Source organism: Rhinolophus ferrumequinum, chromosome 9 (genome assembly GCF_004115265.2).
Source record: "Rhinolophus ferrumequinum isolate MPI-CBG mRhiFer1 chromosome 9, mRhiFer1_v1.p, whole genome shotgun sequence".
Classification (NCBI taxonomy): domain Eukaryota; kingdom Metazoa; phylum Chordata; class Mammalia; order Chiroptera; family Rhinolophidae; genus Rhinolophus; species Rhinolophus ferrumequinum.
The window spans coordinates 63,527,642-63,599,730 of record NC_046292.1 but is presented as its reverse complement, the minus strand read 5'-3'; the positions used below and the strand labels follow the sequence as shown (position 1 = coordinate 63,599,730).

At 37.9% G+C, this 72,089-nt stretch overlaps 1 protein-coding gene across 6 annotated transcripts; it reads left to right on the top strand.

Annotated features, from left to right (window-relative positions):
- The first annotated feature begins 27,662 nt into the window (after window positions 1-27,662).
- Window positions 27,663-71,516, top strand: SSX2IP (SSX family member 2 interacting protein). Of its 6 annotated transcripts, none has more exons than XM_033115642.1 (14): window positions 27,663-27,681; window positions 47,127-47,256; window positions 47,862-48,031; window positions 48,808-49,020; window positions 52,348-52,458; window positions 54,247-54,382; window positions 56,278-56,353; window positions 56,423-56,612; window positions 59,635-59,785; window positions 61,329-61,465; window positions 62,395-62,568; window positions 65,733-65,847; window positions 66,312-66,477; window positions 70,509-71,506. In XM_033115642.1, the coding sequence occupies exons 2-14, from the start codon at window positions 47,214-47,216 to the stop codon at window positions 70,681-70,683; spliced, it is 1,857 nt and encodes a 618-aa protein (XP_032971533.1). In that variant the 5' UTR covers window positions 27,663-27,681; window positions 47,127-47,213; the 3' UTR covers window positions 70,684-71,506. The 6 variants fall into 6 exon arrangements, with proteins under 6 accessions (XP_032971533.1, XP_032971534.1, XP_032971536.1 ...); XM_033115643.1 differs by lacking the exon at window positions 27,663-27,681 and adding an exon at window positions 28,098-28,251 and having other exon boundaries at window positions 62,398-62,568; window positions 70,509-71,516; XM_033115645.1 differs by lacking the exon at window positions 27,663-27,681 and adding an exon at window positions 28,099-28,251 and having other exon boundaries at window positions 47,127-47,244; window positions 70,509-71,507.
- Window positions 71,517-72,089: the final 573 nt, after the last annotated feature.

Sequence of the window (72,089 nt, the reverse complement as noted above, 5' to 3'; positions counted from 1 at the left end):
TCAAAAATATATTTAATATATATGTACATATAATATATGTATATATAATATATGTATATATAATATATATGTATATATACTGGGGGTGCCAAAAAATGTACACATTTTAAGAGATGTTATCTATACATTACTTTTGAAGTTGAATTATGGTAGCAATGTATAGTATGACATTCACTCAAAAGATGGCATTAATCAAATGAATGCTAACATCATTCATTGTATTACAATTTTAATATATATATGACATATATTTTGGTAAGATATTCCAAATCCACTGTAGAACACATGATTCTGTTTCTGTGGGTAGACCAGGTAGGGTTGATTTTAAGGGTATACTAATGACAAAAACTCCCAGGATACTTGACAGCTCGGATGCAGAAAACTATATGATATTTTAAATTATTATTTGGAAGCGGGGAAAAAAGATGTGTGATGTCATTGAATTCCAGAATTATAATGTCAGGTAAATAATTAAATACTGGAGCTCCCTGTTGTATTTTGAGCCCGTGGGTACTCTTATTATTGGTTAGCAACAAATTAACGGCAAATGTTCACTTTGGAATTTGCCATTTTGGCAATTGTAGAGGGGAGTGGGAATTTCAATTCACGCAGTTTTTATTGGAACTTTTTATATATCTGTGTTAACTTTTCCTTCAAGCCTGGAGTAATATGATTATTATAAAGAAGTAGCTATGAGTTTTGTATCTTGTTTATATTCCTAAAGAAAAAAAATTAAGTAGCTCCAGGGATTTGGCAAAGCCACACATTAGATTCCATTTACCCCAGAGTTAGTCAGCTCTAAAAAATAAGCAAATAAATAAACCCTGTGATGGTTAATTTTACACGTTAAATTAGAGGATGTTTTTGGATGAGATTAACATTTAAATTGTTGAACTTTGTGAAAGCAGATTTCCCTCCTCAATGTGGTGGACTTCATCCATTGAGTCGAAGGCCTGAATAGAACAAAGAGACCAACCACCTTGAATAAGAAGGAATTCTCCAGGATGCCAGTCCTTGGACGAGAACTACACATCGGCTCTCCTGCGTCTCTGCCTGCCAGTCCACATTGCAGAATCTGGGCGTCCATAATTGTATGAGCCAATATACATACGTATATTGGTATATGTATATGCATGTCCTATTTGTTCTATTTCTCTGGAGAGTCCTGAATAAGACAAACCCATCAACAAAAAACAAAGTAGTATGAGCCACTTTAGAAATACTGAGTTTTTAATTCTACTTTGTGTCAATAAAACCGAGATATATGACATATGGATCTAATTTTCATTTTGATAGAGAAGAAAAATTAATTCTTTCAAAATACTTTCAAGTCTCAAAGGAGAGAAGACTCAACGTGCTTTCAGAATAATCTCGAAGAAATGTTGCTTGAAGTACCATTGCAAGGGTAACATGCAACTTTAGTGTATCAGTTAGAGATTCTGTTTGGTTGTAATTCAAACTTCTAAAAACACAGTTTAAACAAATCAGATGTTCATTTTTATCACAGAAATAAAGTGTGGAGGTAGGGAATCTGGGGCTGGAACGAAGGATTTGTAAGGACACCAGGAACCCAGGCTTCTCCCAGACGTAGTGCTCTGCCACCATTAGCATGAGACTTTTATCGATAGGTTCATGGCCGGCTCCTGGAAAATTACGGTGGTTCTACTTCTACTATGGCTACCACAAACCAGAGAGGCGGGAGGGTGAAGGGCAAAAACTACTTACACCCACTTCCTCTTAAGAGCTTTCCAGAAGCTCTGCCCAGCAACTCTGTTCTACAACTCTAGATGAAGGTTAAAACCGTGTCCCTACATCACCCTTGGCTACATAGGAAATGCAGTTGAGTACATGGTCACCTTGAACAAAACTGGAATCTCTTTGTAATAAGGGAGAGGAGTAGAGATAGTAGGTAGGCTGCTAGTGGTATCTGACCCCCGTAGTTATGTTTGGGAACCATGAGGTAGTTTCTGGGACATGAATCATGTGGGTATCCCTGTGCCCTCTATGGGCAGGGAGGGAATTAGCAAAGAAAACAGTTCAGCTTTCGCCAGTTCCCTGGTTGCCTACCTTAGAGCTCATCAGTCCTGAGAGGACTCTTTGGGAAACTTAACTGTCACCTAAGTCATCAGAGAATCAGTGTTCTGTGCCTTGCTTCAGGGTGTCCCAGAAGGAGTGAAATGATACGGGGTGGGGTGAGGTTCGCTCCCTCGGCATAGATGTGGGATCCAGCGTGGGGAACTAAGGGATATATATTCTGGGTGATCTCTGAAGTCTCTAAATATTTTTCTATCTTCATTTCGATGATACTATAAGAAGAAATAATTTTGTAAATTATATTAATAGAACTTCTATGACAATATGTCATTGAAGGACAATTTAACAGCATCATCCATTGTTTAAGAAAGTATTTCTCAGCTTGGAGTTTGCAGACACATTCTTAGGGGATGTAAGATCTGTTTTCCTTTAAGAGGCTGTACAGTACTGAAGTTTGAGGGACCTCGTCCAGTGGTTTTCAGCAAGGGCCTTTAAAGAGGGACCTACTCAGCACTGTGATTGCCCGTTGGCAACTAACTTACCACAAGCAGTCTCCTTGGAGGTGATGCTGAGATACTCAGCCCCGGTACAAAGGGTCAAGGACGTTACAAAATGCTGAGAGTCAACAAGCACAGTAAGAAAGCTACTGATGGGAGCAGGCATTTGGGAAGCCGCTACCATGCACCTGGAGCTGCTGGGGACATCTGCTCTCTGTGTCTGCTGCTGTTCAAGAGAGCAGCCAGGAGCACACCTCAGCCGACTGGAGCTACTGAACCCAGACAGCAGCAGGTACAGTCGTACTGGGTGGGAGGGGACCCCACAATGAGGTGACGGAGGACGTGGCTTCAGCTCTGCCTCATTGACTGCTGAATTCCCATATCTAGGCTACTGCCTTGGTATGCATTAGTGGACTGGTATTTACAACAATGAAAACAAACAGAGTAAACAAATAAGTGACAGATAAAAATGTGACCAGACAAAAATGATTAATATCTGGATATTTGGATTTTCACACTTATTTACCACCCCTTCCTGAAAATTCTGTTTCTGCCTATTCTCCTTACCTCTCTCTATAGTGAATTTGATTTCTGCCAGCTTAGCTTCTCCTCTCTTCACCCTCTGAGATTTCCATCTCTGACAAACTTGTTCTTTTGGGCTTTTGTGATGGAAAAGAGGAGAACAATTGGACAAAAGAGAAAGAGCTCTCAGCTTACTGGTGCTCCTGGCTATCTTAAATGCAATTCCCTTTGCGCTTCATGGGCCCTCCTTCCCCCATTGGAAGCCTCTGGAAAGCTCATTAATGCAGAGCTCTACGGCCAAGCCCAGCTTTCTTTGGAAGTTCTACATTTCCTAAGTATATATTTGCTTAGTATTAAATAGGAACTACTAGATTACAGCTAAAGTAGTCTAAACAATGTAATGCTAGAGGATACAGGACTTTTGAGGGTAAGTTTGAGGAGGGATCCACTAGGGTTGTGTCAGAGTGTGTGGCAAGTGGCTGGGAGAGGTGGGGATTTTAACAACTGTCAACTTATGTTAGCATCCCATTTACTGTTCTTTGAGTGATTTCTCTGCCCCCCACCCCCACCCCCTGCCCTCCCCACCAAAAAACCCTGATAGAATTCCCTTTGGCTTTCCTTCTTTATAGCTAAATAGATTTAAAAAACAAACAAACAGACCAACAAACTTGAGGTTACAAGCATGATTTACTTCTCTGAAAATATGTTCCTCTCAGTTTAAAATTTTTCTTTCTTTTGGAAATAGAAACAATTTCTTGTTCTTACAATAGTTGACTACTAAAAATTCAAAAGGAAATTTGAATGATGTTTGAATGAGAAGAAGAATCACAGGACTTTATAGGTTAAACTGCGAAGTTTGTTTGTTTGTTTGTTTTAGGCTAATTCTAGCAACATCAAGGAGCAGGGCCTTTAGGGCAGGAGTTTAGACCTTCTGTCCTGGCCTGACATCTTGGCAACAATCCATCATCAGGTTTGGTCAGGTGTACAGGGTCTGCTCCAGACATTCTTAGCTAGTCCTTTGAGTTAAAGTGGGATGGGGGGGCCCGGCCCGGTGGCTCAGGCGGTTAGAGCTCCGTGCTCCTAACTCCGAAGGCTGCCGGTTCGATTCCCACATAGGCCAGTGGGCTCTCAACCACAAGGTTGCCCGTTCAACTCCTCGACGCCCACAAGGAATGGTGGGCAGCGCCTCCTGCAACTAAAGATTGAACATGGCAACATGGCACCTTGAGCTGCCTCCCGGATGGCTCAGTTGGTTGGAGTGCGGGCTCGCAACTACAAGGTTGCCAGTTTGATTCCTCGACTCCCGCTAGGGATTGTGGGCTGTGCCCCCTGCAACTAGCAACAGCAACTGGACCTGGAGCTGAGCTGCGCCCTCCACAACTTGAAGCTGAATGGCACGCTGCGCCCTCCACAACTTGAAGCTGAATGGCACCCTCCACAGCTAAGATTGAAAGGACAACTTGACTTGGAAAAAAGTCCTGGAAGTACACACTGTTCCCCAATAGAGTTCTGTTCCCCTTCCCCAATAAAAAAATAAAAAAATAAAAAATTAAATAAACAAAAATGATCCCGTTTTGTGATAAAAAAGTAAAATAAAATAAAATAAAAATAAAGTGGGATGGGGCTGGGAGAGTGAGCTCTGAGATGGGAAAACTGTTCTCTAAAGATAGAAATTATTTATTGAGAGTCATCTTGGCATAGGAAGTCATGAGTTCCAAAGTCTAGCACAGAAGAAAGAGGAAAAAGACCCATTTACTCATTGCCAAGGCACCACTGGCGAGGAAGAAGGCCAGAGAGGGTCCATTTGTGGCTCTGCCACCCTCCTTTCCCATAAGGCCCAGCCATGCCCGTCTGGGCAAGAGCAGCCTAGACAACACAACCAGATGTGCCTGCTCCCTTCCTTCAACTCTTCCAGCATTTATGACTGTGCTGAGGGAGAACGCTTAGTCCCCACTGCTCATGTGCCCATAGAGGGAAAGAACTTTCCACTCCGTCATCCAGAAGAAAAGAACACAACCAACTTCCTTCTGTCCTTCACTACCTCCTCCTCGGGGTAGGAGGAAACTTACCTCATCGGTGAATTTGGTGATGAAACTGAGCAGACCTGACCCAATCTCTTTCTCTCTCTTTTCTTCTGAGCTTCCAGCCTCTACAGGGTATGTCTGTCAGTTCTCCTATATGTTATAAGTTACAGGGTTTGTTCCTGTTGCACATCTGAGCCTGTGACTTGGTGGATAAATCTTTTACAAAAAGAAGGAGTTTGGCAAGTCTGTTTTGCCACACATCTAAAGCCATTTTTGTGTCTCTTGTATCTTATTTCTTAATTCATTTGAACTTTGGCAGGACTTAATGCAATGACAGGTGTGGGGAGAGGAGGAACCACCCTCAGCTTCAGTAATGGATCCAATTGGCTGACATATTTCTCAGCCCATGCTGTTCAAATTGACCATTAAAAAAGAGACCAGGTGGTACCCTGTGGCATGCCAGTGTTTGTGGGAGATAGCGATATCTGATTACTTCCGTATGGATGGTGAGAAAGGATTTAGTGTTAACCTTCATGTGGCCAGGATTTCTAATTCCAGCCACACAGCCTGGCTTCCTGTGCATCACCCACCCTAAAGCTGTATGAGAAAACTACCAACCAACTACACCGAGAAGATCTACGTAGAACTGTGGGTGAGGAAGACACAGCTAGGTAAGGTCATACTCATCATGAGGTGTGATGTAAATGTGGATTTTGGTGCTTCGTCAGTTTACAAAGACAGGGAAAAATGCCCTTAGTGCACATATTTGAAAACCTTTTACATGCTAGACCTTACAAATAGATTCAGTAGAAAGAAAAACCTAATCCTTCTCCAATTAAGCCTGGAAACACTTGAAGAGGGATTTCCAATGATGAATTTAAACTCTCTAAGATGATTTTCCTTAGAAGTTCATAATTACATGTCAAAAATGTGAAAAGGATGAAGCTGGAGGCAGATTTCCTGCTTTTTTCAGGGAAGCAATAGGCAACTGCCCAAAATGGAAGAAAGCCATAATATATCTGGACATTGGGCTAATTGGAAAAATAGAAAACAAAATAATCGATTGCAATTCGGTCGTTGAATTGAAGGCTGTAAGTAGATCATAGTGTTTATTTCCAACGCTCTGTGTAAGAGTTGCCTAAGAATGAGCCAGTTTGATCTGCCGTGAAGCCCTGGGACTTTGTGGCAGGGTGCCTAACCTGGGGGAAACAGGAAGACCCTGCGTCAGCAAAGCCTCTCCCCGCTATAAGGGGGTCTTGTGGTTCTGTGGGTATAGCCGGGAACATGGTTCCCCAGGTACTTACAAACATAGAGAGGTGTTTTATGGCTCTTAGTCGAAGAAGCTGTTTCCTTCTTTACTTATACGTTTTCCTGTGGAAATTTGCATAGACAAGTTTTCATCTCAAAAATGAGGTTTAAATAGATGTGTGTCTGTAAAATAGGGTTAATTCGTACACTATAGTTTAAGTGTATGAGAAAGTGTCTTTCTTCTTGTTTTTTGTTTTCAATATATCTGTACTGAATTTTCAAAGTCACCAATCCCCAGAAGAAATCTCACCTGAATACCCACTTTGTTTAAATTTCATATGGAAAAATTTTGACCCCTTAACTATTTGAAAAATGATAACATTATGCCATAGCAAGAAAAGAAACCCTAGTAATTTCCATAACTGGACCTTTCTTTTTAACCAATGACTTGATTTAACTGGTTATAAGCCCGATAATGATTACTAATTCACTGAAATTTAACGAAGTTTCAACTTTTCATATTGTTGGAGAAAATGGGTAATATGTAAGGAAAAAACGTAACAATTTCTTTACTTTTAGTGAGCTAGAAATTCTGGGAATGTGTGAAACTATGAAGCTGGAGGCAGATTACATGACCTTTTGGTCCCTTAATTGTTAGATTACAATTAGTGCTTTTCTTCTTGGTCTTTAGCTAACAACTCCAAGTTCAAAGAAATATTTGTTTTGAGGAAGGAATTTCTAATGGGTCCAAAGTGTAATCTAGTCTGCACGTATGCCAGCTTAGAAAGTGCTTTGGTAATGGCAATGTTTTCAACTGTGGCAGCAGAATTTCTTTATCTTTGTTGCTCACCGGATTTGTATTAGAATGGTACTTTTAAAATTCATTAGACCAGTAATAACACAGTGGCATTTAACCTGATACTGAGATGGCACAATGTGCCCTCATCACCACGTTCTATTCACAGTTACACACTAATAAAGGGCCTTTTCATTCACTTCTCCACCTGTTCAGCTAAAAGCCACTGTTAATATTTTTTTCTTAGTCACACATCTCCTAACTACACATTCCTTAGCCTATATTAACTAGCATTTCTGGCCCAAACCTTGGTTTAATGATTTTTCAAATTCAGATTCATGGATGGGTCAAGTTGGGTTAGGAAACAAAGCCCAATACATACTACTAGTGAAAGACCAGACAGCCTCACCTTTAGTAGCGACTGAGTTCCTAGTACAGTGCCTGGCACATAGATATAAATATTTACTGAATGCATAACTAGATACATGAAACTACCAGCCTGGCATGATTTCCAAATGTACAGCAGAATGGGACAACACAGAACTAAAAGCACAAAATCTACTTGTACTAGCTTCTAGTCTTTCAAAAAAAAAAAAAAAGACAGGCTTTCCTGAAACTTGAACCTCCACTTAAAATTTAAAGTGCAGCAATCGGGGACTGTTATCTGGCCCCATTTCTCTTGGTCTGAGTTTATTCACTTTTACTAGTTCTATTGGCATAAACTTTATGTCTTTTTGGAAAATATTGAAGGGGGAATCTCCTTTGTACCTGTAAGCCCACAGTGGAGAGTTCCTCTGTCCTTTTGGAGGCTGGGTCGAGGGCAGATACCCCAATATGATCCCCAGTCTGGGTGTTCTGAAACATAGCCAAGGCTGCCTTAATTAATTATGGGAATTTGAAAAGGTTAAGTAACTCAGCTGCGTACCTTTTCCATTCGTGCATTGTTGGAATGAAAGGAAAAATAACTGAAATATTTAAGGACATAGTCCCCTATCGTTTCCTTTCTCCATTTAGCTAGCTACTCTTTCTCCAGTCACTGCCTCAGAGAAGGAATATGACAGGAGAAAGGAGAGAAAAAGGCACCCTTTCCCAACATTTGAGTTTTGAAGTGACCCAGAACATTAGGTGAGGGAATATAGCTGAGTAAGAACAAGGACTTCTAAGTTTGCAAGAGACGGAGGTTTGGAGGGAAAATGATAGACACGTGGGAAAGTGTTTGGGTGGATCTCAGGGATAGAAGTCCCATCTCCTGGGTTCAGCCTGGACTGGGAAGCAATGGAGGGGGATGACGCTGAGCAAAACCCCACCTAGGTTTGTGAGGTTCCAAAGAAGAGATCAGAGTCTTGTCTCCCAGATAGATCCTCAGAAAGTAGGAAAACCCCAGACAAGAGAGTCTCACAGATGGCCCTCCGTGATGGGAGCAGGAATATGAGTCCCACGGGCCTAAGATTGATCTGCAAGTGGGTTAGAGACCTACCTAACCCAAAGATGGGGAAGAGAGAGAATGCAAAGGTGAATGGGTCATGTGGAATGATGGATGTCTCAGCAGGTGGTATGAACAGAATACAATGAGGATCGGACAGACCAGACTCTCCCTTATGCCCCCAACTCCAACACTTGGATCTCTAGACACCTCTGCAATTTAGATACAATTACAAGTAAAAGTTTGGGAGGTTCTTAGGACTGACTGAGGTTTCTTCTACCACCCTTGTAGAAAATGAGATTAAAAAAGAGATTATGTTCTGCTGTAGAAAAATAAAGCTCTGTTTCTTATACACTTGGATTTGTGGGCTAAGATTTAGACCCACTATACTTAAGAAAATAAGAACTGGTTAACATTTATTGAACACTCATCCTGTAGTATACCAAACATCATTTTAAGTGCTTTATGTATTAATTCATTTAGAAAAGAGCTTCTATGTTCATGAACTTTGATTTGACTTTTACAGTGCCCTTATATAAGAAGATTAGAAGTATTATCATTTATATTTGACAAGGATAATTTGTTTTATTATTCAGAGACTGCTCATTTAAAAAGAATTTTTTATTATGGGTAAATTCTAACATCTAGGAAAGTAGAGAAGATAGTATAAATAACCCCCATGTACCCACCTCCCAACCTTAATAATTATTAACCAGGGATAATCAATCATATTTCATATTTTGAACCAAATCTTAGCCATCATACCATTTTATTTATATGTATCAAGTGTGTATCTCTAAAAAAAAGGTTTCATTTCGTCAAATATTCAGTATTCAAGTATCCCCAATTGTCTGATAGATTCTTTTTTTTAACATTTATTTAAGTCAAGATCCAAGCAAAGTCCACACATTGCATTTGGTTGATACATCTTTTATGTCTCCTTTATTGTTTAGGTTTCCCTTTCCTCTTTTTATTAATTTTTGCTTGTATTTTATTTACTGGAAAATCTATGTCATCTGTCCTGTAGATTTTTTCACATTCTGAGTTTTGCTGATCTGCATCTAATCATTTAGCATGTTCCCCTGATCACTGTTGATTCTTGTAACTATTGCTAATTTTCAGTATCATTTTTTGTCTGTTGACTCCATCCTTTCAGCTGTACATATGCCTACAACATAATAGAGCCCTGACTAAAAACAAAATCGCTGTACAACGAAGTTTGATGGTAGGAGGAAGTCATCTTTATTTTCAATGACTCTAAAGCTTTTACCTGTGTAATCTAAATCTCACTCTGTTCTACTGAATAAGCATTGATACCTTCCACCCAACACTGGTCTAACCAGACATTTATTCACAGATGACTAACCACTTGTCTCAAAAATCTTTATTTAAGCAAAGATAAACATAACCACATGTAAAACATTAATATGTCTTGGCTTTTGTGTTCTGCTTCTGTGCTTCTAATTTCTTTTTGTTTACCAGACAATGCCTGGTGCCCTGGGATCTGCAATATGCTAATCTGTTCTCCATTCACTGAGGGATTGAGATCATCCCTCCAGGAACAGGCTTTCATCTGATTAGACATATTGAATGACTCATTTATTTCCATTCAGGTCTCTGTGGAGAAGACAGACAGTGGACTCTCCCCTGGGAAAAGGTGGGCCTGATTCTAGACAGCATTTGATATACTCACAGCTGAGAACTCTTGAAAACAAAGAGTGAGGGAGGGAAGGCAAGGGTGTTGTGTTGTATTCAGAGCAGGTATTTGCAGTTTAACTATCAGATAAGCCATCCACAAACTGATACAGTATGGCTCATGCGATCTGTGTTTCCCCGAAAGTAAGACCTAGATGGACAATCAGCTCTAAAGCATCTTTTGGAGCAAAAATTAATATAAAGCCCGGTCTTATTTTACTATAAGACTGGGACTTATATAATATAATATAATATAATATAATATAATATAATATAATATAATACAATATAATATAATAATATAATATTATAATATAATATTATAATATAATATAATAAATATAATATAATACTGGGTCTTATATTAATTTTTGCTCCAAAAGACGCATTAGAGCTGATTGTCCAGCTAGGTCTTATTTTTGGGGAAACAGGGTAAGAACTTTGAAAGGTACTGTTATTATTTTAGATTTGGCCTTTTGGGTGATAGTAGCATTGACATATATGCTACTTATTTGGCCTCAAAGTTCTGTCAGCTTTAAGCCCTTTAAAGCTTCTCCAAACTCTGTTATGTAAGACCTGTACATGCTAGTCGGCTAAATGCATCCTTAAACTGGCTTTGGTGCGAACAATTCCCAGTTGCGTGTAGCTTCAAATCTATTTTATGTTTTTGGAGAGTACAGTTATTTTTACTGCATCCAAGTTCCAGTTTATAACAAATGAATTTGCAAGCAGAAAAAAGCTTGGAGAAATGAAAACCTAGAACCATGTTATTGGAGAAAGCACATGTTATGTTTAAATGTCAGCTTTAGAAGGAAAATAATGATGTACTAAGAAGTAGAAACTGGTGAACATTGCTGGATCCACTATCCAGACAGGGACATCAGAAGATTGTCACTTAGTCTAAAACCCTTGCGAAAAGATGAGATTTTCTCTACAACTGAAAATAAGTATGGCCCTCCTCCACCATGCCTTTAAAGATTGGAGGGAAATGGACAGTAGGCTTTTAAGAGGCTTTTAATAATATTTTATAACCTTGGCAATTTGCAAAATGCTCATCTTTTTTCATTTTAACTTCAAGACAACCTTGTGGAGTATGACATTGTGCCCATTTTTAAGAGAAATAAATGAGATAAAGGGAGATTAAATGACTTGTCCAAAATCACATAGTCAGTAAGTAACAGGATTTGAAACTAGGTCTTTGGATACTCTTTGGGTCCTCCCCCCACACGCCCCCACCACAGGGCCTACTTGCTTCACAATATTAGTCTCCCCGTGCCCTTCCTACAGCTTCCCGATGAGCTCGGAGTTGCCTTTTCTGGTTCCTATAAGGAGGACAGGAAGTGGCTCTTCCTCCTTACCCTATTTTGTTATGTATGATGAGCACCCACCTTTTTTGTCCAAACTTTCAGGGGCGAAAAATCTTTCATTTTAATTTTTTGATTCAAATTTTTGTTTGTTTACGTTTAAGTACTTGTTTTCTATATTATAAAAGAATTTTAGCATTTTTTTAACATATTATGGTACAAGAAATTTTATGTAACAAATAATTACAAAACACAAGAACAAATACAAGGTACAAGAAATTTTATATACCGGTAACAAATTTACAATATTTACACGTCATAGAAATCCAAGAACTCTTCGTAGTTGCAAATCGTGGTAAGTTCAACAAAACCGATTATTGTATTCCAGGGCATTATTTTATATACAGACACCGTTATTGATTTCTAGAGTTATACTTTTAACTCATTAGCATAAATCAAAGAATTAAAAACACTTATATAGATATGAAATTAATACTACCCATGTATAATGCGCATCCTTATTTTACCCTTACAAATTTGGGCAAAAAAGTGCACATTATATACAATTTGGGCAAAATACGGTACTTCACTTTGGTGCACTGCATGATACCTAGCTGCTGACTTACAGTGTATCCTTGGGCAAGTTGCTTTTCCTCACTGGGCTTCATTTTCTTAATCCTTAAGATTTCTTTTATTATACTACTTAAATGCTCTTTTTTTTAAAATTAAAACTTAAACTTTAAAGCATAATGAAAAAAATAGCTACCATTTCTTGAGCACTATTTGGAATTAAATACTGTACTGAATCTTTTACATGTATTGTTGCTCGCTCCACACGGCCCTGACTTTATGGTAAGTCTCCTGAGCCACAGAGAAGTGAAGCATGTGCCTCCTTCATCTCTCTCGTGCATTATTGCAATAGCATCTCCATTAGTCTTCTTGCGTTCACTTTGGCATCACCTCTTCCATTTTGCACACAACATTCAGAGTAATCTTGTTAAAATTTATATCAGAACAGGTCCCTACCCTGATGGCTTTCCATCCTACGTAGCCCACCAAAGCTCAAACTCCCCACAGATTTCTTTTCTCCTTTATACTCGGTGGTGGTCAGAATAATGGTCCCCCAAAGAGGTCCATGTTCTAATTCCTGGAACCTATGAAATTGTTGCCTTACATGGCAAGAGGACTTTACAGATTTAATTAGGTTAAGGAACTTGAGGTGGGACGTGGCTTTTTGGGTGATTATCCTGGATTATCTGAGGGGGCCCCCTGTAGTCACAAGGGTCCATATAAGGAAAAGAAGGAGACAGTGGGGGTGGGGGGTTGCAGGGGTGGTCATAGAGAGATTTGAAAATGCTAGACTGCTGGTTTCAGAGGTGGAGGAAGGGGCCATAAACCAAGGAATGCAGGCAGCCTCTAGAAGCTGGAAAAGGCAAGCAGGGCATGTGGCCGTGTAGTTGCCTTGATTTCAGACCATTGAAACCCATGATGGATTTCTGATCTACAGAACTAAGACAATAAACATGTGTTGTTTTAAGTCACTGAGTTTCTGATAATTTGTTACATCAGCAATAGGAAATTAGCACATACTCTATCACGGATATTCTGTGCTTCAAACGCACCAAACTTGTTCTGGCACCAGGGCCTTTGTACTTGTTTCCTCTGCCCGGAGTGCTTTGCCCTGAAATTCTAGAGACCACCCAACCTGAGGCATCCCGCCTGATCATCACTGTCTGTCACATACTTTCTTTTCTTTTCTTTATGTTATTAATGCCTTCTGAAGTCACACTACTGATTAATTTGTTTTATTTTGGTCTCATCCAACAGCAAGTATAAGCTCCATGAGAGAAGGGTCTTATCTGTCTTTTTCATTGCTATATTCCTGATCTAGGACATTGTCTGTCACACGGTGTCCCTGTGTTTCACTGTAGACAGACAGTAAGCGATGATTTTGGAGGAAGGTTAGGAATGGAAGTAGCAGAACAGCTACACAACTCAAGTCAGTTGACTCCTAAACATTTAGAAGATGGGCCTTGTGCTCAGCCGTCTCCCCTCCCTCACTCTGCAGACGGTTCTTCTGGAACTTTGCCAGATTTGGCAATGAGGGAGAGGTGGAATATATTCAGAGGAATAATCTTACTATGCCTTTCTCCTCTTTGTTGGTGTTTTTGTTAGTCACCATGGAAGACTTCTAGGAGTAGAAGAGAATGGATCCATTTCAGAGGTCGTTGTTGACTGTAACACTGTAAGACCTTTACATTATCTAGGATACCTTTACCGTATATACAGTAAACTCAAGATTTATATTTTATTTTTGTAATTAGAAAACTTGAATGTCCATTTAGTTCCTTTCCAAGAGGCCAGATCCAAAGAAGAAAATTCAAGTGGTTCCCTTTTCCCCGCCTTGTATGAATATTAGCAGTAATATTAACACCACACATTTACATAGGTTAACATGGTTCTCCTAGAGCAGGTCTTCTGGGATTTGTGTGGGAAACATGGAAGTCAATACTTTATAGATGTCAATAAATTATTCTACAGTATCACAAAGAGCTGGAAAATGTCAACAGGGAGCAGCGTTGGTTTGTGGAGTCTGCAAAGGCATTCCCCAATCCCAGCACCACAGTGGTTAGTCTGAGTGAGAGGATGGGGGAGGTGGAGAAGAGAGGGGTGAATGGCCCCAAGCATACCAGGCATATAACACTCACTGCTAGCTTACCAGGGGCAAGGAGTACTGTCTCTCAGTCCCTCCGTCCATAATCCCTTGAATGAAGCTTACTGGGTTATATGTCTGTCCCTTAACCAATTATTGTGGCCAGAGGGAGGTGGTAATGTGCTTGGTCAATCCTGGGTTTTATGCCCACCTCCAAATTTAGGGTCAGAATCAATTCCACTTCATAGCTTCAAGAAGAGCTAGAGAGAGGTGCTTTCCTAAGGAAATCAGGATGTTATCACCAGAAGGAATAAATGAGACGCTGGGTAGGCAAAAGCATGATATGTCTTCTTCTACTTTCCCCAATTGCTAAAGGTGGAGTTTCAGGCACCAAGACTCTTGGATAAGGGAGATATTTTTGAAGTGCTTTTTTTGGGGTCCTCAGATAACACCATGTTCCCACCAACCTACTTCAAAAGCATTAAAGAGCCATCTGGTCTGGGTTTGACTATTCTAGCCATATGCTTACAGTTCTAGCTTAAATCTCTTGGCTTCTAAAATCAGGTAGCAGCATTGAAATATGCTGAATTCTGAAAATGTTGGGATTATAAATAGTTCGTCATATTTTATAAGTGTGAACAGCAGTTCTGAGAACTTTAGCACTCAAAACCTCTAGCAGCATTCATAGATTTTCCTGTTTTATTGTGTTTGTTTGTTTTGCTTTGTTTTGTATAGTTGAAAAAAAAGAGGATATTTTATTATCAACAATTATTCTTATACTAAATGAATGATATAACAAAACTTTCTCTATAGATAAAAACTTCAAATGCTCATTTTTGTTTCTTAACTTTATGTTTGAATATTTTAGCGTGTGTTCATGTTCCTATTTCCTATACTAGGTTTTCAGAAAGTATGTTAAATTAAAACTTCATTTCTTATGAAAATAAAAAGTGAACGGTATTGCTCTGATTAGATCTGTGTCTCATGTGTTGCTGATTTGCAACATTCAAGTTAGATTCCATTTATCTTTTTCAGAGTGTTACATTATAGGGTCTTTGCTTAATATTATCTTATAAAAATATTGTTTTATAAAAGTATTTTATGTATGTTTTATTTTTTATATTTTATATTTTATGGATAATCGGACAAGGCATTGAAATTTATTTCACCATCTCCAGTTTTGTTATGGAATCAGTTGTAATCTAAATATACTACAATCGTGTCTTCTAGAATTTGCCATCCACTTTTCCAGGTGCCTGTTCCACCTTAGGAACTTTATTAGGGCCATCTGTTGTTTTGCTTTGTTCTGCATCCCTTTTTCTTTGGTAAGAGCACCAGGCCCTTAACTGTCCCTCCTCTACTCCACCTGGTTCTGGTGGGACTGCCGATTGTGATAATGCTGCCTTTGGCAGAGGATTCTAGTAGGTGAACCAGGCCAGGCTATATGATCTGGGAATAAAGAGGTTGAGGAATGGAGAGGCCATGAGACTGGATGGACTATTCATGTAGATATTGAAATCACCAAGAATGATGACAGGAAAATGGAGGAGAGAAAGACAGTAAACCCAGTGTTGAAATGTTCTAGAAATGTATGGGAATGACCAGGAGGACAAGGGAAGAACCACGGCAAGGAGGTCTGGAGGGCAGTGCAGTCTGATGATATGAGCTCAAGTCAGCTAATGGTGAGAGCAAGAAAGGGATAATGGTTTGGAAGTGGAAGTGTGGAGCAAGAACACCCATGTCACCTTCAGGCCCAGTGGTGCATGGTACGTGAGAGAAAGCAGGCCACCACTCAGAAGGACTGCAGGGAATTCAGTGTCCTTGGGACAAAGCCAAGTTTCCCTCAGAACTAGAAGGTGTAGGGGCTATTCAGAGAAGAGTATGGGTAGAGGGCATTTTTCTGATGACAGAGCAGTATGGGGATAAGGATTTCAGTGATGAAATTTGACCTGGGAAGCTTGTACATCTGAAGGTCACCGAAATAAGCATTTAAGACAAGATGGGGTGCCCTGGGGGCAGCTTACTAGAGGGGATAACTCATTCTAATTATTCTTGGAACTTAGGCAATTCTTAGGTGAGAACTGGAATTAAATTCATCAGAATCCGATTGATCCAAAAATGCTATCCATCCTTCTTCCTTAATAAGTGGAGTTGGTCCCCTTTCCAATCCCCACTGATTCTGTGTGACTTAGGTCCTCATTAGTTCTGCCCTGAATTATTACGACTGCCTCCTAACTGGTCTCTGTCACCGATCTCTACTCTCTCCAATCCATTCTCAACACTTCTACCAGAGTGCTCTTTCTAAATCATTTAATCAGGCACCTTCTCTGTTGTAAATCCACTGATGGCTGTCCTAATGCTTTAAGATAAAATCCAAACTCCTTTGTATGTGAAGGCCCCTCAAGAAGCTGACTCTTGTTTTATCCTGAAGCCTCATTGGCCCCAAATCCCCAACAGGCTGTTCCCTATGTCTGCAATGCTTGGTCCCACTTTTTCACTTGATTATCTTGAACTTGTTGTTTTAAGATATACTCGTAATTCAAATCTTTGTAAGAATATACAAGATACTGGCAGTCCAGGTTATTCCATAAAAGGGAAACTGGGCAGCCTGGGAAGCTATGGGAGACAGGGGTAGAAAGGAAACTTTTTACATCATGTACTTTTGTATATTTTGAACTTAATATTATGTGAATGTATTGCCTCATCTCTAAATGTAATGAAAATTAAGAAAAAAATTAAAGCATCAAATGGACAAAATAAAGATACATTTAAGTGTTTCCTCCCCTGTGGAGTCTTCCCTAACTTGACACTTCCCTCCATTGAGCCATCACTGTGCCTTCCACATTTCTACTCTATATTGTAATTGTCTGGAAACAAGTTAAAAGTATTAATGACCTCATAGCCTGGAAGCTCCTTGAGGGAAGTGACTTTGTGTCATTCACCTCTGGATTTCCCTCTCCTGCACAGCACTGGTACATATGGGTATTCAGTAAAGGATGGTTGAATTAATGAATGAATAGAACTTCTGCTCAGATGGAAAACAAAAGATATGTAAATAATCCCGCTTATTTTACAGATGAAGAAAAGGCGGCCCAGGGAAATGATTTATTAAGGATTAGTATTAGCTGAATAAAATGAGAATCCAACTCTCTAGAGTCCAAGTTAGGCACTAGAGTAAGTTATAAGACTTTCACTTGAAGATATATGTGATGTGGATTATAGCTACTTATTTTGACCTCAGCCTCTGGATTTTCAGGAAATTTCTTATTTCCAGTAAACTGCCAGTTTAACCTCCAAAGGACACTTTTTATATATCAGATCATGGGTCCAATACTTGGGTTTGGAAAATATATATCCTAAGTAACTCTTAGACCAGAATTATATTGACAGAGATATCACAGGAAAATTTGTCATATGTTTCTTTATCGTGAAAGCTGTGTTTTGTGTTATTGATTTCCTGAAACACACACAAGTTTGGTAGTCATAGCCACACACTGTGAAAGAATAGCATAGGAACAATTGCCTATGTTCACTCAGAGGTATATTTAGTTCTTACCTGTTAGCATTTGCCGAATATCCAGGGCATACAGAGCAGTGAGCAAGGGCATATACTTTACACAGCAGCCATTTTTTGTGTAAATGGTAGTGCTAATAATTACCTGGACCAGATTTTAAATACCCTGGGGAGATCTGTGAGCTTCAAGATAGTGATCTTCAAACTTTGGCTCACATACCTCCCTGAAAGAATTTTGAAAAACTTGTATCCCTCCACATCTTTATGTTTCCACCTGTAATTGTTCCTCATAAGTTTGCAAAGGGTGTGATTTCCAGCTTATTGCAATTCATGATATTTTAAAATAAAGCTTTTAGGTTACTTTTTAAAACTTAAACATGCAAACAAAAACTCATAAGACACAGACTACAGTATGGTGGCCACCAGAGGGAAAGGTGGGTCAGGGGAGGTAGACGAGGGTAAAGGGGGTAAAATATGTGGTGACTGAAGGAGATTTGACTCTGGGTGGTGAAAACACAATGCAATGTACAGGTGATATGTTATAGAATTGTACACTTGAGACCTATATAATTTTATTAACCAATGTTACCCCAATACATTTAATAAAAAATATATTCCAAAGAATCTAAACCCCATATAATGTTACCCAACATTCATTTTAAATATAGATGAACTAGCTCTTCTTTAACAGTCAGAAAATTTACATTGTTCTTTTTTCTTGAATTCACATTTGTACTCCATTTTCCTCTCAGAATGCTATCTTACTGCATATTTTCATGCTTGAAAAACATTTATTAATCATTACATCATTCTTTACAACAGACATTATAGCTACATATTTACATAAATTTACTTTTCTGTGACTCTAAGCTTCGAGGTGTTAAAAATGTCTTTGGATGGAATTATCATTAAAATTATTAGTAATACACAATTGATCAAACAGTGGCTATATTGCAAATTAATAACTGTATATTTAAACGTAAAAAGTAAGATTTTTATTGAAAAATCATCTGTTAATGAAATGGAAGGGACTTTTTCTTTCCCAGTGGATTTGCGGATGGATATTACTTATAGCTAGAATGAGGCTGAGTTCTGCCCCAATTCTATTCATGCATTTGACATGCATTTGTTCCTATAGATATAAACGCTGAGGCATTTTCTTCACAGAAATAAGTACATGGTAACAGGAGGAATTTGTTGTAGCAGTGTTATGCAATTCCTTGAACTCCTTTCAATTATATGCCCAAACCCATGTGGTAATCTATCATTTAAATGATTTTTAACGGTCTATCAGGTGAGTTTTTGTTTCCAATCATCATAGTCATTACTTTTCTCAACACTAGCACAGACTTTTAATTGTCTATGTTTTGTGCATCTAGGGTCATAGTAAGATGTGAGATCTGTGAGAAGAATGACTTTCTTTTGTTACATGGAAAAATGGTAATTGTGAAAAGGGGTGGAACACAGACCACAAGCAAGTTCTCAGGCCGATACGTTTTTGGGAAAGTGTAGGAATGAAACTGAGGATGTGAAATTGATTCCCTTAAAACTATCCATGCTCAGTACCACTCAGAGAGTCTTCATATACATATGGGCAGAGGGTGGTTTTCCCAATGTGAAGATTTCTCTTCATTAATCAGCATGCATTTGAACAAAAGCAATTGGAGAACAACAGAGATTCAGGCAGTCCTACACAGATTGGTGATGACATTGTAGTTAAGAGAAGAGCTCTGTAAACCCTAGTTCTGAAATTTACTAGCTGGGTAATCACGGACAAATTATTTAACCTCTGCCTTCTGAATTCCTAATCAGGAAATAAAGACAATAACGATACCTACCTCATAGTGTTGTTGTGAGGACTAAATTAATTAATACGTGAAGCACTTAGAATGGTGCTCGACAATTAGTAATCATTCAACAAATTATTAACATTAATACTAAGAAATGATAATATATGACATAAAAATGAGGGCAATAACTCCTAAATAAAACTTTCATATATATTTTGCAATTACCGAAGCTAACTGTTTTAATTTAGAAATTAAATATACAGGCCTCCACAGCAAGTATGGGGCAGAGCCAAGATTCTTGCCCAGAGTTTGTACTCTTAATGATCTTGCTGTGCTGATTCTCAAAACACAAATGCAGCAAAAAGAAATTAAATAGAAGGTATATGAGTTATAAAGTTATTCTTTCTAGATCAAAGTGTCAACTATGTACGGCAAAATTTATCACATGCTTATTTCAGAGCGACAAGAAAAGTGTTTGATGTACTTTTTGCTCATTTTCTATGACCAGAGGAAGTTCCATTATTTCCATTTAGGCCACTTCTCCTCCCCCTACACATACACTTATGACTAAATATATCATCCAACTTTTGGTGCTCAGAGGTTCGGGGGTTTTGCCTTGCTACTGTTACAGGGGCTTTAGGGAGATCATATTTAACAGCGTCATCTTTGTTAAGTGAAAATTAAAGTTTTTTTCCAATATTATTTTATTTCTCCAGTATTTCTAAATGTCCCTACCTCACCCCATTCTAAATTTGGATTTTAGGTTTGATAACATATACCAGAAATTGAAAAACACAACAAAGAGCTTGAAAACCATCCTTTGAATAACATTGACTTCAGGAACAGCTGCTAAGATAAAATAAATCCAAGAGAGCTCAGCAACCAGAACCCAATTGCTTTTCTTTTTAAAGGGGCAGGCAGATATGATTTTAAGTCCTAAATGGTTACTTTAAATCAATAGCACATTTTAATTGATATCAAAGTTTTCCAAATCTGAATTTTTCATAGGTGTTTTACCTGGTATATAGAAGATTCTATTCCACTATATTTCAACTTGAACAATTATTTGATGACATCATTGAGAGAGCTCTACAAAGCAGAAAATAAAATCCACCAGGAACTAAGCCTCCAGATTTCTTCTTTACTGAGAATGCAGAAAAAGAAACTTTGCCTATCAAAATATAAAGAATCAAGTGAAATTTATAACTAAGATAAAATAGAATTGCCAGTTGCAGAATAAAAAGATTTGAACTGCTTTGTTGATTGCAACACTCCAGCCTTCTGCAGTGTGATTCATATTGCAGAAAACTCCTCATTAAAATATTTGCATAAAAGTCTGGGTTTTAAATGATAGGTGAAACTCTTTTAAGGAAATCTAATGTATTAAAATATAATCTTATAGAATGGATAAATGATAGATTATTTGTTTTACGAAGACGTCATTCATGCAAAAAAGATTTATCATAATTCTTTTAAACATGTAGTTTTACTAGTACATTTAGAATATGATTTTATTTCTAAATACATTATTTACATATGACTTTTGCTGGAAAATATCTATAACATAAAGCAAGTACTAGCAAGAAAGCATAGTACTGTGGTCTGAAAAATCTCAGAATAGCAAATCGTTTTGTGAAAAGTTGTATTTATTAATATGTTTTAATTTTCCGGCCTAATTAAATTAGAAATATATATATAATTTAGAAAAAATGTTAATATCATAGATACATATTTATAATTCAAAACATAGATATAGTTCCACATTTCCCCTGCTTCTCATTTAATTATTCTAGTCTATCAGTCTGTCGTAAATAATTCCTATACTTCATTTTCACTGACGGTTTTGCTTACTTGGCTTTGTTTCTACTTGTGACACTTGAGTATATTTGTAACAATAAAATGAAATATCACACCCTCAGGTCACTTTATGAGAGGTTTTTTTTTTTGATATACTATATCAGATAGGATAATTTTCACTGCAAGTAACCAACAACTTACCTAGTAGTGACTTAGACCACAAAGTATTTATTGTTTACTAAACATAATGCCCAGAGGAAGGAATCCCCAGGTTCGTTTGGGAGCTCAGTGACATCAACAGGAACTCAGGAGGCTGAGCCAGTATTTCCACCCAGGCTCTGACTCCCACGTGTATGGTACACTCTACTTCTCTATAATACTGAGACTCATTATTCTATCTTCTTGGGAGACTCAGGGTTTCTGTGGCGATCAGGGACTTTATATCCCTCAATGCTTGGCACATGGTAATCATTCAATAAATATTCATTAAACCCTTGAGGAAAATTTCAAATAAGGGGGAGAGACTAAGACTATGTGAAATAAAAGGGTGCTTTGGTGCAGAATTAAATTAGAACTATTCAAGTTGATGCTGATCTTTGTGTTCTGTGGTTTTTAAATAGATTTCAGTATAACTAAGAAAACGTTTTGGGTCATCTATAGTCCCTCCACTTCCTTGGAGGGTCTTTTGTTGGTTGATCAATGCTCTGAGTTTAAATCTGCAAGTGTAGAAGAGTAGACTGAGCTAAATTGTTCTGTAGGGGAAAAATTTAGAGGCCACTAGTCAGCAAAGTTAGCTTTGTGCACGTGTGCGCGCACGGGCGTGCACGAGGGGGGAAGGTGGAATTGAGCTACTGAAGGAGAGACCTAAGAGGAGACAATGTACATATGATTGGTGAGTTTTTAAAAAGTGAAATATTATACGCTGTGTGATGGGATTCCATAAGTTTTCAGTAAAAATATAAAAACCATTATACTAACTATGATTGGATACTGAAGAATGTAAGTTTGTGTCAAGAACTTGGGTTAACATGGTTGACGTGTTATTTCAGAATGCTCACAGTGATTGTCTAAGGTGTGTGCACGTGCACATAGCATATGTGTTCACTGCGTTGGAAATACAGGATTTGAGAACTCTGGTTGGCACCTGAGCATTTTTCTATGATAGCACCTTATAAACTATTTAAGTGATATATGCATAATCCAGTTTTACATGGCATGTTTTAAAATTAATAAATCAATTTGGGGGACAAATGGAGAGTTGAAAACCAAGGTATTAGAGCTTGATAAAATTCATCAGGTGTTCTTACTCAAAAAGAACTCTTTCAAAAGACATCGTAAGGCAAAACACTCAGCAGACCGGACAAAAATCTGAAGCACTAGGAATGGAATACCTAGATGATGACCAGGCATTTGTCTGCTATTCTCCGTGTTTATGTCTGCGGGGGTGAGATAGAGCAAGGTGGGGTGGGGCAGGGTGGGTAATGAGCAAGGATAGTTTTCCTTTCTGAGAATTTTCACCTGGGTGGAGGTGGGAGGAAAAGGGAACAGAAGTGGTCTATTTTTCCTGCAAACTCAGCCAGCACTTTGTAAGGTGGCACAGGACTGTCATTTCAAGTTGGACTACTACGGGCCCAAATCCAAAGGGACTGGCCAGAAGTGAATCATCTTTGGAAATGCAGCATGATGCAGAGATTCACTCCAATAGAGGAGCCAAGCAGAGCTAAGTATAAGGCCACCTTTAGAAATCAGGAAGCAGAGCTGGTGGTCTGGTATTGCTAGGCTTACAAAGTGAAGATTGTCTCAAGACCCTACTCCAGTTCTTTCTTTTCCGTGGGACTTTAGCCCACACGTGGGACTCTGAGATCTTGTAGACTTTGGACGTTGTCCTATACTATTTTCTAGTTAATTACTAACAGCTTTAAATTGATCTTGTGAATGAGGTCATGGATATGAAAATTCCTGGTACAGTACCCACCCTGCCACCCTTGGAAAGATAGTCCTGGTCAGCACACAGAATTAATGGAAGTGGGGCCAGTAAGGAGAGATGACTCAGCCCATCTTCTCATCTGTTATAGCATGCAGGCCCTAATAAGAAATGTTCTCCACTAGATCCAGAAATTGTTGCTACTATTGAAATAATCCAGATGTTATGAATTACAGAAAGCTGTAATTCATAAAAGCTCATTAGTACCCAGATTTGAATATATATGTTAGTAGAAGTTGTGTGGCCTGAATGTTTGCTGGGGTATTTGAAACATTAGTTTCTGAACAACTCATATGAGTAAATAAGGGTAGATTATTAACTGAATACATATTAAAGTATGAGCCTATTTGTTTCAACAAAATTAAAATATTTTAAAATTACAATCATACATACCTGTAAAAATTAATATATAAGTTAATCAAATGTAAAGTGAATGTTCCTTTCCTCCTATCCATCTCCTACCCATTCTCAGTAGTAACAGTTTGGTTAACAACCCTCCAGTGCAGGCATGGAGGGGCTGGGGCTACAAAGGCAAGCGCCACCAACAAAGTCCCTGCCTTCATGAGGCTTATATTCTACTGGGAAGAGACAGACCATACGCAAGCAAACAAATAGATAACTAAAAGCAAGTCTGGGAAGTTTGCTCTATATGTGGAAGTGGGATCCAAATGATGAAAAAGAATCAGTCTTGAACCCTGTGGAAAGAGCCTTCCAGGAAAAAAAGAGAAAAAAAGGGGGGCTGCTATGGCTGGCACTTTGCATGTCCAAGTGCGAGTTCCAGGATGGCGACAGGAGCCAGATCATGTGTGCACAATTTTGTAGGAAGTTCAATTTCATGCTAAATACAATGAGAGGCCATTAAAAGTTCTTAACTGCAGTGGGTTGGGGAAGAGAATCTGATTTTCATTTTTGAAAGACTCTGACATAGTGGTGGCAAGAGTGGAAGTCTGCAGACAGATTGGAAGAGATTCATTCACACATACACACAAATATATATATATATACACACACACACACATATATATATATAATTACTCTTTGAAATTATGTTCAGAGTCAGTTTACTGTCTGTCTTAGGAAATCAAATAACTTGTTTTTTGACCTTTCCCTATCCACCCAAATATAGTCACTTAGTTGGAAAACACACGTTTGACACTTTAACACGGCTCCAGAATGTGTTCATCACATTTGACTCTGCTTTTGGATTGTCTCAAAAAGCAGATTCCTTCTGAAAGGAAGAATTCTTTTCAACAAAGTCAGTAACTACTGAGGTGATAACTTTTGAGTAGCATCATTAAAATATGTATTGAGCCTGCTAAGGTGATTGCTTTGAAATGAAAAACACTTACTTGAAGTTATGTTCATTTATTCACCAAATAATTATTGAGCACCAACCGTTAAGTACCAGGCACCGTTTTAGGCACTGGGATATATCAGTGAATAAGCAAACAAAATCTCTCTCTCTGCTGTGTTTACGTTCTAGTAAATGGAGATGGACTAAACTAACTAACAAACAAACAAAGTAAACTCTGTATTATGGTTGAAGATTATATAAAAACAAGGTAAGAGATTTGGAAAGCTGGATGGGGATTGCAATTTTTAAAACTGTTGTGAGGTTGGGCCTCACAAAGAAGGTGATTTAGGCTAAACTAGAAAGCAGATTGGTAAGTAATATAGATGTGAAGAGGAAGAACATTAAAACAGAGGGAATAGCCAGTGCAAAGTTCCTGAGGCAGGAAAGTGCCTGGCAAGGTTGAGGAACAGTGAGGTGACTAATGGTTAGGTGAGTAGAGGAGAGAGTTGTAGAACATGAGGTCAGAGAGGTGAGGAGATGGAAGGAAACTTCTAACCATGGAAAAAGAATTTTGGCTTTAACAATGAAAGAGGCAAGTCAGGGCAGAGAAGTGACATGATATGAATTATATTTTAAAAGAATTACTGGGACCACTGTGATATAAATAGACTATAAAGGAACAAGGGTGGAAGTTTTGATGTGTTTTAGAAAACAACAACACTTCATAGTCACATTCCCTTAATTGTGCTAAAAGAGGGGAAAGAAGCCAAAGTATAGCATTAAAAAAAAATTCCAGATTGTATCCTTTCCCCTTTATCTTTCCATACCATAGCGAAGTACCATCAAGCCCAATTCCTTTAGCCCTGTGCTAAATGTTTCCTTAGACTATTTTCAGGCTGCAGCCAAATTCTTTACCTTGTCCTATATATCAGTCAGGATCTTCTTGGCTACAAGTAACTGATTACCTGATCATAGTGACTCAAGCAATAGGCTATTTACTAGCTCACATGTGAACAGTCCAGATATACAGAGCCAAGAAAGGTTAATTTAGCCATTCAGGGACGTCTGGGTTCTGGGTTGTCTTTCCTGGTTTGTTTGTTTGTTTGTTTGTTTGTTTGTTTGTTGCTTTTCTCTCATTGTTTCAGGATGTGTCACCACAGCTCCAAACGTTTCATGCTCACTGGGGGATGGCCAAGGTAGGAAGTATGGAAAAGACTTCTTATGGGCTCTCAGGGATAAAACTCTTTCCCTGAAATCCCCCCAACCACCCACTTCCCACTGTGTTCTCAGAATTATGTCACCTGCTCATCTCCTTAACCAGTCATTGACAAAGGAAAAAACCACCTACCAAGACAGGTGTAGACCAGTGGTTCTCAAAGTGTAATCTGAGGAACCGTGGAGGGGGATCCCCAAGACCATCTCAGGGAGTCTGCAAAGTCAAAACAATTTTTATTATAATACTAAAATGTTATTTTTTCCTCCCATTCTCTTAGGAGAGTATAGCGGAGTTTTCCAAAGGCTGAGACAGTGCAACAGACTGAATGCACCAGATAGGAAAATCCAATTGCCTTCCATTAAGCCAGACATTAAAGAAATTTGCACATTTTAAAAGTAATACCATGCTTTACTTTTTTTTGGAAAACATTGTTAGTGTCCATTAAAATGTGCTATTTAAAATGTCGTTTTTACTATTCTTATTTATTATTATTCTTCAAATATTTTTAAATTTCTGTTTTAATTTCTGTTATCATGAACATCAATAGATAATATGAGGATATTTGTTTACGAGGATAAACAAAAGCTCTTTGGGGCCCTCAATAATTTATTCAGACAGCTCTGATTCATCCTTGGAGCTGGGGGCGGGGCCAAAATTTCCTGAGCTCACCTCAGCCTGAACCAGTCTTAAAATCCTACTCTGTAAGTGGTTAGGTCACAACAGGGTATTCTAGATGCTGCTTATTAAATTGATCTCAACTCCTCTAGCTAATCAGAGAGTGAGCTCTTCCTTTTAAACTGGGAAGTGAAATGGTCAAAATGAAGCTTCAGGTGTTATTTCAAAGAAAAACTGGTGCATTAAGTTTCTTCTTAAGATGGGAAGAGGTGTGGGATTTTAGGAGGTGGACAATTGAAATTTCAAAACTCCTCTAGGGAGCAGGGGTTTCATGCTCACTTGATGATGGCCAAGGTAGGAAGTAAGGAAAAGACTTACTCCCACTCCATCATTAGTCTGTGTTGGAAAGTAATGTAATCATTGGTAATAATTGCTTTCTTTCCTCCCCACCAGCCCTGTGCTAATAGCCTCTTTACAATGGTGGGTCCCAACGGTTATTTGGCTGTCATTCATTTAGTCTCAACAGCATCCATTCCGGCCTCCTGATCCTTTAGGCCAAAGGCAAACTGGAGAATTTCGTTGGACTCTGAAATTGTCACCATGGCGTGCTCATTGTCTCGCCTTGATCTTTCATCCAGGATTGGGGATGTGTGCGTGTAAATTGGGAAGAAGGCACTAGTCTCTCCCTTGTTATTCACTGTTAATATTTCTTATTCTGTCTCATATTATTGTGGTATTTTGGTTTCAAAGTGCTCTCAGAAGCCTCCTTAAAACACCAAACCTGTTTTCTCTTGAGTAAATCCCTTGGCTTTACACACCAAAAAAAAAAAATTAAATAAATCATCGAAGTATATCTTTGTGTTTGTAACAACTCATATGCTTGCGATTTCACCATCTGATCTTCCTTTCTTCGGTCTCTTCTCTTCCCAGGAGAATTTTAGGCTTACATGGAACCGGGGAGGAGCCGGCCTGACCCCGGCTACGGTGCGGCAGGCGTACATTTTCTTTTCACATATTTGGTGAGCGGGTGTGGGATATTTTTGCATAAATTTCTTGTTCATTAGTGCCATTTCTTAGTCTTCCGCCTAGGTCGTTTTCTCTGCCCTAATTTTACGTGTAACTTTCTCCCGGTTGGGTCGTTTCATCCACGATTCCCGACGCTTGAACATCGCTTTCCCTGGGCCTGACCTAATTCTGGGTGCCGGCTGTTTGGTTTACTTCTCCACTTTTGCAAGCGCACGTGACTCTTCAGGGAGCTTCACTTTTTCTCCTACGGTGGGTGCTGGGGTTCACTGGCGCTTGGAACACGTGCTTTAATGCAGCCAGGATGCCCTTCCCCCACGGAGTCCGAGGCCCCGAGCTCTGCAGGCGTGAGGAGGGGCAGGGAGCAGAGCCGGGCCGGGTGAATCACAGGGCGTAACAGGTGCCGCAGCCGCAGCTGCGCCCGCATCTTGCTGGGCTCCAGGGATAAGGTTTTCTTTTTCTCCGAGTTTTTTTTTTTTTTTTTGTGGAGGTGGGGAGGAGGCTCCCGAGGCCCCCACCGAACCAATGCAGGCCGCGGTTGTTCATCGCTTAGCAACTGGCGGAGCCAATGGGAGGCGGCCGGGCCTGCGACGCGGGGGCGGGGTGGGAACCTTGCGAACCTGTGGAGGCGGGGAGGAGGCCGCGCGGGGCGGAGCGGAGCCCGGCTGGGGGCGGAGAAGGCGGGAGCCGGAGGCGGAGGCGGGGCCGCCGGCCCGGGGGCGCTTCTTGCAGCCGAGCTTGTGCCGGCCCTCCGGGCTGAGCGAACCGGTCGGTCTTGGACTCCTAGTGGTGCCTGCCCGCCTCTCCCGGGAACCGTGACGGGTGAGAGCCTGACCCCGCGGCAGGGATTATGACGCGCCCGCCTCACGGGCGACGGCGCCGGCGGGTGGTAGACGCCGGGGAAGGGCGGGAAGGCAGGCGCGGAGGTGAGCGCCGGCACCTAGCTCGGCGCGGCCGTTGGGGCCGTTGGTGGAGGCGGACAAGCGGTTACCCCCTCTCGCCTCGGCGGTGCCGGGAGGAGGAGGTGGGAGGTAGGTGCCAGTTCGGGGACCACTCCTGCTGGTGATCGCAGTGCTCTGCCCTCGGGAGGGCTCCGGCCCTTAGAGCCCCAAACCCTCTCCAGGATGGAGAGAGGGTGGCGCCTGGCGTGGGATGACGAGCGAGGCGGGGACGTGGGGGTGGAGGGGATGGCCAATTTGGGGCTGCGGTGTCTCAGCAGAGGCTGCGGGGCGTGCGGGCTTCGGGATTTGTTAGCTCCAGCCGCAAGAGGCAGTCGTTAGAATGAGTTACTGGGTGGCCCGTGGCCGCTGCAGTGGAAGAGAATCCCAGTGGTAGTTAAAACGTCTAGGGGAAGAACTTACATCATCTAAGAGGCAGGCATGTGTGAGAACATTTTGGTGTAGAATTTTATAGTAACGTAGAGAAAACTAAATTACGAGCTCCCTGTCCTCTTTTGAGCCTATGGTGGTCGTCCAGTTATGCAAGTCACTTGGGCCCAGGAAATGGAATCTGCTAGATAATTCGTTCTCAGCATGTGTAATACGGGAATCTTTAGATTATTGCCCCACTTCAGGGTCCGTAGTTATGATTGCCAAATTATCATTACTTGCAACGCTGATACTGTTCTTGTTGGATCTGAGCGAATTGAGGTTTCCCTTTTCTGGACCCCATAATGGGGTGAGGATTGGCAGAGGCACTCCTCCGAGGGTGGTTCACAAGTGTAAGAGGGGACTTCCTGGAATTTGACATTGCTGGGCTCCCCTAACAGGTCAGATTGGAGGCTAGGCCTAGAGATGGCTGTGAATGATGGGTGCCTTGGAACCCTTCACGACTCAGGAGAGATTGATATACTCTTTAAATAGAAGAAAATTCTGGCAGCCTTGATCCTGATCTGGAAAGGTAGGTATGACTTAACACATTTAGGAGACCGAACAGAATTTGAAAAGAATTAGAGATCTGAAGAGAGAAAAAAATGCCTTTAGACTTAAAGTTTAGATCAAGCTATCTTGACATTTAGAAGTTGAGCTTGGATTTTGTCAGCAAAACTTAAACTGCAGGCCTAGGAAGCTTAGGTTATTCATTCATATTAAATAAGTAAAAGCTAATAACTAATTTGACACTATTCTGCCTGCTGTCAGTGAAAGTTTCTCAAAATGGTTCTTTGAAAACGGGATGAAGGAACTGATAGTTAAAATGAAGGCTCTTTTAGTGACTTGCTGGGTCCTTTCAGCCAAGTAATTTTATACCCTTCCTTTCCTTCTCTTTCCCCATGTGTACAATGAAGATAATAAAGCCCTAGGATTAAGTATCATGAGTGAAGCAGCTTGAAGATAACTGCAAGGAGTTAGTTATTCTAAGATGAAATGTGAAGCTCTCCTCATAACACATTGCGCCTTGTGACAAGACTTAATATGCCAAAGCATAATATGTTCCAAACCTGCTGAGGTGTTAAAAGAAAAAACTAAAACGTTAACTGTTCAGATGATTTGCCAAAGGCCTCAAGGCCAACACAAGATTAGGCCCATCCAAAAATCTGACACAGCTGCTCTTTGACAAAGCTGGCTATGACACAGGTTTTATAAAAGGAGACGTTTGAGTGTCTTGTATGTAATATGCATCTAGAGATAAAAAGATACTGCCCCAGAATTGTGTGATTTTAATACATTTCACATGCTTAAATTGGAGCAATTCCAAAGCTTTTTAAGTGATGTTTTCTCATATCATGTACTAGTAGTTGTGAATATGACTTACAGGTTGGACCAGATCACGGAGAGGTTTTGGTACTCTGTGGGTCTGTTTCGTGTCTGTTGATGGTGATCGTGATTAGCTGGTAATGAAGGTACAAGTTATCTTGAATTCACGAATTTATAGGGTGAGATAGAAAAGTGCACCATTGTTGATAATGGAAGACTACCTAAAATCTTTACTTTTGATAGTGGGTCAATACTATATAGTACCAGCAGACTTACTGAATTATGGTTTGTTTTTTTTGTGTTTTTTTGCGGGGGAGGGGAACAGGACTTTATTGGGGAACAGTGTGTACTTCCAGGACTTTTTCCAAGTCAAGTTGTTGTCCTTTCAGTCTTAGTTGTGGAGGGCGCAGGTCCAGTTGCCGTTGTTAGTTGCAGGGGGCGCAGTCCACCATCCCTTGGGGGAGTCGAACCCGCAACCTTGTGGTTGAGAGGACACGCTCCAACCAACTGAGCCATCTGGCACTGGCCAGATGTGGGAATCGAACCGGCAGCCTTCCACATTAGGAGCATGGAGCTCCAACTGCCTGAGCCACCGGACCAGTCCCTGAATTAAGTTTTAATAATTTATTCTTTCAAGAAATATTTATTAAATACTTCCTAAGCCTCTATTGGCCAGATCTGAAGATAAAAACGATGAGTGTTGCTTTGTGGAGTTTGTTTTAGGAAATTTATAGTATAATAAAGGAAAGAGCGAAAATAGAAAATAAAAATCGCAAATATGAGAAGTCTTTAGAAAAGAGAATTTCAGCTGTGTCCTGACGGAGGACGGGGTTGGAGAAGACGGCAGCAGCATCCACCTGGTGAACACATATTGACATGTTCCATGTACTGTTTTGGGGGGTGCAGGTGGTTTGATAGTTAAAACAGGTGGAGTGGGTTAGTGATAAGATTAGAGAATATGGCTGTGACCTTTGATCAGTAGGTGATAGGGAATCTTTAAAAGGTTTTATTCAAGGGAATTCTATTTTATTTTATTTTTACTTTAGAAGGGTATTTCCCCCCAAATCAGTAATTTGAGTGCTCCAGAAGTATTCTAAACAAAGTAATGTTTGAGAGACAGCAGTCCTACACAGCAATTAAAAACTTTGAAAGTATTTTATTGAAGCCCTAGAAACTTTAGAAAAGTAAAAATGATTATTCATATAACTTTTATTGAGTATCTTTTTTGTTTTTCTATTTTTTTTATTGAGGTATAATCGGCATAGCATTAGTTTCAGGTGTATAACATGATTCAATATTTGTATATATTGTGAAATGATCTCAGTAAGTCTAGGATCTTCTACTTTTAAGTTTGCGCGAATAAAGATGCAAAGATAAATAAGATACAGCCCAGTTTTCAAGCAACTTGCAATTTAGTAGGAGCGATAACACAATTATAATGCAGTGCAGAACTGGAGTGTCATAAGAGGCATAAAAATGTCAGGTCCTAGCAGTGCAGAATTTTGAGATGAGAGAAGACAGAAATTCAAGTTAAAAATAGTTCTTAAATAGAAATTAAACTGGGTCTCGTTAAACAGTCAGTGCAATCTTAACTATAACATTTACAATTCTCATCTATTAACCCTTCATACATTGCCCTCTTACCGTTTGGAATGAAATTTTTGGTTTGCCCACCATACTACTAGCTATGGGACCTTGGAGAAGTTATTACTTGGCCCTTATTTTCTCTGTGTCTTAGTCGTCTCATTTGTACGTTAGGGATAATAATACCTACTTCATAGGATTGTGATGATTTGATAAGAAAATATGTTAATATCCAGAACAATGCCTGGAAAAGTAGCTTACATTTATTGAGCACTTAATATTTCTATTTGATATAAAATGCTGTAATTGAGGAAGAACTAACTTAAGGAGAGGATTTCTTTTTGTCACTAGTGGATCTATCCATGAGGATGCGATAAAACCTGTACATTCAGAGAAACCAAATACGTTCTGTTAAGCTTTGTTTTTTATTTCCTTTTCTTATTTGCTGATCACTTTTCTGAAAGCCAGTTTCCATTTTTACCCCCCAGCTTTTCATAAAGTCATTCATCACCAAATCCAACATAATTTTCTGTTTAGGTCTTGCACTTTCTGTGGCATTTGCTTCTGTTCACCACTCCCTCTTTAAAACTTTTTTCCCTTGGGTTTTTTAAAGCCTGTTCCCCTCCACGCGCCCCATTTTTATCCCTTACATCTAGGTCACCTTCACTCACCTGTTACATGTTGATGTCCTTTAAAGGGGTTTTTTCTGCTTCCCCTTTTTTCTGTATGGATGCAACTACCACACATATGCCATGACTCCTAAATCTGCCTTGATGTCTTTTGATCTCCAGGCCCTAGTTAATCCCTATTTGAATGTCTCCTGACAGCTTCTCTACACCCAGTGAGTTCAGCACTGAGCTCATTATCTCCACACACTGAACCAAGCCCAGTTTTATGAACCTCACTCCTCTGTTCTCTTTAAGTGACACTGTTATCTGTCTCGTACCAAAGTCAGATTTTTACAGGAGAGAATGAGTGCCTCCCTTTTGTACACTTGTCACCGTTTTTGTTAGTTCAGCTTCTGAAGTATTTCTTGCCCACCCAGCACTACCCTCCTTGTTACTGGCTGAGGTCGGCCAGCCAGCCCCTGGCCATTTACTGCCCAGTTTGCTACAATACTTTTGTGCGAGGGCTGCAGAAAATGGAACCCATTTTAGAAATATTATGATAGGAGGAGACTGCTGGAAGAATATTGTTAAAGAATTTTAACACTCGTATGATTTCAAAAATCATATACAGAGTTTAGTGAGTGGCCAGTAGATACTGAGTGGCCAGTATAATCCAAGATGGGTATCAGCCATTGCATGTACCTTTTACCTGAGAGTTAGTGGTCTAGGTTACAAAGGCCCAGTCTTGAGTTAGTCAGTCTGTTGCCAGTTGATTGTAATCTGGTTGTCTGTCCTTTCCTATGTAAAAGCACCTTCAACATTTCTCTTTCTGGATACAAGTTTAGAAATACCCTGCGTAGAACCTAGCATGTGAAAGCAAGAAGACATCTTAGAAATCATCGGTAAATGTAAACCATTATTAGCTGTGTTATTTTATAATGAGAAGATGGGCTCAGAGACTTTATATCATTTGCTCTGGATACTTGTTGAGTGCCAAGGGGAGCCCAGGGTCTATGAGGCTTTGGAGTTGTAGATAGCTAGTTTTTATTCTTACCTTCCAGATGAAATAGCTGGGGTTTTATTCCTCTCTTGCCGGTTTGTAACTGGACAAATTAACTGTCTCTGAGCCTCACATTCTTCCATCAGTAAAACAATGTTATATCTAATCGTCCTAGGGCCATCGTAAGGATAAATGACATAGCTGACGAGCCGCCTCGGGCACGCATAGTAGAGGCTCAGAGGGGTAGTTCTTCTCCCACCAGTGTCACGTCATTAGTTGGTACAGGAGTTCTTAACTCCCCATCCATGGATCCTTTGCACATTTGTGGATGGCTTCATGGATCCTCTAAAACTAGCCCAAATCGCCTGTTTTTATACTTTTAAGGGGGGAGAGTCATTGGCTGTGGATTCTCTGACCCCAACAGTTTAACCCCTGAGTCGGCAGTAGTCAGCCCTAGGACCCAGGGCTCTTGGTGTCTGTTAGCCAGACTGGGTAGAATTTAGAGTTGTTTGAAATATTTTTGGAACAGCATATATTTTTAAAAAAATGTAAAGGGCTTTAGGTGCCAAGAATCAGATTAGTTATATTCCGTGGCTCATGACACATTCTCATAATTGGAACATTTATTTAGTTTTAATAATATAATAGGCACTACCTAACATAAAGCTATGACCTTGACAATAACCTCTATATAACCATGTGGGCCCCTGCATACCTTTTTCTTACTTCCCTTACCTGAGGCAACTATTTACTGAATCCTACATATATTCATCATTTCCTTGGTATTTTTTTAAATACAGTTTTATTGCATCTATAAGTTTTCCATAATACATACACAGTTAAAAACTATGTATGTTACATGCCCTATTTTCTGAGACTTTTTTACTGTATAATGCTGCAATTCATCTCCTTAAAATTATATTGCTGAGATTCGTCTATATTTTGTGTCACTGAAGTTTTCTGATTGCTGCATGATATTCCACTTTGCAGAAATGCCATAGTCTATCCCTTCTCCTGTTGATGGGTGTTTGGGTTGCTTCCAGGGTTATGCTCTTGTGCTGATTTGCTGTTGTGAAGAGGCCTGCTGTTTTATGTTCTCATCTCCTGGCGTACACATGCAAGAATTTCTCTTAGATATATACCTAGAAGTGGGCTGGCTAGAGTATGTGAACAGGATATATGAATTTAAACTGCCATATTGTTTGTTTTTCAAAGGTTCTCCCCGCCCTCCAGGTTTAATAAGCCTTAGCCAGGCATTCCTTAGGACTGTTATTTTCAATCTTCATTTAGTACTTCGGAACACTTTCATTATTCTTGGAATCCATTCTGTGGCACCCTTAGGAAATAATTCCTTTTTGGTATTCTGTTATCTAAACTGCATAAATAGAATACTAACTTATACTGAACCACATTTTTATAGAGTATAGCCGTTTAGCCGTATTCTCAAACTTCTTGCCTCAAAATCCCATGGAGAGTCTGTAAAAACACTGGTTTCTGGGTCCCCGCCCAAGTTTCTGAATCTGTAGGTCCGAAGTGGGATTTGAGAATTTGCATTTTTAACAAGTTCTAGATGCTATTAATGCTGCTGGTCCTGGGACCACAATTTGAGAACTATAATCAGTGATTGAATTTGGGCTAACTCATTGAGTAAACTACTACAGATACATGGTTACAGTATTCCAGAACAGATTCACGATTTCCATTGCCTTTAGTAAACTTTTTACCTGCTACTTAATTATTTTCGGAATGAAATACCAATAAATAGTTTAAAAAATTTTTATTTGGGCTTCTTAGCTGACTTTCAACCTTACAAAGTAAGAGAGATTTAAAAACAGTACTTCCTTTTTGTTCTTTGTAATCTTCATGTAAGAATATGGTTGCTGCTATTCCTACATCTGCACTGGAAGAATTTGAAATTGGTATACTGTCTCCAAGTTGTCATGCTCTTAATTCATGCACTAAATCATCTTGCTGCTTCTCTAGCCAGCACCAGTCAAGATTTGACTGAAAGCCCTTCTAAGTTGCAGCATGGCTAAGGTATAGATTCTGATGACAGTAGCACAACTCACACTAATATATCATCGAACTTCATTGACATTCATTCAGCAAACTTTATCGGGTTCCTATCATGGGTCAATTATGACATCTCATACTAATGCAGGATACAAACAGTACTATCACTGGCATGCTGACCAGGAACTCAAATTAGGTGGTGAGGGAGAAGTTTCATTACAATTAGATCTGTACTGTAATAAAGTACAGGAAGCACAAAGAGAAGAAAATAGCAATTTGGGGAAAGCCTGGAAATTTGGTCTCTATATTCACTAGCTTTTTCAAAAATGTTTTTTTGAGTTGTTATAACATTCAGTATTTCGTCTACTTTTATGCAGTTCACCTTTCAGTTACTCAATGGGAATAGTTACTATCTGATTTTAACTTAGTCTCAAGGTGAGGTGGTAGAGAAGTGAGTACCTGTATGTATGTGTTCCATTTGAAAAGCAGCTCACATTGTGTGTTCCCACCTTTCCTACAATAAAGACAGTGGGGTAAAATAGTTAAATGTGCTGACTGCTGTGGTTTGAATCTTGGCTTTGTCACGTCCTAGCTATGTGACCTGGTGCAAGAAAACTCTGGGCCTCTGTTTCCTCGTCTGTAGTAGGGAGGAAATAACTATTTGGGTTATTTTGTGATTGAATTGAGTTAATACACGTAAAATGCTTTAAATTTACTTGTTCCAAGTAAATGGTTTAGGTGTGATCAATTTCATTTTACTGTTAAAATTAGGTTGAATCTCATTTGCTAAACATGGTTGTGAAGACAGTGTGTGCACATTCTGGTACAAAAATCTGGAAAAGAAATTTTGATATAAATAGCTGCACTCAATTTCACTTTAGGTCCCAGGAGAAATGTGAAAATCATAGATAATAGAACTGAAAATTCTTTAAAGGCCATCTAGTTCAACTTCTAATTCTCTAGATAAGGAAACTGGAAATAAATTATGACGGGCTCAAGGTTGCTCAGTAAATAATAGAAGTGGCACTGAGAACCGCAGCCCTTACCCTCGGTCTCGTGCTCCTTCTATACCCTATGCAACTGCCCTGAAATGACAGTCCCCTGAAAAAAATCTAAGTTTAATTGGAGAGCCAAGACCAAAATAGATGAAAACATCAGCCATAAAAAGACAGTGTATAATGAAATGCCAGATGGTGCAGCGTAGACTCGGTAAGTACATACCTATGTGGCTTCTTGAGCTGCTGTCTTGATGCAGAGAAATGCACCTTATTACCGGTAGTTGCTTGAGTCTTAGAAGGTTCATAGATTAACACTTTTTTGAAAAGAATCTTAATAGTTATAAGTCAGAGTCCGTCTCCCTCCTTCTTTCCTCCTGACAACTTTAGATTATAATGGAGCCAGAGGGAGAGGCCCCCTTTGCTAGGCCAGCCAGTATCTTTGCTCTTCAAAACATGGGGGGGAGTGTCTACCTCCCCGCTGGGCTAGACCCCCCCCCAGACACACCCTGGCATAGCAGGGCATCAGTGCGGAGACAGCTTCATCCGTGCGTGTGTGCGGTCGGTGCTCGACACGGAATTGATTGGTGGAGAGAGTTTATCGGTTGTCTAAGTTGATATCTCCACTGAAGGGCCGGGGTGCTGCTGTCTTACACTGAGGTGGGAGTGCTTCCACATTCATTAGCTCATTAACTTGGCGTGAATCCTCTGTCTCTAAAATTTTTACACAATGTTACATGTCCCTAAAACATTGCCCTTGTATAAAGGTTTGCTGTGGCCTACGCCAAGCAGTCCTGGCCCACCCCTCACTGCACCCACACATCCCGTTCCCCAGGGATGTCACTGGTAACAGCTTGTGGCTTTTCCAGACCTTTCTCCTAAGTGTATTTAGACAGTTTGATTTAGCAAAAGGCGGTGATCATGCTATTGTCGTCCGTGACTTCTTTCTTTCATGTTACACATGCACATCTGCTTCACTTTAATAATCCCAGAGTATCCCTTTTTCTGGCAAAGAAGGGATTGGTTTTTAACTGTTTCTGTATTGGTGGATATTTAGATTGTCCCCCGTTTCTTGCCATTACAAATAATGCTGCTGTCAACAGTATCCTTGCATGTCATTACTTGTGTGATTGAATATGTGGTAGTAGATGCCTAGAAGTATGATTGATCAGTGGAAAAATTTATGCATTTCAAATTTTTGTAGATTGCAAGATTCCCTTGTAAACTACAAAATACTAACCTCTGGTGATGTTCTGTTTCCTTTACATAATTGATTATCTGAATAACTCTGGGACATTTGTATAATTTCTAACCAGGTATTGCCCAACATGGCTTCGTGTGCTAAAATACTGAAGGTAAACTGATTAATCTGGAAACAAATATCTTTTATTACTCATGCCATTCTCTTGTTAGTTTTGGTGTTTGAAAGTGGTACTGTTCATCCCCATTGCCTCTGCTTATCACTGTAATTTCCCTTAAAAACATGGATTTTTTTTCTCATTATATGAAAAACAATTCACTTATAGAAAATTTGGAAGACATACAAAAACCCATAAGGTCTTTATGTGTGTGAAACTGTGTAAAGAAAGGGATGAGAAGTTCTTCCCTTGCCCCCTCCCTTTTCTATTCCCAGGTGGGTCTTATCTTTTTTTTCTGTTCTTATACAAACTTCTATCTTTATAGGGAAGAATTTATACCTGTAAATATATACTCATATATAATTTTTTAAAGATCAAATAAGATAATAGATATTGTTCTACAACTTTTTTTATTACTTAACAAAATATCATGGCAGTTTTTCCAAATTAGTAAAATATCTAATAATAGCTAACACTGAGCACTTACCATATACCCAAGACCCTGTTTTAAGCCCTTTACATGCATAAAATTATTTAATAAAGTTGTTAAATAAATTTAAAAGCTAAATTTATTTAACCACAGTATAATCCTTTGAGGTAAAGACTGTTTTTACACTCTTTTCGCAGATGCGGAAAGTGAAGTCCAGAGATTCCTGTTCAGGCCACTTACCTTCTAAGTGCTGGCACTGGGCTTTGAACCCAGGTGGTCTGACTTTGGACCCTGTGCTTTTAGCCCTTATAGCACACTGTTTCTCATACTTGCAGCAATAATTGGTTCAAGGGTGTGTGTAAGGAATTTAATGTAGCTTCCTCCTCCCTGAGGTACTAAGAGGATAGCTTTCGAACGGGAAATTCTAGCTTGGAGCTTCACTGAGATTGTATCCCTCAACCCAAAGGGACACACATGAAATATGTTACCATACTTGTGTCTTCACGCTAGTTTGTGCAGTCTTGGCCCCGTTGGGGGATTTCAGGTAAGGAGCGGTGGTAAGAGGTGCTGCTTCCTGAGCCTCTCATCCACTGGAGCCGCCATGCATGATGGTTAAGAGAATGGGCTCTGGAGTCTGGGCTGGGAAATACCCACCGGCTCTGCCACTTGCCAGCTGTAGGACCTTGGGCAAATTACCTAACCTTTCCATGCTTCCGTTTCCTTATCTGTTAAAAGGAATTAATATGATAACACATTCGGTGGTTGTAAGGATTGACTTCATAACATGTATAAAGTATTTAGAACAGCACCTAACACGTGTTTGTTAAATCATTATCCACATCCTAGGTATACTGTGCTTAGTTTTTCACCTGTTACCTCATTAAATAACCACAACAGATCCTTCGAAGTAGACAGTCTCACCCCATTTTCCTGGTGAGGAAACTGGCTCAGAGAGAGACTGGTTAGGATACGAACCCAGGCTGTCTGACCCAGGCCTGTGAGGCTTGCATTGTTTGCACTAGACCTCACTCCCCCCCCCCCAACAGCTGTAAATCCTCCTCACAGCTGTAAACTTAGTAGGGGGCAGATGATTAAGGAAATACGTACCAAATCTTGAGTTTCAGCCATTCAGTTATATATTAAAATTTAATTTATGAAGAATTTATTTCTGTGGAAAATATCTATACTATTAAATTATACCACTCAGATGAAATCATTTAGATTTTAAATTTGTAAAAAGTAGATTTCCTAAGAGATTGAATTCAGTGTATTTTTATACTGATATGCATATTTTAATCAAGATTTTGTTTTAATGGTTTTGTTTAAGGTATCAGAGGCATTTGTAATGGAATTAAAAACTATAGTCTTCTCTGGAACGAAATTAGAGTAGAAGATGGTATTAATATTTTTAGTAACCATAATATATTCGGTTTTTTATAGTAATAACATCTATTAAAGTATGCTGATAACTAAATTCTTAAATTTTATGACTGAATTTGTAAGATAGGACTAATGTTTAAAGGTTAGTTTTAACAAGTTTATTTTTTTCACCTAGCAATTTGGTAGCTCTGACTTTGAGATTTTAGCAAAGACTTTTTAGTTAGCTATTTGTGAAAAATCCTGTGCAATATTTAGAAGCCCAGATGGTATAATGTTACCACATTCCTGTATAATGAAAAACTATTATTTTCTGACACTTGATTAAAGTTTGTTTTAGAATTCTGATTAGGTAGACAATTGCGCCTTCACAAGTTAGAATTCTATGTTAACTTGAAAAGAACACTTAAAATAGTGTACTGTGTGAAGAAAGTCTTGTAATCATGGTACTACTTACGTTGCTTCTGAGCTCTCTTTCAGTGGGTAGGTGTGTAGGAGAGATTTTGGGAGATGAAGAGTAACTTTTCTCTAAAGGAGTCACGTCGTATGCATCTTTTCCATTGCTGTTTTCCTTTATCTGCTTTTGCTTTCTTGGTATGAACATGTTGTACTTATCATCAGTTATTCACTTGAGTATTCATTGATTATTCTATTAAGGTTAGTTGGAAGATACAGAAATGTAAAATGTGTGGTACTTACAGAGTCTAGCTGGGAAAGATGAAACCAACTAGTAAGTGTATGGAGGACCGAGAGAGTGGAGTTTCATGGGCTGTGTAGAGGAGGTGATGGTGGTTGAGGGGGGTTTGAGGAAGCCTTGGTTTGGGGTAGGTGACAGAAGGAAGCATAGGTGGAGCACACAGGCTGGGGTGAGTGTGTCGTGTGTGGGACTCAGTGCAGTTTGCAAACATTTACTGAGCACCTGCTGTTGCAGGACCTGTTGGATACAAAAATGAGTCTGTACGTTCCCTACCCCATAGACGTATGTGAACTGCTGGGGAAGGCATCCAACTATAACGATTTGATTAATTTTAATACTGGATGATATAATTGTCATAAACCTAATTGTCGCGTCCAGTGCAACACGGGCAGTGAGCAAACGAGAAGGGGCAGCAAAGGGTTAAGAAAGAAACAGAAATCAACAAAGTTTTGAAACACGGGCCAAGGATCTCACAGCCTCAAAGGACTGAGAGCCCCGAATTGGGCCACCTTGTAGCGTTTATTGATGTACACACAAGGAAGTAGCATTGTTTTTACTACGGTCTGTGAGTCTCATACACCATACCAGAAAACTGGTTCAAACCAATCACCCTTGCCTGCCGAAAGTCCCATGGTGTATTAGTAATTGTCGTTTGTACCTCCCCAGGGGACAAAACCTTTATGCTGAAACTTGCTGAGATGGAGAACTGATGTTATCACATCTAGAATCACTTTCCAAGCAGGTTGTGGGAAGGAATACAGCCACAGAGGCAGAAGCTCTCCTTAGACGGGGGAAGGTGAGGGTCTATGTCCACCTCTATCAACCCCGTGAGTTCTCCTGGTGGTCCCCACGCGACTGTGCCTGTCTTAGGTCGTTCCTCTCTTGAGGAATCTTACCCGTCCTTGGCTAGCCAGCCATCCTTTGGGGCCAAACAAGGAGATACAAGGGGTAAACACAAAGGTGAAGCAAAGTCCCTAAAAGGATTAGTCTCTTCTTTCTTTTTAAGGGTGGGACAGACGGACAGGCAGCTGCGTGACATGACAACACTTAATTAGTTGCTTTTGTAGTGTATGGTATCACTTTAGTTATGTTTCATCACGAGACATAAATTATGGAAGGAATTAAGATATATATATATGTGTATATATGTCTGTTATATATTCAATTTCTGTTGATCAGGAATGTGGGAGTGGCCTAGGTTGGTACCTCTGGCTCAGGTCCCTCACTAGGCTGCTTTCAAGGTGTTGGCCAAGGTTGCGGTCATCTCAAGGCTTGACTGGGGGAGGATACTTCCATACTCATTCCTATGGCTCTTGGAAGGCCTCTGGGCCTCACTGGCTGTTGACTAGAGACATCAGTTCCTTGCCACATTGGCCTGTCATGGGGCTGCTCAAAACATGATAGCTTGCTTTCCCCAAGAAGAGGGGTCCAAGGGACAGCGGGTGAGAACCAACCCCAAACAGAAGCCACAGCCTTTTTATGATCTAAATTTGAAAATGAAATGCCATCACTTATGTTGTATTCTATTTGTTAGAAGCTAGTCCTTAAACCCAGTCCACACTCAAGGAGCAGAATAACCCAAAGGTATGTACCGTGTTTCCTCGAAAATAAGACCCCGAAAATAAGCCCCAGTTAAGATCGTCAGCCAAACAGACGCATTTATGACGATGTTCCAGAGGAAGATGACATGACTGTATTTGAATAAGTATAGATTGTTCTACATGAAAAAATAAGACATCCCCTGAAAATACGGCCTAATCCATCTTTTGGAGCAAAAATTAATATAAGACCTGGTCTTATTTTCGGGAAATAAGGTATAAGACCCGGTTTTATTTTTGGGGAAACACGGTGCAACGGGAAGCAGGAATAATAGAGGGCTATCCTAGAGGCTGCCTCTCCCAAAATTCTACAGGTGATTGATATATATAGAGAACCCCTGAGTCTTTGGAAGAGAAAGAGGAAAAACCAAGCAGGGAACTTTTCTGATGGAAAAAACAGTAGTAATTAATCTGAACCACAAATGTTGCTAAAGATCTATCTACTTTGATGTCTTAATATTTACTCTGGGATAGAATATGGCAAAATGAGTTATTTAATTGCACTCTTGTTAAACTTTCTATGGAACTGATCTCATTTCTGAGAATTGTTTTTATACTTTTTGAAAGCAAAGTGTTTGTAAATAGAATAAGGCTACTGTTAGTGGCAAAGCAGAGAACAAGTTTATATGTGCCTCAATTTAAGTAATAGATAGGTTCCTTTAAGAATTGTGTACTCTGAATGAAATCATTTAAAATGATTTATGGGAACTCAAGTGTTTTTAAAGAGACTTCATGGAAATATTTATTCTATTCTATTTTTAACACTATCTATCTACTTATCGATATATTATATATCATATATATATGAGAGAGAGAGATGCGTGTTTAGGGTTGACTGGTGATAGAGCAAAAAGGGCACAGTTTCAGAGACTGAGATCTGTGACCAGGTTTCACAACCAATTAGAAATGAGACTCAGATAATGCTGTTGACGTCCCTGAGCCCAAGTTTTCTGTCTCTAATACAGATAAATATATATGAAAGAAAATACTTTGACATGAAGAATGATAGATTTATAAAACTTACTAAAATCTTCATTTTTCAGAAAGGGTACAGTTATGTTAACTTTCACTATGTCACCGCTTCCCAATTTTCTGTCAGGATTCTAACCTAGAAAATGCTGGATGATTGTGTTCTGCAAAAGCGTTTTACCCAGAACAAACCAGAGTAGCCTTGCTCATTTTACATTTGAGTACATGGCATTGGTACTCTGGGGCCCATAGCAGCATAGAGGGAAGCCAGTTTTTCAGAAATAGTAAGATAACATTTACACTGAAATGGTTGCTCTTTTACTGCAGTTAGTAAGATTTTCTATTATGAAGACTTACTTATTGAAATGTACATAGAGAAATACTTTGCACGAGAGGTTTATTAGATGCCGACATACAAATTATCTACCAGTAAGGACAAAACTATGTCTCTCTGATACAGGGAATAGGAGAAGGAATTCTTGCTTATGGAATACCGTATAGGTTTTTATTTGCTTTAATTTATTTCAAGATTGTTCCCTAACCATCTTAGATGAATGAAATGACATTGACAAGATGTTTACATTCTTTAGTCTTCAAATTTTGCTAACAAAATTCACTCGTGAGTTTGATTTATGTGGAATCTGGGCAGCTATCACAACCAATGGTACATATAGAGAATTGAGGATTACAAATTACTTGAACACGATTCATTATTAGCTTTTTTCTTTTTTTCTGTAGTGAAACTATAGTAACAACGCTGGTATAACCAAGTTTGTTTTATATAACTTGTCATGGATAATCATGTCCACTATATAGTGTTTGATGTGACTTTATTAATATATAATATGTATTATACATATAAAATATGGAGTTTAATTCAGGGTTTCAGCACCAGGTTTTAATGGAGTCCTTGGCTGCCTTTGAAGCTTTCAAGTTGAAATGAACTTGTGGTAGTGTTAGATTTTCGCAAAGCAGAGATGCTTCTGTTATCTTTCTTCTTAAATTAGTCTCTTGGTTGGGGTGTATGTTGATTAAGTCTTGAGTCTCGTTTCTTGGAAAAACTCGTTGGTTAACTTTTATCACAGGCCCTGGAGTATATAATTAGTTGCATCATCGAAAAGAAGAGGACTTAGAAACTTCTAGATTTTATGAAATCGTATACTGTTAGTAAGGTTTTTTGTTTCATAGCACTTCAAAATGGAGTTTTCATTTTCATTGTGAATATTTAACTGAATATATTGCAGGGTTTCTTGTTTTGTTTTGTTTTTTTAATTAATAGGCTAGGCAACAATTGAAAGTCTAAACCTGTGGACACTGGACAGCTAAATTCACAGAGAAAGAGTACCTGACTTAAATGATAACTTTTAAGAATGGATATGTAGTAGACACATTTTAGTGTTTGAGGATGTTTCTGTATGAGGAGAAAAGGCCTTTAGAACACTATTGTGTCTTATTTACAAATATCTTTTAAAAAGGGGCTTGGAAAGGTGCCTATTTCTGTATTCTTCTGATCTAATCCTTACTGCTGACCTGCGATTACAAAGAATTAATCCGCTGCCTAACGTGTTCTTATAAGGATATCTGTCTCGAGATCTTCTAAGGATTTATGTTTAGTTTTTATAAAGAGCAGCGGTGCATTTTGTTACGGGTTTTAGAACCCTGTCATTGACACCAAAAGTCAGATCTGTATGTAGATGATGATGATGACGACGACTGATATTAATTCCATGTGCCCCATATGCCAGACAGTGTGCTGAATACTTCATGTGCATAATCTCACGTAATCCTCGGGGGAAACTGGGACGTCCGAGCCATTAGAACGGCGATTTACCAGTGAGAAAACTAGGGCTTGGAGAGGTTAAGTTACTTACCCGAAGCAGAGCTGGCTGAGAATAGATGAGTTTATTGTCCCTTGGATCTTGTTTTACTTATAGCTACTATCTCTGAAAGCCGAAAGTAAAATCATTGTCTGCCTTGGTGCAGACTCAACCTTCATCCCGCTCATCCTGTTGCTGAAGGCACCCATTTAAGGGCAGTGGGAAGTACAAAATAGTTCAGGGTGCTCTTAACTGAGGCATGTGATTCGAAACATGGGAAAAGATCAGTGCCAGACTGATGGCCTTCTGTGTGGATGTGTGTGTGACATTGTAACTGTACTACACGCAGCATCATTTGCATTGTGTCGTATGCTGCTCTATGACCTAGGAATCATCTGTGATTTTTCATTTGCCCATATTTCAGTCCATCTGCAAGTCCGGAAGGTTCTGTCTCCAGGAACCTAATTAAAAAAAAAAAATCCCTAATTTGTCCATCTGTCTGCTTCCACTGTTAGAGCTGTGGTGCAACACGTCTTTCCTGAGCTATTGCAGTAGCCTGATTTCTCCCAGCCTCTCCACTGTTGTTCACCTGCAATCTATGCAAAGGGTAGAGTAGCCACTGATCTTTTTTAAAGCCTAAAGGAGATCATGTTGCTTTCCTGCTGAAACTGCTTCAGTAGCTTTTCATTGCAATTTAGAGAAAGTCCAACTGCCTGCCATTAATCCTTGCTTACTGTGCTTCGAACGAACTGGTTTTCTTTATGTTTCTCGTACTTACCAAGTTCCTTTCCACCTTACATCCTAGTACCTACTCTTTCCTCTACCTGGGCTGTTCTGGCCATTGATCATCTTGTGGTTGACTCCATGTCATCTAGATCTCAGTTCCAATGTAGCATCTCGGTGCAGCCTTCCTTGACAAATCTAGATACACCCAACCCAGTACTCTCCTGTTATTGTGTTGTATTTTCTTTATAGTTCTCATCTCCCTCTGAGTATTATGTTAATGTAATTTAATTTATTCCTTACTTACCTATTTCTACCCCCACTAGAAATAGAGACCAGGGCCTAATTTGTGCCTAGAATAGTGTGCCTGGCACATAGTAATACAATTAAAATTTTATTGGATGAATGAAAAATTTTATTTCACTTTAGCATTATATTGTGAACATTTCCCCACAATTTAAAATATTCCGAACAAGGGTTGTGAACTCTTGATCCACAGTCCAGATCTGGCCTAAAGACACATTTTATTTGGCTTATTAAAAAGTGTTGTTTGAGGTATAACTTACATGCAGTCAAGTGCACAAATCTTAAGTGTACCTTTTGATTACTTGTGCTAATGTGTGTACCTATGTAACCGCGTCTCAGATCAAGATATACAGAAGGCTTTTTCATATCCGCCTTCCAACTAATCCCCCTTCCTACAGATACTTGAATAATCTTTTTAATTAGCTTCTAACTTTAAAACTTGGGAGATTTCACATAAAAATCCAGAATTTCAACATTTTTTAAAAATGGAAAGATGTGGCAACACAGGACCTGTGTTCTCTTTTGGCGACAATTTGCTATAGCTGAGAAACAGCCGTCCAAAGTGTTGGCATGTGTTCTCCAGTTTGCCTGCAGTCTTTACCTCTCCTTCTTCTGTCCGTGACCTCAATTGCCATTTATAGTTTTATTTGCATTTTTTATGATGGAGAAATAGTTCTATAGAAAAGTGAAAACATGAATGGTAGACTAAAAGGGTTATGTGTTTCTTATAATTATGCATTTCTTGCCTTTCATGTATTTGTTAGCCACCCTAATTCTACTTGGTGGTTTAAAGGTTACACAGTGTCCTATTGCATAAATGTGTCATTTATGTAACCAGTCTTCTACTATGGAACATTTTGGTTTTTTGATATTGTAAAAACAATTTATTGATGAATCTTTGTACAAGTTGTTATTTTATTAGGATAAAATTTTAGAAGTGGAATTTCTGGATTAAAATATTTTTTCATTTTTAAGAATTTTGAAAAAATCTTACCAAATTGCTTGGTAGTAGTATAAATTGAAATAAGTTTTCTGGAGAGCAATGTATGGAAATATTCTTTTTCTCTACATCTATGCCTATACTGCAAATTGTAATTAGAAATACATGCTTTGCTAATATAGTCTGTAAAAACAAACAAAAAATGGGAATGTTGGCCAAGAATTTTTTTCATCTTCTCATCTACATAAATACGAATTATACTTTATTTTAAAGGATATAAAATAGAAATATATGTTACTTACAACCTTAGATGTAAATTGTGAGTGAAATCATGTACCATGTACTTGGTATATGAAGTAATGTGAATACCTAAGTATAACTGGAGAAGCCTTTAACCTTCACCCTTGCACACACATCCGCAAACACAGAAATTATGAGTTCTGCCATGTTCTATGTGAGTGTACATGAGAGTAAATAATGCAACATCTTTCTGTTTTGATGTACATAACAACGAAATCTTACACAGTGGTTTTCTATTTGCTTTCATATTTTTAATTAGATACTGTTATTCTATGATTTGCTTTTTAAGGAGATGCCTACATGGAAGTTACAGCAGCTGGACCATATGATTCATTGCTGAACTGGTTCCTCAGGTATCCTGGCTCCAGCAACTGCTATGGGAGATTGGATGACTATTACAGATACAGGTCTGTCTTCAGGTAACTGAATTTAAAATAATTGTAAGCTAACGCAGTCATTGTAAAGGTGAGTTTTTTAATGAAACTATGAAATAATGACTGCAAATATTGAAGGTGTGATTAGAGAGAGACATAAATAGTTGTAAAATATCTCATTTCCATCTTGAGTAAAATTATCAGGGAGAGCTAAGAATTGAGCCATAATTAGTGGTGTTAAATCCTTTGGATGACTAATAGATTACTTGATTGTTACTATTTGTGAGGAAATTTTTATGCATTTGAAATAAATTCATTAGGTACTTCAATGCATTTCTCTGATTTATTCCTGTAATCACAAAAACTTTGAGTGCGTAGAGAAGTGATTTTTGTCTGTGATGCTCATAAATCTAAAGCAGTGTAAATTAAGGTGGTATATTGTAGCTTAACATGTCTACTAAGGGCAGCACTTTATGGTTGTATCATTTTGGAAAGAAAGTATATAGTTTTCATACAAAACCCAGATTTGCCTTAATTTGAAAATACTTAAAATATTTATACAATTCAAATATTTGGTTTTGGAGATTGTGTTACCTTTGCATGCATTTTTATAAATTATTTACATAAATGCCTTTTGTTGATTCTTTCAGAAAGCAAAAATATATCTCAATATACCTCAGAAACAAAGATGTCTCCATCAAGTTTATATTCACAGCAAGTGCTATGTTCTTCAATACCTTTATCAAAAAATGTGCACAGTTTTTTCAGTGCCTTTTGCACAGAGGAGAATATTGAACAAAGTATTTCCTATCTTGATCAGGTAACTTTTTTTTTTTTCGTAAGGAGCAATATCACAAATTATGCTATATAATAGAACATATTAAAGTTATGAGAAAAACGCTTGTCAAGTGCAAGTATATTGTTGTGTATTGGTTCAGGACTTACACTGTGTTTCCCCGAAAATAAGACCTAGCCGGACAATCAGCTTTAATGTGTTTTTTGGAGCAAACATTAATATTAGACCCGGTCTTATTTTACTATACTATAAGACCGGGTCCAATATAATATAGTATAATGTAATATAATATAATATAACGTATAATATAAAATGTATAATACTGGATATAATATATTATAATATTATATAATACCAGGTCTTATTTTACTATAATATAATACCTGGTCTTGTATTAATTTTTGCTCCAAAGGCGCATTAGAGCTGATGGTCCCACCAGGTCTTATTTTCGGGGGAACACGGTATTAGATCTGCAGAGCACCTTGGTGACCACCTATATATTAATAGATACAAGGTAAACATTTTATCTGGAACAGTTGGCCTCCTGTCATCCCAGGGACTCCTCCACTGGGAGTCTCACCTTATTTTACTGATGTAGAAACCTGAGTTCCTTGCTGTAAGTGATTGCAGAGCAGAGGCGAAAAGAGCCCAGTTCACTCAGTTCTTTGTCCTTTGGGATATTTGCTACTTTCTTAACTATCTCAGGATAGTTTTCTTTCTTTCTCAGAAAAGATTTCTATCTTTTGTTTCTTTACTAAGTTGTCTGGTAACCAACTTTTAGGAAAACTTTCTCCTACCAGGAATTGACTACTTTCGGTTTTCCTTCATTATACGAAGAATCCAAAGGTAAAGAGACAAAGAAAGAATTAAATATAGTTGCTGTTTTAAATTGTATGAATGAGCTACTTGTACTTCAGCGGAAGAACCTTCTAGCTCAGGAAAATGTGGAAACACAGAATCTGAAATTGGGAAGTGATATGGACCATCTGCAGAACTGCTATGCAAAACTTAAGGTAGAAACTATATGTCAATCTGTATTTCAATGCCATTATTAGGTAATTTGATACTGTAAATTTTCATTGGCACTGTCAAACAAATTTTAGGTTAATTTTTTTAAGTTTTAGGTTTTCTTTTTTAACTGGTAAGTCAAAGTGGACTTATAGTAGTTTGTGCAAATCCGTTCTACTGCTTCCTAATATCTATGTTGACGACATGGCTTTTATGAACTGCTTAGTGACTTGCTGGAATCTGTAAAAAGTTAGATTAAGAAATATTTTTATCTGAGGAAAATAGGATTTCCCTGCCCCATTCAATCTTGCTTAATAAAGTAGATGCTTAATTTAAAGAAGTCTTATTGTGAGAAGCTGTATCAGTTAATTCCAAGAAAAATATTCTAGAGGGCATCTATGCCAGAGTTGCTAAAGCTCAATAATGGAAGCAGGTTAGATAACTTTTAACTCTTAGAAGTTCCTGGGGTTCTAGAGAATACCATAAAAGAATGCTTTCGCAAACTTGCTTGATTCTCTGAACAAAAGAAATATTTTTCACAGGGTCATTGACCTGCTATCTTAAAATATAGAACATTCATTGCTGGTTTCTGCTTTGCTTTCATTCTTTCCTTTTATGTTTTCAAATGTGTGTGTGTGTGTGTGTGTGTGTGTGTGTGTGTGTATGTATATAAGAGGAGAAAAAAAGGTGTCCAAAATCACAGTAAGGTAGGGATTTATGATTGTATATTATGAAGGATGTAATATAATCAAGGCAAATATTTTTCTAAGTATACTATTCTATTTTGAGTTTCCTTATTTGTGAAAATAAAAGCTTTTGAATCTGCATACTCTCAGAAGATCAGCTTCCTTTTAGTTTTTCACCTGTTGGCCCATGCTTCTCTACTTATTTTTCTTCCTCTGTATTCTCTCCCCACCCCGCTTTCTCCAACAACATATAATAACAATTAAAAACAAAACAAAACAATTCAGTGTCTTGAATCCCTGAGCTCTTTTGGAGAATAATAGGATCTCTGTATGTAATTTAGTAAGGTTTGTACAATAAAGAAGTGGCCTGGGATTGGCCTACATGTGAACACTGGGAATTTTTGAGGCTTGATTTAGAGAAGCATCTTAACTTCTCAGCAACACCTGCCACTACCAGCCCGTCATTGCCTGATGCTATTTTATGTCTTCTTGGCTCATATACAGTGATAACAGTATGTTTTCTCTTTAATAATATTTTCAGGATTTTGTATATCATATATGCCTAAGGGATAGAGATTATCCAACTCTGTATCTTGGCAGACTCGGGAACTGTGATGGGCTGGAGGGGGTAGGTGATAACCTCCAGGCTTATTAAAAGGTTTTGGGTTGTGGATACTACTTTAATCTTAATCAGAGAAACCTATAAGTCTTATGAATTAAATTGACCCAGAGTTGTAAACCCTAGACTAAGGTTTAAAACTTTTCATATCTGGACACCTTTGGCCAAGTGTGCTGTAAGTAGCTAGTGAATAATTACATAATGATACTGGTAATTTGGGGCTATTGAGCCTTTCCTCTAAGAAGAAATCATTTATTAGGACTATCCAGAGAATAGAGTATTTTCCATGATACCTTCTACTTTGGGATTTGACCTCGGCCAAAATCAGGTATTGGGGTGAACAGAACTGTGAACAGAAATGTGTGTTCAATGGGAAAAGTTGCTGATCCATCCTTAAAGAGTTTCTGGATCTAGCATATGATTCATTCAATTTGTTGAGCAAAATTTATTGAGTATATTTATGTACTAGGCACTGGATTTCAAAGATGAATGAAACCCAGGTCCTGCTTGCAAGGAGATTGTAGTCAGTGGAAAGAGACACATCGAACCATAATTATTAGCTTCATTAATTGTTCTTGGTGCGGGAGGTAAAGGAAAGCCTTCACAGAGAGAGCATTTTACTTTCAGGGAATAGCAAATGGCTCTATAGGGGCTGAAGTATATGATACCTGATGAGTGGTGAGTGGTAAGGCTGGGACCCAGACCCCAGTTGATACAAAAGACATTGTGCAGAAACCCAGAGTCATCGGGAAGCGTAAATAGGAGGAAGACATCATGTAAATATCAATCTGGCAATAGAGTGGAGAAATTATAGGGAAAGGTACAGATTTATATTTTGGATGGAAGTAGGGGCCTTAGAAAAAGCCTGGTGAAAAGGACAGATGTTAGCAGGCCTTAGCAGTCACCCAGGCCGGGGAGGTTTTGGACTTGAGCTCAGGCAGTGCCAGTGGAGATGGTAAGAGTGAGATATAAAGAAACCGTAGGAGGTAGAATGTGTGGATTTTTATTAAAAATTGAATTTGGGAAATAAGAGGGTCATGAATGTAAGGTACCATTTAGGTCTCCGATGACTGAGGACACTGGTATGGTTCACGGAGATAAGAAATGTAGGAGGGGGCGTAGAGATTTGCAGGGATGATGAGTTCAGTAAAGTGTTGATAGTGACTCAGTGGATCTCTGATTTGACATTTATAGGACATATCAACTGGCCTTTAACTTCAGCGGTACAAAATGGTCTGGCACGATAGGAAGTTCTAAACGCGCCAAAGAAGAGGGTGCCCCAACTTCTTGACAACCTTAGAGTTGTCCAAGTTATATTTCTAAATTTCTGTGTCTTCTTCAGAGCCATTGTTACAGAGATTGTGTAAATTGTTGCTTGTAGTCAAAACTTGAGTGGCTTTTATATTTTAGAGAGGATTTGAAAATAGCCCAGTCGCTTCATGCAGAACTTGGCATAGTTCCTCTGGAAATGTGCGGAATTAATTGAAAGTGAGCATTGTATCCCGTACTGATTCCAGCAATGCGACCATTCCTCTCTGGGAAAAATTTTCTGAGTTCACCACGTGCAAGGGAGAACTGGTTTCCTGCTGTAGTCCCATCTTTTCTGACCTGTAGTGTTCCGCTTGCCTTGGTCACTAGTCTTCCTCAGACTTAGCTTCGAATCACTTTTGGCTCTTTCTTCAAGAGTGTGCTATAGAAAGATTAAAAACTATTAAAAAGAAATGTTTTGAATGTTCAGTGCCAACATCACTGGTATAAGTGAAGAACCTTTCAAGGAATCCACTTTGAGGCTCTCTTGTACATAAAAAAGATTATATGTAAATTAAAATTTGGTATTTAAATATAAATAAATTGTGTGACTTTATAGTATAGAGCTTTATAAGTGCTTTAAAAAGAAAATTTTGTGTACCTCTAAACTTCAGTTTTAGCTAACTTGTATGTGTAACTTGTTTTCACTAATTTTTTAAGAATTCAGTTGCTCTGAATCTTGTGTTAACTTGAATCAAAATTGCATGTGAACGTTTTAGGAACAACTGGAAACCTCCAGGAGAGAAATGATTGGGCTTCAGGAAAGAGACAGACAGTTACAATGCAAGAACAGGAATTTGCATCAGTTACTGAAAAATGAGAAAGATGAGGTATGTTGTCAGTTATTGCAGATAAAGTTTAAGTGAATTTTTTAAAAAATAATTTGAGGTGCCCATAAGAGCCACTTCACTTTAAAACAAGAAAGAACAACTTACTCGTCCTGTGTCAAATTGATATGGTGGACCTCTGTGTACAGTATTGTGTCACATTTAACTGAGAGGTCAGGAACCACCCCCACAGCCCCCTCCCCCAAGGGGATCCATGTGGCTTAGTATATTAGTCCACAGCTCGTGACAGCCAGTGTCCTGGACAGTCCGTTTTGGATGCACATGCACTGTCACTTTTTCTCAGCACAGGGGTGCTTTATATGCAGATCTTTTATTTTCTCCTGTACCTGTGCTTAATAGCTGTCATGCATCTTCTTGCACTATCTTAAATATTGACATTGTTCATCCAGTCAAGCAATTAATTGACTAAATGAGCAAAAGAGTTATTGTTTAAAAAAACAACTCACATTAAAAATCTCATTTCTTTAGCTAAAGACATAATTCTGATCTCATTTCTGCTTTAGTAGTTACTTAGTATTTGGACTTATAGAGTTAGTACGTTTGAAATTATTATTTTTTAATTTATATAAGATGAAACCATTATGTTTTTATTGCTCTGCAATTTGATCCTTGATCATGTGATGAATGTAAAAATATAATGCTTATTTTCAGTGTTGTATATGTTGTTTTAAAAAGACTTTTAGGGGAGCCTATTTCTTTAAGGACCTTGTAGTGATTTAGGCAGATTTGTTTTACCATACGTATTTGGTTATTTAGTAGTGTATTTAGTAAGTGATTAATGAAGTATCTTAACTAAACCACAAGGTTGTTTATACATTTCCTTGAGTTATTTCTCGTAAAATTTTGACTCGATCTGTTGATGACACTTAAGTGGTTTGAATATAGTTTATCTTTAGTAAGGATTAACTTAAACATGATCATCTCTAGCAGACATTAAAGATGTCTATATAGAATAGAACATACTTCCTATCAAGGGCTGCCTGAGAAACCGTAGTATAAATAAACATTGACCAGTAGTGCCTTGCATGTAGTACATACTCAGCATATGTTTGAACCAGGTTCTGTCTGCTGTTTTTACTTATTCAATTTGAGAACTGTTGTGTGATCAGAGAAAAACGAACCTGGCTAATTTGCCTTGTCACAGATTTATAAGGAATAAAGTAATTCAAGTCAGTCCTATAACGAAGTAACTACAAATGATCAGGTGAATTCTACTTGTTTCAGATGAAGCTTTAATCACTTTAATACCATGTTTCCCTGAAAATACGCCCCAATTAAGATCGTCAGCCAGATAGACACATTTATGACAATATTCCAGAAGAAGGTGACATGACTGTATTTGAATAAATGTACATTGTTGTACATGAAAAAATAAGACATCCCCTGAAAATCAGCCCTAATGCATCTTTTGGAGCAAAAATTAATATAAGACCCAGTGTTATTTTCGGGGAAATATGGTACTTCCATAAGAGCTTCTAGCTTCTCAATGATCAAGAGTCTGTATGTAGGATGAAAGGCACAGAAGATAATTTAGAAAATTGGCAACAGTGGAAATTTCAGAATTAAAAAATAAATACTTGATGTGATTCATTTAAATGATATTTTTAAAGAGTGATTTCCAGTGGGTATGGAGAAGGAAGAATAATCCTAGAATTATTTAAAACTATATATGGGGAGGTGAATGCTAGGACTTTTCTCTTTTGAATTTGTGAATTTTAACTGTGTGTATCAATTCTAAAGGGATCCATTTGATAGAAATTCTTTTTTCAGGTACAAAAATTACAAAATATCATTGCAAGTCGAGCTACTCAATATAATCATGATATGAAGAGAAAAGAGCGTGAATATAATAAACTAAAAGAACGTCTGCATCAACTTGTTATGAACAAGAAGGATAAAAAAATAGGTAAGAATCAGCTGGCTAAGATAGAGCAAAGGGAATAAATAAGCTAATATTATGCTAAAAAATAAATGTAAAATGATTGTAACTCCTGAAGTGTTATTTTTATGCTTTGTACAATTGTTTTTAGCTGGTATGTAGTCATATAAATTAGAAATTGAGACAACTGGTTAGTGAAAAATAGTAATCTTGCTTTGCTTATTAGTTGCTTATAAGGATTGCGTTTTTTTTGTTTGTTAACATGACAGGTATAAGAGTAATCCATAGAGAAAAACTAAGCCAGAGGGCACTCTAATCTTCCAAAGCAAAGAACTGATAATGTTAAAAATGAGGACCAGTTTCTGAGTATCAGTAGAAGTATGATTTTAGAGTTAACTCCAGAAAATTATTCATCAGACCAATAATTTATGTCAGTTGGAGTTCCTTTAAATAAGTTTAGCTGTGCATTTTTGAAGCAGCTAGTCAAAAGGATGGATTATGAAAGTTATGCTTATGTTTGTGTCTAAGATATACTTTTTTTCTAGCATTCTTTTGAAAATTAATTTACAGCGAGCATTTCGTCCAAATCAGTGCATAATTTCAAGTAAGTAGCATAGATGTAGATTTAGATTAAGAAGTAGACCTCGCTACACACAACAGTAGAGCTACACAAGATAGTTTTCCTGGCCTAATAAGGTTCAGGGAACGGGAAACTTGTGCATTTATTTATTGAAGTGTGGTTTCCAAGTGGATGATAGTCTGTCCTATAACCCACAGTATACTGTCAGTCCCCTAAACTGGCTCTCCTAATCTGAGCTTGAACTTTGCATACAGCAGCTGATGAGCAGATGTTTCAGGCTGTCACATGGTGGGCTCTGCCCGCTACCAGCAAGCAGTTCAGTTTTGAGTGCATCACTGTCATTCTGTACAGCAGAGATGCTGTAGTTACTCCAATATTTTATTGAAAAATGAAAGTGTAATAAGCAATTAAGACAAGGTTGAAAATCTTTAGGTATTCTGTGTTAAGAGATGTTAAACTCATTGGTTTTTAAGGTTGGTTAACCTTGTGTTCATGAAGAAATAATATTTAAGGATGTAATGTTAGAAGTATAAAATGTATCACCTAATTAGGGAAATTTATTAAAAATTACACTCTGGTAACAGAGCCCTTATTTTCTGGGGAGTGTGGCTGTTTTCCTGGTCCAAACCCATTTGGAAATGATTGTTTCGTAATGATTTTAATCTGCTCTGTAATTACAACATCTTACTCCCATTTTATTTCTTTCCTCTGCCAACTGCTTCCGTCTCCACCTGGGGCAAAACAGGCATTAATACTGCGAGGGCCCTTGACTCCTTCTGATGATGACATACAGGGTTTGGCAAACTTTTTCTGTACAAGTCCAAATAGTAAATATTTTTGGATTTGTGGGTCTGTGGGGGTCTGTGGTCTCTTGTCACAGCTATTCATCTCTGCCATTGTAGTGCAAAAGTAGCCGTAGACAATATAGAAACAAAAGACGTGGCTGTGTTCTAATAAGACTTTATTTACAAAGTCAGGCAGCAGGCCCACAGGTCTCAATTTGCCAACCCCGGATGATAAAATTAATAATGATAGCAAACTAACATGTATTAGGTACTTACTGTGTTCAGTGCTTTAACATTTCTTTTGCTCTTCACAACTCTTTGGTAGATACTTTCGTTATTACCACTATATCAATGAAAAAACAGGTTTAGAAATTAAATAACTTGCCAAGATCTCAGTGCTTATAAATGGTGGAACTCTAACTTGAACTCTGGGCTGCTTGAGCCCAAATCCTAATCTATATACCAGGTTGACTTATGTCCGTGATGTGTTATATAGTATATTAGGTTTTTAAACACTTAAACATATATGGTAAGAATTTGTGTGTTCATGTTTGTAGCCATGGAAGTTTTAAATTATGTGGGGAGAGCTGATGGAAAAAGAGGCTCTTGGAGGACTGGTAAAAGTGAAGCCAGGTAAGGTCCAATTTAAACTGATAAATTTAATCAGACTTTTTTTTCTAGACTGCATTTTCATACTGACAGTTTCTTTCTCAGGAATGAAGATGAAATGTATAAAATTCTCTTGAATGATTATGAATATCGTCAGAAACAAATCCTAATGGAAAATGCTGAACTTAAGAAGGTTCTTCAGCAAATGAAAAAGGAAATGATTTCTCTTCTTTCTCCCCAAAACCAGAAACCTAGAGAAAGAGCAGATGATAGTACAGGAACTGTAAGTGGCTCTTTCCTCTCTAATACAGTCTTCAGATTGCTAATTAGAACAATTGAAACACTAGCTAGGCACCCTCAGTGGGGACACTATTGATATTTTGGGAAGGATACTCCCTGCTCTGCTACCTCCAGTCACTGGGACCACCAGACATGCGCTGGGAAATGAGGGCGGTGACTTTCTGAGGACTTACTCTGCCACAAACTACAATAAGCACTTTTATAAGCATTGTGTCATTTTATTCTTATTTTCATTCGATGCTTTTGATCCTATAATTATCCCATCTTATAGATGAAGACACCTGAGGCCCAGTAGCTGGCCCAGAATCACACGACAGCACGAGGATTTGAATCCAAGTGTGTCTTACTCCAGAGTTCATGCTGTTAACGGCTGTGCTGAATATTCTTTAAGTATTTTAAGCATTTTGTACTTAGCAGGCTCTACATTTCAGAAAGTGAAACTTTTGTTAACTTTAAGAACCAAATAATCATTCGGTCCATAAATTTATTGAGTGTATGTTATGTTCTTTTTAGTCCCTGGAAAGAAAAAGCTAAAAATATTTTGACTTTTTCCCTTGTCTTTGTTTGGGCTGCTATAACAAAATACCATAGACTGGGTGGTTTATAAACAACAGAAATTTATTTCTTGTAGTTCTGGAGCCCGGAAGTCTAAAATCAGGGTGCGAGCAGATTCGGTGGCTGGTGAGGGCCTCTTCTTGTGTTCTTCCATGACGGAAAGAGACCTCGTCCTGTAGGGCACTCATCCTGTTCCTGCGGGCTGCACTCGTGACTTAATCACCTCCCAAGGGCCTCGCCTCCTAGTACATCATCACATTGGGGGTTAGGATTTCAACATAGGACTTTTGAGGGAACACAACATTCAGTCCGTTGCATTCCTCAAGAAGCTCCTTTTGGGAGTAATTTGTGTAGAGAAGTAATAATTACTTTTATAATTATTATAGAGCTATAATAGGGTGGTATAATGTATAAAACAACAATTACAGAGAAAGCATGGGGAAAGCATTTGACGAAGGGGGAATAATATGAGCAAAGGTCTGAAAAACAAGGCACATAATGGTGAAAAGTTCTTCTAACTTAATTGCTTTACATACAAGTTTAAATTATGGATTCAGGGAACTTCACATTTGTGACTAAAATCTGAAAATAACATTGTTGATGGAAAATGCTAATTACCAGAACTTGTTTTTTTAAACCTATATTTGAGGATTACAGTGTCCCCTGCTTTTTGAATGTTTGCATCACGCCATTTCACTTTTATGAAAGACCTAGCCTGTGTTTGCTGACCAAAAGAAATCCAAAGAGGATTTTTGTTTTTAAATTAATGGTAATTGATTCTTCACTTTATGCCATTTCAGCCTAATGAAAGGTTTCCTAGGAACGCTCTATTTACACATAGCGGGGGAAACCTGTGTTTTGGAATATCACATTTCAGACCAACTGATAAGCCCATCCCACCTCTTACCTTTTTTTCCCTCTTCTTAAAAGGAAAAAAAAAATAAATCACCTGAATGTTCTTTTAAATTATACAATTTGGGGCCTGCTTGATGTCTTATATTTAGTTAAGCTTTTCTCTCAAAGTCTGTCACTTCTGGTTATTTCTTAACATTCACTAACACCTCCCCAGGGTTAGCATAGTTTCTATTACTCTTGTGGTTTCTTTAGTTTTTGGCCCACTTTACTACCCTCATTACCAGCTTTTAGTCAGCAAAAGTAGGGAGTAAATCACGGAGCTCTTTTCCCAGATAATTAAGTCCCCTCACTCCCCCATTACTCAGCCAGTGGGTAGGATAATTCTTCATAATTCAGATGTTTAGGCTTAGAGAAACAGTCTCTTAAGTATATTTTCTGTTTTTAAGAGATCTGGTTTTCTAGATACTTTTTCTCTTAAAATTTATGTAATTCAACCGTGTTTCCCTTTTAAAAAAATTTTTGGCGCATTATAGCAAGAGGAATAAGGTGTAATCTTGGAATACTCAGGAAGCATCCTAGTTTCATTTATTATTTCGCTTGCTTAATTGTAGCCAAATGAATTTTTTCATTTTGTGGTTTTAGAGTTTCATTTAGTCTGGAAAAGTACAGCAGTTTTCTTCATTTTTTTTTCTTTTTTTAAATAATGGATTTGTAATATTCTTAAACAATACAGAAGAGAGGGTGTAGCTCCTTGGAAGAGTTACTGGCAAATAGCTCTAGAGATTGATTGGCTGTGACCAGAGTCACAGGGAGCCACACGCTGGGCCTTTCCATACCTGCTCCGCCTGGGAGACCTTGACATCTAGTAGCCTGTCGCTGACCTCAGACTATTGACATAGTTCTTTAGACTCAGTTAAGGCCACTTTATGTAGATGCAGATTATTAGGATACTCATTTTAGTATTGTTTCCTATGTTCTGTTTCCTCCTTTGATTCTATATGATCATATGTCAATAATTAAGTTTGCTACGTTTTCCTACGATTTAATGTCTTGGTAGAACACCAGAAAAATAATCTCCAGTTTTGTTTTTAAAAATTATGTGAGAAAAATAGGACTAATAGTTGCTTTTACTTTAGAGATTATTTCACAGGTTTATTTAAGCAGCCTAAGATTGGAGACAAGTTGATCTAGCTTCGTCTCAATTCTACCTCTTGGCTGTGTGACATTGGGCAAAGTACTCTAATTCTCTAAGCCTGAGTTTCCCCACATTGTAACATGATTTGAGGATTAATTAACATTAAAGTATCTAACAGGACACAGGTAGTGAATAGCTTCCTCACACAACTCCATGACTCTTGTCGCTGACTCACTATATTTTGATTCAAATTCACATTTGAAGAGACCTGGATAGAGGAACTTTTACCTTCAATATTAATTGCTTTTTCTCAAGATATTTATGTTAAGTACTGGGTTATATATGTTTAAGATATAGCACAGACATGATTTTGATAAGTATCTGACAATCAATCTGATTACTACTTCCTAAGTGTCTAAAGCCATTTTATGATACTGGTCTTTCCTTTTCATCCTTGTAGGTTATCTCTGATTTTGAAGAAGATGCTGGGGAACTGAATAGAGAGAGTATGTGGGACCTTTCCTGTGAAACTGTGAGAGAGCAGCTTACAAACAGCATCAGAAAACAGTGGAGAATTTTGAAAAGTCATGTAGAAAAACTTGATAATCAAGGTAACTGCTGCCTAAATGCATGCAAAGTGAGTTGTGACACTCGGTAAACTTAATTTTCAGTCACTAAAAAGCCATGTGATAGGCTCAGACTTGAAGTACCTTTAGCTGGGTTTGGTTGTTTCAAAAGCAAAACTCTGCCCAATTCTAGACATGAGGTTAGAACCAGTGATCTTTATTTTACCAGTATTGATCTTTATGGAACCAGTAAAATATTTTACCAGTGATCTCACAGCTAACTTGAAATGATAGGGAATCTCACTGAGAAAATACGGCTGGCTCTCAGAGTGAATCTTTCTCTGGAGAGAGGATAACGAGATCCATCTGCTCTGAGTGCTATATACTACTGGGCAAAATGAACGGAGTCTCGTACTAAATCTCGGTAATCAAAAAACACCATAAGATAGTATCAATATGAACCTTGTGCTTATTATTATTATTTCTAGATACGTGCATATTCCTAGGTTCCTAATAATCCATTTTTAAATTGTTTTCAAAATAATAGATGTTCAGTGTTTTTGCATCAATTAGGAAGTACATAAAAGTAGAATATTCAGGTCTCTGTTCCCTGTAGGTAACATGTAACAGTTTAATGCATATCTTTTCAGATTTTTCCCTTTGCGTTTTTAAAATATTTATTTAAAAATATATAAAAAAACAACTGAATATTACGTATTTTTTTCTGCACTGTGTTTCTTTCACTTAACTGTGTATTATTTTAGATAGATGTTCCTGTTATTATAGATAGTATAGATAGATCTGCATTGATGAGCATACCCTTAATATTTTATATTTGTCAAACTTTATATGCTTTTATATCATGAAAATTAAGTTTCTGCTCAGTAAATGAAGTCTATTTTTTTAAAAAATTATTCTAACGTCTAAATTTTAAAAAAAAATTATTCTAAATTGTCAAAATTAACAAACTCAGGGCCAATTGTCTTCAGTAATAAAGAGCAATCAGAAAAACTATTATAGTGCCAAAATTAATTTATATAAGATTTTATTGATTTCGGTCATCTTGCCTATTAGTAAGTAGCAGATATGTTCAGATGTCATGTTTGTTGAATTTAATACCAGAGAGCAAGAATGTAGCACTGCATTGATTTTTGAGGAAGTGTCAAAAGAGCATTGTTTATGAATGTTAATTATTTTTCTCTTCTGTGAATATAGGTTATCCATTTTAAATTACGATATAATCTTGAATAAATGTGGATTACAAATTAAATGTTGACAATAGAGCTCAATTTGTAAGGGTATCATTTAATCCAGAAAGAGGACCAATATACAGTTGTCATGAGCCCCATATAGTTGCTTTGCTTTTTTAAATTTTCCAAGTGTTAAAATAAAAGTAGTAGAAATTTAATTTTATTATAGCTTATGAATTTTTTAAAGGGCAAAGGAAATAACTACCTTTTAGAAAACCTATGAGATTCCAGACAGAGAAAAGTTCTGAGAGCCTTGATTTTTAAATATATGTCCAAAAAAACACCATAAACTAGATGGTGACTGTAAAGCTTATGTCAAATTACGGGTTTTGTGTTAGTTTCAAAGGTACACCTAGAAGGTTTTAATGATGAAGATGTAATCTCACGACAAGACCATGAACAGGAAACTGAAAAACTTGAATTAGAAATTCAGCAGTGTAAAGAAATGATTAAAACTCAGCAGCAACTTTTACAGGTAAATGTGAGTTATCTTTTAAAACTATTATCTCCTGAGAGGGACCAGAATGTTACTGAATCTTACTAGCTTTTCATTCCTTTATTTAATAAAGTCTGTAGTATTTGACATTTTTCTTTTTTTACTTACTATTCCTTTCAGGTGTACAAAACAACATAGTGATTAGACATTTACACCCCTAACAAAGTGATAGCCCCCCTCACGTCCACTACCCCTCTGACACCGTACACAGCTGTTACATACCATTGACTATATTCCCTATGCTGTACTTTACATCTCATGACTATATAGTTTTTAAATTATAATTGACATTCAATATTATTTTACATTAGTTGAAGGTATACAGCGTAGTGGTTAGATATTCATACAATTTATGAAGTGACCCCCCCCCCCGATAAATCTAGTTTCCATCTGACACTGTACATAATTACAATATTATTGACTATATTCCCCACACTGTATTTCACATTCCCATGACTATTTTGTAATGACCGATTTGTACTGATTAAGACAAAATACCATATGACCTCACTTACATGTGGAATCTAAAGAACAGAATAAACGAACAAACAAAACAGAAATAGACACATGGATACACAGAGCAAACTGATGTTTGCAGGATGGGAGGGAGATTGAGGAGATGGGTGAGAAAGGTAAAGGAATTGGGAAGTACAAATTGGTATTTGACATTGTTCTGATCTAAATGAAGTTCTCTGCTTGCTAACAGATAGATTGCATACCATTCTTTAGTCAGTGCTTTGCCAATTAGAGTAGAAGCATTTGGGAAATGAGACTCCTCAGTCGATTTTCTGATTCTTCATAATTTCTGTCCATCCCCTAAAGTTCTACCTTCCTTCCCTTGTTTCATGTCAACTTATTGGAGTGTTGCGGGCACCTTCTGGAACTTACTTTGTTTTAAAATCTAATAGCAGCAGCTCGCTACTGCATGTGATGACGATACCACTTCCCTGCTACGGGACTGTTATTTGTTGGAAGAAAAGGAACGCCTCAAAGAAGAGTGGTCCCTATTTAAAGAGCAAAAAAAGAATTTTGAGAAAGAAAGACGAAGCTTTACAGAAGCTGCCATTCGCCTGGGAATGGAGGTATTTTACACAATTAGCTTTCCTTGTAAAACTTGTGAGAATTGTGGGGAGGCCTCAGTAGAATGCACCTAAGTCCTGTGTTTCTTTGCTATCCTGTTTTATTTTTCTAAAGTTATTTTACCAATGATCTCACAAATAACTTGAAATGTAAGGGATGCTGAGGACATGAACTATAGAAAGATATCTTTTTGCCTTTATCAGATTTGGGACTTGAAAATTTAAAAAAAGGAAAAAAAACAACTAAGCATTTATTATTCCTTTTGGATTAGCTTTCTAGTGTTGAGTGTTTAGCTTTACCCAAGAGACCTCCTGGGCATCTGTCATCTATCTCTCTGTAGTCAGTAGGTGTAGTGTCAGAAGACAGTACAACCAAGTTTATTGATTAAAACGAACAAAAAAGAAATACAGTTAAAAAATAAAGTTCTCCCTCTCTCCAGTCTCTCACTCAGGGATGCACCTGCCTGAGCAGTTAAATTAGATGGTTGTCTGCACGCCTGTACAGCTCGCTCTTTTACGTAGCAATGTATTACCACATATTTCCTTTTCAAAAATTATACAGTGTTGTCAGCACATGGATTAAAAAAAGAACTCAACCCAGACAAAAAGCTACAAAGGGAGAAAATTTCCTCCTTTCCCCTCCATCACCAGTGTCATTCCTCAGCGATAACCATTGTCACAAGTTTCTCTTTGTACTTCTGGGAAGTACTATTTTAACTTGAATATATTTCAACCTGTTTTTCTTGACACCATTGATTCCTCACTATGAAGAATAAGGCATTTAATGTCCTTATATCTACCATCTGCACTGTTCCTCATCTACACCTGATTCCTTCATAATATTGTGAACGTTTTTAAACTATTTCTTTTAAACTGTTTCTTCTGGCTATTGCCGTTTTTACTTGAAGGAAAGGTGTAATGCTTCTACTTCATGTTTGCTCAACCTCAGACAGTATCAGTTTATCCTGGCACTGAAAGATGAAGACGTTCTCCTACTTACCACTTCTCTTGCCCCTGTGCTCCTCAGTTTTTGTCTGTGATATTATGTTTCAGTGTCAGTTGTTACCGCATTTAATATTCAGTCCTGTGATAAAATCCAGTTGTAAGTACTTCCTGTAAGGTTGAGACTTAATAATTGAAAACCAGGAAAAGAACATTGGTAACATCATGATTATGTAAATATTATTCATTTTATAATCAAGTAATATGTTTGGACACATAGATAATATTCTGTATTATTAAGACTTTGCCACCTGGAAGAGAATCTTCCATGTATCACTATGTAGTGCAGGGGTGTCCAAACTTTTTTCAACGGTTTTCACCAAGGGCCCTATGCGGTAAAATACCCAAACAGGCGGGCCACTCCCTCGAGGTGAAGTACGTATTGCCTCACCTGGTTTATTTAAGTAAACGAAATATATTTTTGGAATTGCTGTGGGCCAATAAAAAATGGATCACGGGCCGCAGTTGGGACACCCCTGATGTAGTGAATTCTTTGACTTTCTTTATAGCTTCCTTTATGCTGCCATGGTTCTTATATCTCATGTTATCCTCTTTCTTAGGTTCCTTTTTCAATATGCTATACTATCTTACTAATTTTCTCCTAAGCACGGTGTGAGTGAAAAATATTTTGAATTCTGGAATATACAAAAATATATTCATACTTGTGTGGCTGCATATAGAATTTAGGTTCTAACTGTTTTCCTTGAAACTTTGAAAGAGTTATTCTATTTTTTTCTGGTTTTGGTTTTGCTAATGAGAATCCTGATGATAATATAATGTACATTACATTATAAATACCCTATGTTTTGTTTTATCCCCTCTCTATGGAAGCTTTTGGAATTTTATATTCTTAATGTTCCAAAATTTTACCAGAACACGTCTAGGTAGCTCCTTTTAGCCTGAAGGTACTATATTTCTTAAGTTTAGGGATATCTTCTATTCTGTATTTTTTCCTCCTTGACTTCTCTCACATATGGAACTTCTGTTAGACAAATGACCTTCTGACTGTACCTATAGATGGACTTTGTGTTCTGAATTTGAGGATATTCTCTCACCTTGATCTTGTGCATCATTGACCTGGTATTCAGCAAGGTCAGTTTTATTATTCACTTCATCTACTGAGTTTTTATTTCAGAATTTATCTTTCAAGTTTTTTAATGTCCTTATTTTTTGCTTTTCATTGAATAGCATTATGTTTTACAGAGGTCCATAAATCTGTTGGATAATTTGTGTTACAATTTTTTAAAAATCATTTCTTCTACATTGAACTCTTACCCATGGTTTATCTTGGCCTTTTTTCTCTTATGCTATTAGTTTTCTTCAAATGTCTGGTGATGCATGATTTTGTAATAATATTTATGAATGAAAGACTGTATGTTGGTTATTTTAAATAGCTGACATGGACTTTCTCGACATTTTTTGAAAGTCTGTTTCATCAATAGCTATCTTCCTCAGGAAACAAAAACAATTCGCACCAGCATTTTCTGTCTTACGGGATTACTTCTGTTTCTGAGCCCACATCCCCCTCCCTACTCCAAGAGAGACTCTTGCTACTTTGCATACCACTCTCAGAATCTGTCTGCCTCTGGTCACTTGGGGACACCAGTGAAGGACTGGAAAGAAGGATGAGAACTGAGTGGTGGGGAAGAATTTAGGATTCATCAGCTGTTTGGAGGAGGGCTTTTGACATATGCCCTCTTGTGGTTTAATGGAGGCTGCTAGTAATGGTAGATTTTTGGAGGATGACAGCAATGCTTGATGAAGCCGTATCTCCGTTTTTTCAAGTGATTGATTTACAGGATAGTCTTCTTCTGTTTTATACATTTATAAGGTTCTGTATGTTCCAAAGTTATGCTAGTATCCTGTATATTTAAAAGTTATGCTAATATGCTATTTTTTTTGCACTGTCCATTTAAATTTATTCAAAATTCATGTGGAAAAAAAGTGATTAGTTGGTTTATAGGTGAAATAGGTAAATTTTTATTTTTAAACATAATTTTCTTAAGGGAAATGTTTCATAGTTTTCTAGGTTAATTCATTTGACTTAAGAAATATGTATGATAGCCAGAAGGCAAACACAAATAGCTAGAAAAGTCATGTGAAGTGGCAACTATGTGAATGTTGAAATATTGATCAGTATTTCTTTGGTTTGCTTGTTATGGTAGAGAAAGGCATTTGAAGAAGAAAGAGCCAGTTGGTTAAAGCAGCAGTTTTTAAATATGACGACCTTTGATCACCAGAACTCCGAAAATGGGAGACTTTTCAGTGCCTTCTCAGGAAGTGAGTACTTTCTAAACTCTATAATCTGAAAATGCATGTAAATAAAATACTGTAAATCATTAATATAAAACTTTGGGGAGCACAAGTAGGAGCTTTCTAATTGGAACTAAAAATCAACTTTAATAATTTTATTTACTACAGTCAGAATGGAAATGATAGCAGGACTATGCATACCAAAGACAACTTTTGTCATGAGTATAATAATGTCAAATTCTTAAAAGTTCACAAAACAGAAATTTTTAAAACTAGATCCTTCTAAATGTTGTGGAATCTGCATAACAAAGATTGCAAGGTGAGCTAGACTGGAGTCATAGAGCTCAAGTGTTTATTGAAATTAATTTATTCTGTCTCACACCCATTCAGAACTATAAATGATTCATCCTAGTTAATTACCGTCACTATATTTAATACCTCACCATATGGACTATCTTTTTCCCTTCCCTTCTTTTTTTTTTTTTTAACAGATTCTGATCAGGACAATCCCACAGTGCATTCAAGGCCACGACAAAAGAAGCCCCACACCATGTCTAATGGGTCTCCAGTTTGCACCTCTAAACTTGCTAAATCTCTTCCTGCTTCTCCTTCTACTTCGGACTTTTGCCAGCCACGTTCCTGTGTATCTGAACATAGGTAGTGCTCATCTTCTCATGTAGCTGTAACATTGCTAGAGTTGCACTGCAACTCTAGAGGAAAAGTTGGCATGTCTATAGTGTTAGCAACAGTAGCGGTGTTGGAGAGGAATTTAGGAGGTTGATTCATTCATTCTGCAAATATTTATTGGGTATCCAATAGATACAGACAGCTGTTAGGTGCTGTCAATAGTAGTGAACAGGTAGATCTGGTCCCTGTCTTCTGGGAGCTAAATAATATGATTCATTTTATTTCACATCTAAAATACAAGTGAACATACAGTCTCATTTACAGGAATCACTTTATATTTTAAGTACTTAAATTTGATTAAATAGGAAGATATTGTTTGGATGGTTTTTATAGAGAACATATTTTAAAACTTCTTTTGGTTTGCCCATTTTATTGGTGTCGAAGGGCAGAGAACTGAGGAAAGCCTCCTCACCCTGACTGGGAGCGAGGGTCTGTACCCACAGATGCCAGTTGCTCCCCGCCCTAAGCACCCTGTGTAGTGCTAGAAACTGCTGCATTTTAACATTTTCCTCAGTCTCAAGTTGTTAAATAATTTTCTAAGGTATAATGTCGATTCTCTACCTCAGAGCCTTATTCCAAGATTAATTTTGAACTAAGCAGATAGAAAGAACATTCCTGGTGTGATGCAGAGGAATAGAAACGAGCAAAGGGGTACACTAGAAAGCGAGCTGGTGATCTCTTTCCTACTAATTTATGTGGGAGACGGGCGTGAGGGCCCATCACTTTGACAGACACCTTCGAAAGCAGGAGTCAGGCCTGAAGTACCCTTGGCCTATGGTAGCAAGAGACGGGTGTGGAGTAAAAGCTGAAGAAGCCAGCTAGCCCCTGGATCAGTAAGTGTTAAACAGAAGAATTTTAAAAATACGAAGCTTTTAAAAAGGACAAGACTCTGATTTATAGTTGACTTTCAAAAGGATTGGGACTCTAAGTAAACAATGAGGGCAAAGAAGAGCTGAGGAAAGAGCCCTCCAGGCAAGCGTAGGGCCCCAAGGTGGGCACACTGGTGTGTTTTGTGTACAGTGAGTGCAGTTAGTGAGCGAGACCAGAGGTGTGACGTGAGGATGGGAGGTGGGCAGAGGGTCACATCCTTTAAGGCCCTGGGTGAGGAGATTGGGTGAAAACTCGATTACGTAAAAGTTCAAACATATACAAATGGAGAGGAGATAAGGTCAGGAACCCCTGTGTACCCATCACCCAGCTTCAGCAGTTATCAACTCATAACAGTATTTATTGTTCACATATAAACCCATTCTGCTGCCCCCCACACACATATACACTTGAGAGTACATTTGTAAAATATTTTAGTTTGTCTTTATAGATCAGCTATTGTTCTAAGGGCAATGGAAAAGCATTGGAGATTTTTAAATGGGAGAGCGAATAAAAACCTAAGGTTTAAAAAGATTACTGTGTTATTATTATGTGGGAAACAGATCGTAGGCGTCAGTGATACAACCCAGGACCCCAGTTTAGGAGGCGGCATTGGTGGGGCTGAGGTGAGAGATGATGGTAATTTGGACTAGGGTCATAACATGAAGATAGACATGCTTAGACTTAGGATATATTGTGCAGTTACAAGTCAGTAGGTTGACTGATGGGTTGAATATGGGAAGTGAAAGTTTATTTAACAATAAAAAAAAATAATGTAAGTTCAGAGTATTTTTTTACATGGAATATTATTGAAACACCCAAATTTGACCAATGAGAACTACGTATATAAATTTAGACACAAATTCTAGTTATCATTTACAAATAATGCATTTTGTATCTAAAAGTTTCCTCAATTATTTTTACATATTTGAAATTTTTAGCTTTTTTCATAATTCTCGTTATGAAATATTTGACATACATATTTTTTGAAGACATAGTTTTATGTTTAATAAAGTATCCAACATTTACTACCTACATTAATCATAGGGTGTTGTGAAATTAAGTGTCAGTATATGAGGTCTGACAATTAAGTTCGTGAACTTGTTGCAACAATGTTGCTAACCTTTTTTGATATCAGAGGGATTGTTCAATATGAATTTGTACCAACTGGACAGTTAACCAAGTTTGCTATTTGGAAGTGTTGAAAAGGCTGCATGAAAAAGGTGGACGAAAACGACCAAAACTTTCTGCCAACAATTCATGGCTCTTGCATCATGACAATACACCAGCTCACACAGCACTGTCTGTGAGGGAGTTTTTAGCCAGTAAACAGATAACTGTGTTGGAACACCCTCCTTATTCACCTGATCTGGCCCCCAGTGACATCTTTCTTTACCCGAAGATAAAGGAAATACTGAAAGGAAGCCATTTTGATGACATTCAGGACATCAAGGGTAATATGATGATAGCTCTGAAGGCCATTCCAGAAAAAGAGTTCCAAAATTGCTTTGAACGGTGGACTAGGCACTGGCATCAGTGCATAGCTTCCCAAGAGGAGTATTTCAAAGGTGACCGTAGTGATATTCAGCAGTGAGGTATGTAGCACTTTTTCTAGGATGAGTTCGCGAACTTACTCGTCAGACCTCGTATGGAAAACACTTAAAACAGTACTTGGTTCAGTGTGAACCTTAGTAACAGGCTATGAAAATAAAAATATGTGTAAACATAAATGGATTATAAAAATACTTTTCTGTTTCTTATATTCTGAGGGCTGCACTATATAACATCAGTGGCATAGAAATTTTGGAGCTTAAAGAAATTTCATTAAGCTAGTCACAGATACGAGCCTCTGAGGATGAAACAGAAGAATCATGTAACTAGTTATTAGGAGAGAAGCTTGCAGCTTGACGTAGTTCTTTAAATTTTATATTGTGTAGTAAATTTGGGTTCCCGCTCCTGAAGCACCTTGGATCTGGGTTTGTAATAAGATCATACCAGCAGCAAAATAATTAGGAGTGTTTGTAGCTCATTTCTATAGCATCCTCATTGTTCCTTCAGGATAGAATGGAGTTTTGCATAAAGGCTGTGCCTGGATTCCGTACGAAGGAACTGTACTAAGTCAGAGAATTTAGTTGATCATTAATCTTACCTCATCTGAGATGGCAGGGATTCTGAGAGCTGAATTACAAGCACGTTCCTTTTTTTATAAGCAAAGTTTTATGTTTTTGGTTTCGATTTTTAGAACTAAAGCAACTATTTTGTTTGTTTACTTAGGATTGCTGCATTATAAAACCAAGTTAGTAAGCCAAAATCACAAAACATGAACATTTAGGAAAAAGAAGATTTTGTGAAAAAAATTACATAAGATACATTCAGTTGATAAAAATGTATTATTCATTGGCTCAACCATAGATTTGAAAGGAATCATTTAACTCGATGCTTTGTTTTGAGATTGGTTGCCGAGCATACCTCTCAGATTGTATTGCTGAAGGTAGGAGCCGTGTCTGTGTTCAGACACTAAGGTGGTTGTTGCCTGACACAGTTGAGCACTGTCGTAAATGCTCAGTGTGTATTAACTCATTGAGTTCCCACCCCAACCCTATGAGATAGGTTCTGTTATTATTTCTGTTTTACAACTGAGGAAGCTGATGAACAGGGAGATTTAACTTACCAAAAGTGACATAGTAAGTGGTCCAGCTGAGGTATGGATGTAAACCATCTGACTTCAGAGTCTGGACTCTTAACCACTTTGTAGACACTCATTTCGATATCTGTGTGGGTAAACGGATGAGTAGATGAAAGCATGCATGAACAAATGGACGAGTACTGAAAGAAACCATAAAGAGATTAGAAAATTGTGGCAGAAAGATGGGAATATGGGGAACATTAGCTTTCAAAACCCACGTTGTCTGGGGCCTTAGTTGGGCAGCATGGGGGCTTTAGAATAAAGATAAATAAATGGATAGCTAGATAAGATAAAAGTGATAAATGAGTTCATTTTAAAATATTTAGTGTGTCCTCAAAATTTACTTAGTATGGGGCAGGGATCAGTCAGCCTTTAGACATTGAGGCATATCCAAAGTCCGAAAGGAGGAGGAGATGAGTATTAAGATCTACCTTTCTTTCCCCAACAGTTCAGTCAATGTGCTGAATATAGCTCCTGAAGAGACCAAACTAAATCAGGTTGGAAGAGAAAGCGCAAATCAGAAATGGAGCATGGCATCGAGACCTGGGTCACAGGAAGGTTGCTATAGTGGATGCTCCTGGACCTACACCAGTTCTCATGTGGAAAAAGATGACTTACCTTAGACATGTGGACTAGAATTTTTTTTATTTCATGTTCATCAAATTTCACATCTAAATTGAAACAGGGTGTGTCATAAAGTCAATCACCTCTAATAATTTAAGATGGTCTGAGTTGTTTGTTTGGACTTCCTGTTCCTTCCCCAAAGAGCTAAAATGTTAAATCTATTTAAAAGGATATAAAAGCTTTGGATATGTATTTTTAGTAACAGAAGCATCTGGTTCTGTGAATAAAGGAATGTATAGATGTTTGGATGGAAACAAAAGCACTAGAAGGAGTTTCCTCTTATAGATATTAAAAATAGCACTTTTAGGAAACTGATTATTGTAAATGTTTTAATTTTGTCCCATATATAGTTGGCATTGAAAGTTTAGCCTTTACTTGAATGTATACTGTAGATTTTTAACAAAGCAAGTTCTATATTTATTATGTTTAGTGTGATTTGAAATTTCCTCTTTCATATGTTTTAAATAAAGTGAAATTTATGTATGTTTTGTATGTATATAGATATACATGATTATGTTAAGAGGCTTTAAGATTTAAAAATTTTACACATGCATAATTATAGTATTTCATGCCAATAAAATTTTTATTAGTGGTATTCTGTTTACAGATGTATTAGAGCCATTGCCACATGATGTTTAAGAATTTTTTGAACCCATCTGAGCAATAAATACTCGAAAGCTATTCCATGAAGCGGAGTTCTTTAGATAATTAGCATTACTAACATTACATTTTCAGGATTTCTACCGCATTAGATTTTTTTATATATGTAGGATATTATAATTTTTCAAAGGACTATTGACTGTAAGATAATAGAGGTAAGACAACAGAAGTACCTTTGAATAAAGCAATTTAAGAATACTGGCTTAAGATATTTGGATGGTAGAAGATATTAAGGTATTTAAGATGTCTGGATAGTGATACACATTTATTTCTTTTTTACCCAGATGGGTACCAGTACTATAACAGCTGCACCAGCTAAGGGAATCTGACAATGTAGAAAGAAGCATTGGATTGACAATCCAGATATACTCTGGACAAAGTTGTGTCATTTCATTTTCAGAACTGGTTGCATGTTTCTTCGTGTATATTGTTGTTATTGATAGTAATAATAATATGTGTCGACCAAGGCTCTTTCCAGGATTTTTGTCAAAAAGCTTTAAAGTGAATAACCCTACTGTCCCTGTATGTAGAAACCTGCCTAGATCCAGTCCTTGGTAGGTATTGTAGTTTAGGCCTATTTTCTATCAGTTCACATATACTCACCCTATGTGACTGTTCCATTTAAATTTGTCATGTCTTTAAAAAAAAGTATTTTTGTCATCCATTCACTATATATGTATATAGTATAACTCTTTGGAGTTGAGTAACAGCAGCCATTTTTCAGCATTAATAGTTATATCATTGA

Excerpts from the sequence above, each read along its gene's own strand:
- SSX2IP (XM_033115642.1), top strand. The coding sequence starts at position 47,214 with ATGGGAGATTGGATGACTATTACAGATACAGGTCTGTCTTCAG. Across the intron at positions 54,383-56,277 it reads CAAGAAGGATAAAAAAATAG|CCATGGAAGTTTTAAATTAT; the intron begins GTAAGAATCAGC and ends TCATGTTTGTAG. Across the intron at positions 56,354-56,422 it reads ACTGGTAAAAGTGAAGCCAG|TTTCTTTCTCAGGAATGAAG; the intron begins GTAAGGTCCAAT and ends TCATACTGACAG.